Raw genomic sequence first — 72089 nt, forward strand, 5'->3', positions numbered from 1 at the left:
GCTGAGCCGTGTATCTAATCCTATCCTGTGTGATACTGTCTGCTGAGCTGTGTATCTAACCCTATCCTGTGTGATACTGTCTGCTGAGCCGTGTATCTAATCCTCTCCTGTGTGATACTGTCTGCTGAGCCGTGTATCTAATCCTATCCTGTGTGATACTGTCTTCTGAGCCGTGTATCTAATCCTATCCTGTGTGATACTGTCTGCTGAGCCGTGTATCTAATCCTATCCTGTGTAATACTGTCTGCTGAGCTGTGTATCTAATCCTATCCTGTGTGATACTGTCTGCTGAGCCGTGTATCTAATCCTCTCCTGTGTGATACTGTCTGCTGAGCCGTGTATCTAATCCTATCCTGTGTGATACTGTCCGCTGAGCCGTGTATCTAATCCTCTCCTGTGTGATACTGTCTGCTGAGCCGTGTATCTAATCCTATCCTGTGTGATACTGTCTGCTGAGCCGTGTATCTAATCCTATCCTGTGTGATACTGTCTGCTGAGCCGTGTATCTAATCCTATCCTGTGTGATACTGTCTGCTGAGCCATGTATCTAATCCTATCCTGTGTGATACTGTCTGCTGAGCCGTGTATCTAATCCTATCCTGTGTGATACTGTCTGCTGAGCTTTGTATCTAATCCTCTCCTGTGTGATACTGTGTGCTGAGCCGTGTATCTAATACTATCCTGTGTGATACTGTATGCTGAGCCGTGTATCTAATCCTCTCCTGTGTGATACTGTATGCTGAGCCGTGTATCTAATCCTCTCCTGTGTGATACTGTATGCTGAGCCGTGTATCTAATCCTATCCTGTGTGATACTTTCTGCTGAGCCGTGTATCTAATCCTATCCTGTGTGATACTGTCTGCTGAGCTGTGTATCTAATCCTCTCCTGTGTGATACTGTGTGCTGAGCCGTGTATCTAATCCTATCCTGTGTGATACTGTCTGCTGAGCCGTGTATCTAATCCTATCCTGTGTGATACTGTCCGCTGAGCCGTGTATCTAATCCTCTCCTGTGTGATACCGTCTGCTGAGCCGTGTATCTAATCCTATCCTGTGTGATACTGTGTGCTGAGCGGTGTATCTAATCCTATCCTGTGTGATACTGTCTGCTAAGACATGTATCTAATCCTATCCTGTGTGATACTGTCTTCTGAGCCGTGTATCTAATCCTATCCTGTGTGATACTGTGTGCTGAGCGGTGTATCTAATCCTCTCCTGTGTGATACCGTCTGCTGAGCCGTGTATCTAATCCTATCCTGTGTGATACTGTCTGCTGAGCCGTGTATCTAATCCTATCCTGTGTGATACCGTCTGCTGAGCCGTGTATCTAATCCTATCCTGTGTGATACAGTCTGCTGAGCCGTGTATCTAATCCTATCCTGTGTGATACCGTCTGCTGAGCTGTGTACCTAATCCTATCCTGTGTGATACTGTCTGCTGAGCCGTGTATCTAATCCTATCCTGTGTGATACCGTCTGCTGAGCCGTGTATCTAATCCTATCCTGTGTGATACAGTCTGCTGAGCTGTGTATCTAATCCTCTCCTGTGTGATACTGTCTGCTGAGCCGTGTATCTAATCCTATCCTGTGTGATACTGTCTGCTGAGCTGTGTACCTAATCCTATCCTGTGTGATACTGTCTGCTGAGCTGTGTACCTAATCCTATCCTGTGTGATACTGTCTGCTGAGCCGTGTATCTAATCCTATCCTGTATGATACTGTCTGCTGAGCCGTGTATCTAATCCTATCCTGTGTGATACCATCTGCTGAGCCGTGTATCTAATCCTCTCCTGTGTGATACTGTCTGCTGAGCCGTGTATCTAATCCTATCCTGTGTGATACTGTCTGCTGAGCCGTGTATCTAATCCTATCCTGTGTGATACCGTCTGCTGAGCCGTGTATCTAATCCTATCCTGTGTGATACTGTCTGCTGAGCTGTGTATCTAATCCTATCCTGTGTGATACTGTCTGCTGAGCTATGTATCTAATCCTATCCTGTGTGATACTGTCTGCTGAGCTGTGTATCTAATCCTATCCTGTGTGATACTGTGTGCTGAGCAGTGTATCTAATCCTATCCTGTGTGATACTGTGTGCTGAGCCGTGTATCTAATCCTATCCTGTGTGATACTGTCTGCTGAGCTGTGTATCTAATCCTATCATGTGTGATACTGTCTGCTGAGCCGTGTATCTAATCCTATCCTGTGTGATACTGTGTGCTGAGCCGTGTATCTAATCCTATCCTGTGTGATACTGTCTGCTGAGCTGTGTATCTAATCCTATCCTGTGTGATACTGTCTGCTGAGCTGTGTATCTAATCCTATCATGTGTGATACTGTCTGCTGAGCCGTGTATCTAATCCTATCCTGTGTGATACTGTGTGCTGAGCCATGTATCTAATCCTATCCTGTGTGATACTGTCTGCTGAGCTGTGTATCTAATCCTATCCTGTGTGATACTGTGTGCTGAGCCGTGTATCTAATCCTATCCTGTGTGATACTGTGTGCTGAGCCGTGTATCTAATCCTATCCTGTGTGATACTGTCTGCTGAGCTGTGTATCTAATCCTATCCTGTGTGATACTGTCTGCTGAGCTGTGTATCTAATACTATCATGTGTGATACTGTCTGCTGAGCTGTGTATCTAATCCTATCATGTGTGATACTGTCTGCTGAGCCGTGTATCTAATCCTATCCTGTGTGATACTGTCTGCTGAGCTGTGTATCTAATCCTATCCTGTGTGATACTGTCTGCTGAGCTGTGTATCTAATCCTATCATGTGTGATACTGTCTGCTGAGCCGTGTATCTAATCCTATCCTGTGTGATACTGTGTGCTGAGCCGTGTATCTAATCCTATCCTGTGTGATACTGTCTGCTGAGCTGTGTATCTAATCCTATCCTGTGTGATACTGTCTGCTGAGCTGTGTATCTAATCCTATCATGTGTGATACTGTCTGCTGAGCTGTGTATCTAATCCTATCCTGTGTGATACTGTGTGCTGAGCCGTGTATCTAATCCTATCCTGTGTGTTTTCCATCATACAATGTCTGTATCTCCCGCTGTCCTGTTCGGTGATTACATTCTGTACCTCTCCCGGTATCTGTAGACTGTGCCGCCATGTAGTGCTTCCATTTACAGTGATGCCGACACTCTGGAGTCTGGAGCAAGGTCTGTAGTCTCTGGGTGAGAGAGAGAGGTACAGGGAATAATGTGAGTGTAGAGTAATACCACCATATAGTGCACATATAATACTACCGTACCAGAGGGAATAAATAATGCCACCATATAGTGCACATATAATACTACTGTACCAGAGGGAATAAATAATGCCACCATATAGTGCACATATAATACTACCGTACCAGAGGGAATAAATAATACCACCATATAGTGCACATATAATACTACCGTGCCAGAAGGAATAAATAATACCACCATATAGTGCACATATAATACTACCGTGCCAGAGGGAATAAATAATACCACCATATAGTGCACATATAATACTACCGTGCCAGAGGGAATTAATAATACCACCATATAGTGCACATATAATACTACCGTACCAGAGGGAATAAATAATACCAACATATAGTGCACATATAATACTACCATACCAGAGGGAATAAATAATACCACCATATAGTGCACATATAATACTACCGTGCAAGAGGGAATAAATAATACCACCATATAGTCCACATATAATACTACTGTGCCAGAGGGAATAAATAATACCACCATATAGTGCACATATAATACTACCGTGCCAGAGGGAATAAATAATACCACCATATAGTGCACATATAATACTACCGTGCCAGAGGGAATAAAAAATACCACCATATAGTGCACATATAATACTACCATACCAGAGGGAATAAATAATACCACCATATAGTCCACATATAATACTACCGTGCCAGAGGGAATAAATAATACCACCATATAGTCCACATATAATACTACTGTGCCAGAGGGAATAAATAATACCACCATATAGTGCACATATAATACTACCGTGCCAGAGGGAATAAATAATACCACCATATAGTGCACATATAATACTACCGTGCCAGAGGGAATAAATAATACCACCATATAGTGCACATATAATACTACCGTGTCAGAGGGAATGAATAATACCACCATATAGTGCACACATGACACTGCCATACAGTGCACCATTATTAGTGCCATACAGACATACTGTGTTACCCCCCTCTCTGCACACACCATCCTGCCACCATACAGCACAGGGGCCCCGGCACACAGAGAGTTAAGTTCACCACGTTCATTAACACGAGGGGAGAAAGTGTGAGAACATTGTAATGAGGGCGGAGGACACACCCGGGAAGAGGGGGGACTACGACTCCCAGCATCCACCCACCGCCGAGGAGGAGGACCGGCAGCCACACACCGAAATCACGAGCGCAGCATCACCTCCTCCTCCAGACACAAGGCAGGAAGACAGGAGGGAGGAAGACGGACACAAGCCGCACGTGTGAGGAGAGGGCGCAGCGTCTGCAGGTAAGAGGAGCCCCCCACACTGCATCCGTCACACAGGGACCCCCGGGGGCAACCGGAGCTCTGCTCATCCGGGGCCGCCTGCTGCATGGAGACAAATCTGCAACTGCCCATAGCTTCATTATCTACAGATAAGGAGCAATACAGAAGTAATGGAGGAAGAGACTGATCAGACAAGAAGCCACAGCGGTATATAGAAGTTATATGTGTGTATATAGGGACAGTATTATAGTAGTTATATTCTTGTACATAGGTGCAGTATTATAGTAGATATATTCTTTTACATAGGGGGCAGTATTATAGTAGTTATATTCCTGTACATAGGAGGCAGTATTATAGTAGTTATATTCTTGTACATAGGGGCAGTATTATAGTAGTTATATTCTTGTACATAGGGACAGTATTATAGTAGTTATATTCTTGTACATAGGGACAGTATTATAGTAGTTATATTCTTGTACATAGGTGCAGTATTATAGTAGATATATTCTTATACATAGGGGGCAGTATTATAGTAGTTATATTCTTGTACATAGGAGCAGTATTATAGTAGTTATATTCTTATACATAGGGGGCAGTATTATAGTAGTTATATTCTTGTACATAGGGGGCAGTATTATAGTAGTTATATTCTTGTACATAGGGAGCAGTATTATAGTAGTTATATTCTTGTACATAGGGGCAGTATTATAGTAGTTATATTCTTGTACATAGGGGCAGTATTATAGTAGTTATATTCTTATACATAGGGGGCAGTATTATAGTAGTTATATTCTTGTACATAGGGGCAGTATTATAGTAGTTTATATTCTTGTACATAGGGGGCAGTATTATAGTAGTTTATATTCTTGTACATAGGGGGCAGTATTATAGTAGTTTATATTCTTGTACATAGGGGGCAGTATTATAGTAGTTATATTCTTGTACATAGGGGGCAGTATTATAGTAGTTATATTCTTATACATAGGGGGCAGTATTATAGTAGTTATATTCTTATACATAGGGGGCAGTATTATAGTAGTTATATTCTTATACATAGGGGGCAGTATTATAGTAGTTATATTCTTATACATAGGGGGCAGTATTATAGTAGTTATATTCTTATACATAGGGGGCAGTATTATAGTAGTTATATTCTTATACATAGGGGGCAGTATTATAGTAATTATATTCTTGTACATAAGGCCAGTATTATAGTAGTTATATTCTTGTGCATAAGGAGCAGTATTATAGTAGTTATATTCTTGTACATAGGGGGCAGTATTATAGTAGTTATATTCTTGTACATAGGGACAGTATTATAGTAGTTATATTCTTGTACATAGGGGGCAGTATTATAGTAGTTATATTCTTGTACATAGGGGGCAGTATTATAGTAGTTATATTCTTATACATAGGGGGCAGTATTATAGTAGTTATATTCTTATACATAGGGGGCAGTATTATAGTAGTTATATTCTTATACATAGGGGGCAGTATTATAGTAATTATATTCTTGTACATAAGGCCAGTATTATAGTAGTTATATTCTTGTGCATAAGGAGCAGTATTATAGTACTTATATTCTTGTATATAGGGAGCAGTATTATAGTACTTATATTCTTGTATATAGGGAGCAGTATTATAGTAGTTATATTCTTGTACATAGGAGCAGTATTATAGTAGTTATATTCTTGTACATAGGGGCAGTATTATAGTAGTTATATTCTTGTACATAGGGGCAGTATTATAGTAGTTATATTCTTGTACATAGGGGCAGTATTATAGTAGTTATATTCTTGTACATAGGGGGCAGTATTATAGTAGTTATATTCTTGTACATAGGGGGCAGTATTATGGCAGTTATATTCTTGTACATAGGGGGCAGTATTATGGGTATCCTGTTCCTGTGCTTGTGTGGACAGGTCTCTATTACAGGACTGGTGATTTACACTGTATGACATATTACACTTTACCTATGTTGTGTATTATCACGGATCTTGTACATTTATATCTCACACGTCTTCGCTCCCCCAGGGTCAGGATGCAGCAAGGATTTATAAGGGGACATGTATTTGCAGAGTTTTCACACTTTTTCGGTATTACTGCCAGCGTTGTTGTGTTTAATGTAGGTCAAAATCTTTGGAATTGTGAGATTGATATTTGCTAATTGGCCGTCAGATCAGGTTGTGTCAGAGCAGCTCCGTCTGCGGTATTATCCTCCCCGCTGAAATAACGCCGAAATTCCCTTTCATCCGCTATGTACATCGGATCGGATTGGTGCCGGATTATAAGACATGTACTGTATGATTGTGACACTGTGCAGTGACTTTGTGCAGACGTCCATGTAACACAATTTGTATTCGTACCACGATGTAGGGACCGGTTTCCTGATGTGAACTTGACAGCCTTATATATGACCCGTGGACAGTCCATGCATCGGGGTCCATATACAGATTGCTTTATGCGGACGTTGGAATGAGGCTTTTTTCTGTATAATGCCTTCATTGGCACCAAATGTTTAGTAAATAAAACTTCCATATTGTGCATATATAATAGTACTATACACTTAGCACATACAATGCTTTTGAATAGTGCTATACAACTAGCGCATAAAACTGCCATAATGTGCCTATATAATAGTAACAAACACTGAACACATAAAACTGTCATAATGTGCCTACATAATATTAACATAAACTAAGTATATACTGTACATATGCCTATATAACAGTAGCATATAGTGAGCAAATAAAACTGCCATACAGTGCCTGCATTATAGCACCATACACTGAACACATAAAATTGCAGTACAGTTCCTACATAATGGTATCATACACTGCACAAATAAAACTACTATTCAGTGCCTACATAATAGTACAATATAGTGATCAAATAAAACTACAATACAGTGCAAATATAACTGCACACATAACAGTGGCATAAATTACACTGCCATATAATTCTCACATATAAGGGCCGTACAATGGACACACCTGTCTGCACTATGGTACTGTTGTGAAGACACCGTTCAGATTACTATATTATAACGGTACTACTATGTCGTCACTATATGGTACATTCCTGGCAAGTAATCAGTCTCACCCAGCTCCTGAGATTGTGACATGGACGGTGTTATGGTATTGACAAATAATCCTCTTGTTGAGGTCATAATGATGAGATTTTCCGCAGGGAGATGAGACGTGATTGGCTGATCGGGGGTCGGGGTCCAGATTATAATCTACCGCACAGTATCATAATCACGTTCTTCCTATAATGAGTCAACACATGAGTCACCCGCTGCCGGGACCTCATTGATTTGGTTTATCTGATGTCACCTATCTGTCATTAGATGAGACGAGCCGAGAGCATGGACCAGACTAGACGGTACCGCATGGGATTAGATACCCAGCTCCTGCAGGATGGGATAAGATGCACATCTCGCTCCGCAGGCAGTATGACACCTAATAAGATTACTTAGACAGTATCACACACTGGCTTGGATGCAGTGACCTCCTGTGCCCTGTATGGATATATTTGCTTGTTCAGATACCCAGGGACATGCTGTAATTTTTCTCTGTTTTGTAGATACTTCTCGGAGGTGACAGGCGGTGGTGACGTCAGGATGCTGGTGAAGGAGTACCGGATCTGCATGCCTCTCACCACAGACGAGGTGAGCCCCCGATTATGTCCACAGGAGCATGGAATAAGTGGTGAAGTGACTGGGCGTCCGCACACATGCCACCTGTCTCAAAATTGCTGGACTTTCCCAATTTCTGCCAAATTTGTGGTGTCCTGATATATAGTACATTGGGGCACCTCTAACAAAAACCGCGTCTCCTACGGAGGACCACTGTGAGCTCTCGGGATCAATGGGGGTCCCTGACATTCGTTATAGAAAATAATAGAATACCACCATACCATGGCAAATAATACTACCACGTAACACCCTCCACCATTCAAAGTGATTTATCACACCTCTCTCTTCTCCAGAGGGGCAAGTTCTTGGGGTGAGGCCAGTAAGAGGCCCTGGGCAGTTGACTAGTTAGCGACTCCTTAAACTAGCATTGAATAGTCAGTAAATAATACCGCCATATCTATGTTCTGTAACATAGGCAGCACTTATTACTAATATATTGTAGTGAGCCTAAAGGATACTGCCATGTACCGAGTGTCCAATGCTGCCATGTACTAAACGTGTAATGCCGACACGTCCTGGGCGCGTAATGCAGCCACGTCCTGGGATTGTAATGCCACTATATAGTACATCTATAACGCTTAATGCAGCCACGTCCTGGGCGTGTAATGCCACTATATAGTACCTCTATAACGCGTACTGCCGACACGTCCTGGGCGCGTAATGCAGCCACGTCCTGGGATTGTAATGCCACTATATAGTACATCTATAACGCTTAATGCAGCCACGTCCTGGGCGTGTAATGCCACTATATAGTACCTCTATAACGCGTACTGCCGACACGTCCTGGGCGCGTAATGCAGCCACGTCCTGGGCGTGTAATGCCACTATATAGTACCTCTATAACACATACTGCCGACACGTCCTGGGCGTGTAATGCTGCTATATAGTACCTCTATAACGCGTACTGCCGACACGTCCTGGGCGTGTAATGCCGCTATATAGTACCTCTATAACACGTACTGCCGACACGTCCTGGGCGTGTAATGCCGCTATATAGTACCTCTATAACGCGTACTGCCGACACGTCCTGGGCGTGTAATGCCGCTATATAGTACCTCTATAACGCGTACTGCCGACACGTCCTGGGCGTGTAATGCCGCTATATAGTACCTCTATAACGCGTACTGCCGACACGTCCTGGGCGTGTAATGCCGCTATATAGTACCTCTATAACGCGTACTGCCGACACGTCCTGGGCGTGTAATGCCGCTATATAGTACCTCTATAACGCGTACTGCCGACACGTCCTGGGCGTGTAATGCTGCTATATAGTACCTCTATAACACGTACTGCCGACACGTCCTGGGCGTGTAATGCTGCTATATAGTACCTCTATAATATGGTATAGGTTTAGTTTTTAGTGGTCTCACTGCCCTTTTGAAAGTTATATCTGCAGCCATATTGGCTATCGTCCATTTTTTTTCAGAACTGGATCTAACTTACAGACGAGGGTCCGAATCCCCCTATATTCACGTAGGCCGCCATATTCAGTCTCTCTTGCTGCACCTGGGTTAACCCTTCAGGAGACTTGTTCTCCGGTTGAGATGGAGTTAATTTTTTTTTTTTATTTTTTTTTTATGGGGCGGATGGAGATAGACACGACTCGAGGTATGACGCCAGGGTTGGTGACAACTTGACAGTTACCGTAGTAACGCTGACAGACCTGCATTGTCTAAGTGGGAATTACCATTAGCAGGTGAATTATTCCGGGATAAGAGCGGCAGCGATGGCGTACGGTGGGGGAGGGCATGGTCGGGGGGACCTATTGCCTTTACAAAAACTAAACCCGTACATAAAATGTCACTATAATATGGCGCTCCGAGCCCTTTGACTGCACATTATTACATTTGAACCGATGAGCCGCGGGCGGGTCAGCCGGAAGGTTTTGCCAAATTTCGTCATTTTTCTAAATTTCAGGTCATTCTGAAAAGGTGAATGAGAAATTCAGGATAATACATTTTGGCATTTAAAGGGCAGGGGGAACCTAACTGAACAAGCGGAGGGCTTGTCGCCATTAAATTAAAGAAAATATGGACGTCTTGTGGCTTTCACTGTTCTCTTCAGTAAATGTAATGTGGAGCTTTTGCCCCTAGCAACCAAGGTTGTCAGGTTATGTAAAATGAAAGTGAAACTGCCTGGTTGCTATGGGCCGTAAGGCTTGCAGGCAGCAGTTGTCTATAGCAACCAATCAGATTCCATGTTACATTTTCCCAGGGCCACTTGCAAAATGAAAACTGAATTCTAATTGGTTGCTTAGGGCCAGCACAAACTTTACTGTTTGTGCCAGTCAGATATTATCTGCCATATTTTATTTTTCATATTTTGATTAAAGATATTTTTTTCTCATTGTACAGTACAGACGAAAAGTTTGGACACACCTTCTCATTTAAAGATTTTTCTGTATTTTCATGACTATGAAAATTGTACATTCACACTGAAGGCATCAAAACTATGAATCAACACATGTGGAATTATATACTTAACAAAAAAGTGTGAAACAACTGAAAATATGTCTTATATTCTAGTTTCTTCAAAGTAGCCACCTTTTGCTTTGATGACTGCTTTGCACACTCTTGGCATTCTCTTGATGAGCTTCAAGCGGTAGTCACCGGAAATGGTCTTCACTTCACAGGTGTGCCCTGTCAGGTTTAATAAGTGGGATTTCTTGCCTTATAAATGGGGTTGGGACCATTAGTTGTGTTGTGCAGAAGTCAGGTGGATACACAGTTGATAGTCCTACTGAATAGACTGTTAGAATTTGTGTTATGGCGAGAAAAAAGCAGCTAAGTAAAGAAAACCGAGTGGCCATCATTACTTTAAGAAATGAAGGTCAGTCAGTCTGAAAAACTGGACAAACTTTGAAAGTGTCCCCAAGTGCAGTTGCAAAAACCATCAAGCGCTACAAAGAAACTGGCTCACATGAGGACCGCCCCAGGAAAGGAAGACCAAGAGTCACCTCTGCTTCTGAGGATAAGTTTATCCGAGTCACCAGCCTCAGAAATCGCAGGTTAACAGCAGCTCAGATTAGAGACCAGGTCAATGCCACACAGAGTTCTAGCAGCAGACACATCTCTACAACAACTGTTAAGAGGAGACTTTGTGCAGCAGGCCTTCATGGTAAAATAGCTGCTAGGAAACCACTGCTAAGGACAGGCAACAAGCAGAAGAGACTTGTTTGGGCTAAAGAACACAAGGAATGGACATTAGACCAGTGGAAATCTGTGCTTTGCTCTGATGAGTCCAAATTTGAGATCTTTGGTTCCAACCACCGTGTCTTTGTGCGACGCAGAAAAGGTGAACGGATGGACTCTACATGCCTGGTTCCCACCGTGAAGCATGGAGGAGGAGGAGTGATGGTGTGGGGGTGCTTTGCTGGTGACACTGTTGGGGATTTATTCAAAATTGAAGGCATACTGAACCAGCATGGCTACCACAGCATCTTGCAGCGGCATGCTATTCCATCCGGTTTGCGTTTAGTTAGACCATCACTTAATTTTCAACAGGACAATGACCCCAAACACACCTCAGGCTGTGTAAGGGCTATTTGACCAAGAAGGAGAGTGATGGGGGGCTACGCCAGATGACCTGGCCTCCACAGTCACCAGACCTGAACCCAATCGAGATGGTTTGGGGTGAGCTGGACCGCAGAGTATAGGCAAAAGGGCCAACAAGTGCTAAGCATCTCTGGGAACTCCTTCAAGATTGTTGGAAGACCATTTCCGGTGACTACCTCTTGAAGCTCATCAAGAGAATGCCAAGAGTGTGCAAAGCAGTCATCAAAGCAAAAGGTGGCTACTTTGAAGAACCTAGAATATAAGACATATTTTCAGTTGCTTCACACTTTTTTGTTAAGTGTATAATTCCACATGTGTTAATTCATAGTTTTGATGCCTTCAGTGTGAATGTACAATTTTCATAGTCATGAAAATACAGAAAAATCTTTAAATGAGGAGGTGTGTCCAAACTTTTGGTCTGTACTGTATGTACATAGTATACACATACTGTACAGTACTAAAGTACTGTAACTATCTATCTAATATACTGTGTGTATAAATTCCTCTTCAATACCTCTGCTTCCTGTCAGTGAACGAGACAATTCCTGTGTTAATTTGCGGCCATAGTTATTTCCAGTCCGTCATACATTGTAACGAGCCCTGCAGCTGTGCATGGATCTTAGCAGGTTTCCATTCACTGACAGCAAGCATCTAGCGAAAACAGTATAGAAGTAATGGCGGCCGGCGGTGATGCGTCCTGTGTAATCTTCTCGCCCGTCGCAGAGTTTCCATCCTCGTCTTATCGCTTCCTAGTAAATCAATGTCCCCCCTCGTAGAGCTCAGCAAACATTTACCCAGAGCTACCGCCTGCCTCCAGCTGGGGATACATCACGGACTTCACCTGTTAATTATTTTCCCTTCGTTCACTACTACTCTCATCATCCAGACATGGGAAAGCCCAGAAAGTGCCCGATCGGGGGCCAAAGGGACTTCAGAGGGGGCATTGTTCAGAAGTCTTAAGATGATTTCCAGCCATATCTATTCCTGGGAATCCCGAGTGACAACCCGTTTTGCTTCCGTTGCCATATTTGGGATTAGTGTCCCTTTAAGACTCCTGATATGGCGGCACTTTGTACAGACAGGTCGCCCCCCTCCCCGGTCAGGGAGGCAGCAGATGGCCATTCATGGTGTAAATTAGTCACTTCTTGATTTTTCTCCTGTCACCACTGTAATAACTAATTAACATTCTCCGGCTAATTGAGAATGTTGGAGACGCGTATTGTTTGCAGCGGACGCCCAAAAGCCGCAGCATATTGACGGCCATCTGGCATCGCTATCGCCTCAGCGGTTCCCCTATTAAGGCTCATTATTCCTCCAACCCCTGATGAATTGTCCTCGATCGGACCGCACCTTATAAGATCGGAGCAGTCATCAGCGGCGGCCTCCAGTATCCCGTCCTGCCAACCGTATGCCCAGGGCTGTTCAGTACTGGGCACCAATGGTGTATACGGGCATTTATCAAGAGTGAAGCATTAACCTACCCACAAGTATCACATACATGGAAATATATACAGTCATGGCCAAAAGTGTTGGCACCCTTGAAATTGTTCCAGAAAATTAAGTATTTCTCCCAGAAAATTATTACAATTACACATGTTTATTTCCATTGTGTGTATTGAAATAATGCCAATGAAAAGCAAATTAGACATAATTTCTCACAAAACCCCATTTTTGGGGTGACAAAATTGTTGGCACCTTTCAAAAATGTTGGTTAACAACTTTGTTTCAAGTATGTGATGCTCGTTCAAACTCACCAGTGGCAAGTAACAGGTGTGAGCAATATGAAAATCACACCTGAAACCAGGTAAAAAGGAGAGAAGTTGGCTCAATCTTTGCATTGTTTGTGTGTGTGCGTGGCACACTAAGCATGGAGAACAGAAAGAGGAGAAGAGATCTGTCTGAGGCTTGAGAACCAAAATTGTTGAACAATATCAAGAATCTCAAGGTTACTAGTTCATCTACATAGATTTTGATGTTCCTTTGTCCACGGTGCACAGCATAATCAAGAAGTTTACAATCCACGGCACTGTAGCTAATCCCCCTAGCCGTGGACGGCAGAGAAAAATTGATGAAAGGTTACAACACAGGATAGTCCAGATAGTGGATAAGCAGCTCCAATCAAGTTCCAAAGAAATTCAAGCTGTCCTGCAGGCTCAGGGGGCATCAGTGTCAGCGTGAACTATCCGTCCACATGTAAATGAACTGAAACACTATGGCAGATGACCCAGGAGGACCCCACTGCTGACACAGACATAAAAAAAAGCTAGATTGCAGTTTGCTAAAATGTACGTGAGTAAGCCAAAATCCTTCTGGGAAAGCGTCTTGTGGGCAGATGAGACCAAGATAGAGCTTTTTGGTAAAACACCTCATTCTACTGTTTACCGAAACTGGAATAAGGCCTACAAAGAAAAGAACACAGTACATACAGTCAAATATGGTGGAAGGTCACAGATGTTTTGGGACTGTTTCGCTGCCTCTGGCACTGGGTGCCCTGACTGTGTGCAAGGCATCATGAAATCTGAAGCTTACCAAAGGACTTTGGGTGGCAATGTAGTGCCCAGTGTCAGAAAGCTGGGTTTGCGTCCTAGGTCATGGGTCTTCCAGCAGGACAATGACCCCAAACATACTTCAAGAAACCCCCAGAAATGGATAGAAACAAAGTGCTGGAGAGTCCTGAAGTGGTAGCAATGAGTCCAGATCTAATTCCCATTGATCATCTGTGGAGAGATCTTACAATTGCTGATGGGAGAAGACGCCTTCACATATGAGAGACCTGGAGACGTTTGTAAGAAGAGTTCAAGATTCCAGCTGAGACGTGGAAGAAGCTGAGGGTTATAGGAAGCGATTGATTTCTGTTATTTATTCCATAAGGTGCAAACAAATATTAAGGAGGGGGGCAACAATTTTGTCCGGCCCATTTTTGGGGTTTTGTGTGAAATTATGTGCAATTTACCTTTTTTTTTCTGTGTTTTTTTTTGTGTTGTTCCAAAACATACAAAGGAAATAAACCTGTGTATAACATGTGTCATTGTGCTAAGAAATACTTCATTTTCTGGAACAATTTCAAGGATGCAAACACTCATAACTGTGTATACACATCCATTCACTCACACAGTATATACTGTATATACACACGGCTCATACATTCTCATGCAGACGCTACATAATTGGTCAGGTTTGCTATTGTGACATCTAGTAAAGCCGTGTGACACCTGGAACCTGCGACCATATTGATTATCACCTCCTGCTCTTCTGGACCAGAATTAATGAAGGAAGGGTTAAATAGAAATCTGTGGCATTTACTTGGTGGGACATGTGCTGTATACTCTATATAGCAGGAGATTACGACGCGCGTCGGGGTCATTGTGCTCCCCCAGATGAGGCCACTGGCGGGTGACGTGCCATCATGGCTGCTGCCAATCCGGGCAACTTGCTTTTTCAGTAGGAGGAGATGCAGTAAGGAGAGCGGAGCAGCGAGAACACAGGAGACGTCCGGAGCAGAACGCATCTTGAAGATGGTGGAACGCGTACAACGTTTGAGGTTACCACGGCAACCGGGACCGCCGCCGCAGTTCGCCTAATCTGGGCTGTGATACAAGCTGTTTAATAGTCAAAATCTCCATGTTGTCAATGACTACAACCTCCATCAGCGATCAGATCCAAAGGAGTAGTCATACAAAAGCCTACAGCCAAACTACCGGGGTATCCTACAGCACAGGCTTAGATACAGCAGCACCGCACACAGTACTACACATGACTGGCTTAGATACACAGGCCTAACAGTTGGAGTTGGAGAGGCTAGGATACAATGGTGAAACAGTCACACAATGGGCTTAAATACAGCAGCTCAGCAGACTGTATCACACAGGACAGGATTAGATACACGGCTCAGCAGCCAGTATCACACAGGACAGGATTAGATACACGGCTCAGCAGACGGTATCACACAGGAGAGGGTTAGATTCATGGCTCAGCAGACTGTATCACACAGGACAGGATTAGATACACGGCTCAGCAGCCAGTATCACACAGGAGAGGGTTAGATACACAGCTCAGCAGACGGTATCACACAGGAGAGGGTTAGATACACGGCTCAGCAGACAGTATCACACATGATAGGATTAGATACACTGCTCTGCAGACGGTATCACACAGGAGAGGGTTAGATACACGGCTCAGCAGACGGTATCACACAGGATAGAATTAGATGCACTGCTCTGCAGACGGTATCACACAGGATAGGATTAGATACACGGCTCAGCAGACAGTATCACACCGGATAGGATTAGATACATGGCTCTGCAGACGGTATCACACAGGATAGGATTAGATACACGCTCAGCAGACAGTATCACACCGGATAGGATTAGATACACTGCTCTGCAGACGGTATCACACAGGAGAGGGTTAGATACACGGCTCAGCAGACAGTATCACACAGGATAGGATTAGATACATGGCTCAGCAGACAGTATCACACAGGATAGGATTAGATACACGGCTCAGCAGACAGTATCACACAGGATAGGATTAGATACACGGCTCAGCAGACGGTATCACACAGGATAGGATTAGATACACGGCTCAGCAGACGGTATCACACAGGAGAGGGTTAGATACACGGCTCAGCAGACGGTATCACACAGGAGAGAGTTAGATACACGGCTCAGCAGACAGTATCACACAGGAGAGGATTAGATACATGGCTCAGCAGACGGTATCACACAGGATAGGATTAGATACACGGCTCAGCAGACAGTATCACACAGGATAGGATATGGTACACGGCTCAGCAGACAGTATCACACAGGATAGGATTAGATACACGACTCAGCAGACAGTATCACACAGGATAGGATTAGATACACGGCTCAGCAGACAGTATCACACAGGATAGGATTGGATACACGGCTCCGTGTCAGGCTGCCATCTTCAGTGAAGGCTTTTATTGGCCTTCTGTTTGCAGCCACATATTGGAGGCCTCCATGCTGACTTCCTGTATCTGGTGTTACTGTGGAAACTGTCGGCGTCACGGAATCTTCCATGTTGGTTTTTGGTTGTAACCACTTTCCCCGTCCGCGGGTCACCGAGCGCGATGGGCGATACGTGATGTAGAGGAAGCGGCGCCAGGAAGTTTACTTTACTTTGATAATTGTAGCTAGAAGAGGCTTTATGAGAAAGTATCACACGAGAGGATTAGATACACTGCAGTATGGTTTCACAAATTATAGTATTAGATACACAGCTCAGCAGACAGTATCACACAGGATAGGATTAGATACACAGCTCAGCAGACAGTATCACACATGATAGGATTAGATGCACAGCAGTACGGTATCACACATGATGGGATCAGATAGACGGCAGTACGGTATCACACATGATGGGATTAGATGCACAGCAGTACGGTATCACACATGATGGGATTAGATGCACAGCAGTACGGTATCACACATGATGGGATCAGATAGACGGCAGTACGGTATCACACATGATGGGATCAGATAGACGGCAGTACGGTATCACACATGATGGGATCAGGTAGACGGCAGTACGGTATCACACATGATGGGATCAGATAGACGGCAGTACGGTATCACACATGATGGGATCAGATAGACGGCAGTACGGTATCACACATGATGGGATCAGATAGACGGCAGTACGGTATCACACATGATGGGATCAGATAGACGGCAGTACGGTATCACACATGATGGGATTAGATGCACAGCAGTACAGTATCACACATGATGGGATTAGATGCACAGCAGTACAGTATCACACATGATGGGATCAGATAGACGGCAGTACGGTATCACACATGATAGGATTAGATGCACAGCAGTACGGTATCACACATGATGGGATCAGATAGACGGCAATACGGTATCACACATGATGGGATCAGATACGCGGCAGTACGGTATCACACATGATGGGATTAGATAGACGGCAGTACGGTATCACACATGATGGGATTAGATAGACGGCAGTACGGTATCACACATGATGGGATTAGATAGACGGCAGTACGGTATCACACATGATGGGATCAGATAGACTGCAGTACGGTATCACACATGATGGGATCAGATAGACGGCAGTACGGTATCACACATGATGGGATCAGATATGCGGCAGTACGGTATCACACATGATGGGATCAGATATGCGGCAGTACGGTATCACACATGATAGGATCAGATACGCGGCAGTACGGTATCACACATGATGGGATTAGATAGACGGCAGTACGGTATCACACATGATGGGATTAGATAGACGGCAGTACGGTATCACACTTGATAGGATTAGATAGACGGCAGTACGGTATCACACATGATGGGATTAGATAGACGGCAGTACGGTATCACACATGATGGGATTAGATAGACGGCAGTACGGTATCACACATGATGGGATTAGATAGACGGCAGTACGGTATCACACATGATGGGATTAGATAGACGGCAGTACGGTATCACACATGATGGGATTAGATAGACGGCAGTACGGTATCACACATGATGGGATCAGATACGCGGCAGTACGGTATCACACATGATAGGATTAGATACACGGCAGTACAGTATCACACAATCTGACGGATAAACCCTTATAAGCTGTGGTGTCGGACATATTGGCTATCCCTCGGCATCTCAGGCGTTTGGATGGATTTTCCCCCCTGACTTTATAGTTTTGTCCTTATATTTGGACGTGACGTGCTGTATCACAGCTGAGCTGTCGTCACACTGGGGTCCGTCAGCAGCCGATTCCCCGGAGTGATGAGTTATGGTGGTGACCTGTGTTACGCTGCAGCTTTGTCACGTGTATAAATAATACTTTTTAATTCTCTCTCCTTACTTTCCGCTTTTCATGGTCCCTGGTGAGCTGCACAAGTGATGAGTATGAGTGTGAGCGGTGCGCCCGGCGTGCCAGAGCGGAGGTGGCGACATGTCATGATCCACCCCTTTTAACAAAAAATAGTGAAGCTCCGCCATCGTAGTCTTCATAGTAAAACCCGGCATCTTTGTGAAAATATTTGTTGTTTGGAAACCATCAGCAAGTAGCTGTTTATGGATCTTGTTTATATAGAATTGTGAATAGAGCGAGTATAAGCCAGGGCGATGTTTTACCCCCCAAACCTATGTCTGTTTATGCGTGTGATGAAGTCCAGGCCACGGTGTGACCAAAGTAGGGCAGTCATAGCTTCCCCTCTGATCACCACAGGCCCGATAGTGAGTAGATGTGAATTATATCACCTCTTTATTATACTTTATTGTTTATTTTTACTCAGTTCTTAGTTTAATTTTACCTTTTACCATGTAGGAATATATATTACTACCTGGAAACTATCAACAAGTTGCTGTAGATGGATCTTATTGAGAAATGTAGTGTAAACGGATAGGAATAAGTGTATGATAGAAAGAGGTTTGTGCAGAATTAGGAAAAACATGATTGCTTTTTCTTAGAACTGAGCCAATACCTCTCCATTGTGCTACCTTGACTTGGAACTACTGTCAGTGAGCTGCTGTTAATAATAATAATAATCTTTATTTATATAGCGCCAACATATTCCGCAGCGCTTAACAATTCACAGGTTCATGTACAACAGTCATAAGTAACATAGCTAAAGATAATACAATAATTACAGCAAAAATAATGACGACCCTGCTCATAAGAGCTTACAATCTACAATGAGGTGGGGGTGACACAAAGTACAGGGGCTTATTTACAAGGATGGTCCGGCCATCTTGAGGGGATGAGGGATAGATAAAGGCTGCATGAGCTCATCATCAGCCAACATCTGTAGTGCTTTTGGGTTCGGTGGAGACTTATGTTTGGAGAAATAAGGAATGGGCTATGAGAATATAAAAGGACTTTGATTAGGGAACGTGATAGGCCGCCCTAAAGAGGTGTGTTTTTAGGGAGCGCCTAAAACTGTGTAAATTGTGGTTCATCCTAATTTCTTGGGGTGGAGCATTCCAGAGAATAGGTGCAGCTCGGGAGAAGTCTTGAAGCTGGGAGTGGGAGGTACGGATTAGTGCGGATGTTAGTCGAAAGTTGCTAGCAGAGCGTAGAAAACGGGTAGGCCGATAGACAGAGATGAGGGAAGAGATGTAGGGGGGTGCCACACTGTGGAGAGCTTTGTGGGTGAGAACAAGCAATTTAAATCGGATCCTATAATTCATGGGCAGCCAGTGCAATGACTGGCACAGAGCGGAGGAGTCTGAGTAACGATTAGCCAGATAGATGACCCTGGCTGCAGCATTGAGGATGGACTGGAGGGGGGAAAGTCGAGTGAGGGGGAGGCCAATTAAGAGAGAGTTACAGTAGTCAAGGCGGGAGTGGATCAGGGCAACAGTGAGGGTTTTTGTTGTTTCCAAGGTGAGAAAGGGGCGGATTCTAGAGATGTTCTTCAGGTGCAAGTGACAAGAGCAGGCAAGAGATTGTATGTGGAAGGTGAAGGAGAGATTGGTGTCAAACACAACGCCCAAGCAACGCGCCTGCTTGCTCGGCATTATTGTGGTGCCACACACTGAGAGAGAGATGTCAGATTTAGAGAGGTGAGTAGACGGCGGGAACAGAAGAAGTTCAGTTTTTGAGAGGTTGAGTTTCAGATAGAGAGCGGACATGATTTTAGAAACTGTGGCTAGACAGTCACTGGTGTTCTGTAGTACAGCAGGGGTAAGGTCAGGGGATGAGGTGTATAGTTGTGTGTCATCAGCATAAAGATGGTACTGAAAACCAAATTTGCTGATTGTCTGTCCAATTGGGGCTGTGTAGAGAGAGAAGAGAGGAGGGCCAAGGACTGAACCCTGAGGAACCCCAATAGTGAGAGGAAGAGGGGAAGAAGTGGAGCCAGCGAACGATACACTGAAAGAGCGGTCAGATAGGTAGGAGGAGAACTAGGAGAGAGCAGTGTACTTTATGCCGATTGAGTGAAGCATAGAGAGTAGGAGGTGGTGGTCAACGGTGTCAAAGGCTGCAGAGAGGTCAAGAAGAATGAGCAGAGTAGTCACCATTACGTTTTGCTGTCAGAAGGTCATTGGTTACTTTGATGAGTGCAGTTTCTGTAGAATGTAGGGGGCGGAAGCTGGGTTGTGATGGGTCTAGAAGAGAGTGAGTGGAGAGGTGGCTGGTAAGGCGGGAGTAGACCAGGCGCTCCAAGAGTTTAGAGATGAAGGGAAGATTGGAGACTGGTCTGTAGTTGTTTGTGCAGGAAAGGTCAAGAGAGGGCTTTTTTAATAATGGAGTGATGATGGAGTGTTTGAAGGAGGAGGGGAAGATACCCGAAGAGAGGGAGAGGTTGAAGATTTTAGTTAGGTGAGTAGTGACGACTGAAGAAAGAGACTGGAGCAGATGTGAGGGAATGGGGTCAGTGGTGCATGTGGTGGGATGAGAAGAAGAGAGGAGCCTGGAGACTTCGTCTTTTGTGACTGGGTCAAATGTGGAGAGGGATCCAGAGGGGATGTGTGGGGGGGTGGGAGTCACGGCACTTTGTGGCTGGGAGCCGATTTCCTGACGGATGGTGTCTATTTTCTCTGTGAAGTAGGAGGCCAGGTCCTCAGCACAAATGTCCGTGATGGGGGCCTGGGCTTTAGGACTGAGGAGGAAGTGAAAGGTATCGAAGAGTTTTTTGGGGTTGTTGGATTGTGAGGAGATCAGGGTGGTGAAGTAGGTCTGTTTGGCGAGGTGAAGGGCAGAGTTATATGTTTTTAACATAAATTTGTAGTGGATAAAGTTTTCTGGTGTCCGAGTTTTCCTCCATAGCCGTTCGGCACTTCTAGAGCATCGCTGGAGAAATCGGGTTTGCGGCGTGAGCCAGGGCTGCTTTTACTCTGTGTTTAGAGGTTCTGAGGGTGAGGGGCGCTAATTGGTCCAGCGTGCTTCTGAGCGTGTCATTGTAGTGGTTTACAGCCAGATCAGGACAGGAAGAAGAGGAGATTGGGGACAGTGATGAGTGAAGGGAGTCTGTAAGTGTGTGAGGGTTAATGGCTTGTAGGTTTCTGAATGTGTGATAGGTAGGAATGTGCTTGGGCGGGCGAGGATTTGTGAGCGTGAAGGAGAGAATGTTATGATCAGAGAGGGGAAGAAGGGAGTTATTTAGGTGGGGGATTGAACTAAGCCGGACAAAGACCAGATCAAGGGTGTTTCCATCTTTGTGTGTCTGAGGTTGAAAGCTGTCAGAGGCCAAGAGAAGTGGTTAAAGATAGAAGCTGGGATGCGGATGAGGAGGTGGGGCTGTTTATGGGGATGTTGAAGTCTCCCAGGATAAGGGTTGGTAAATCTGAGGACATGAAGTGCGGCAGCCAGGCAGAAAAATGGTCAAGGAACTGAGTGGGTGAGCCTGGGGGACGGTATACGACCGCTACTCTGAGGGAGAGGGGATGGAAGAGCCTGATGGTGTGTACCTCCAAAAGACGGGAATGAGAGTGATGGTACTGGCGGGATGACCTGGAAGGTGCAATGTGGGGACAGGAGTAAGCCGACTCCACCACCAAGTCTGTTCGCAGGTCTCGGGGAATGGGAAAAATGCAAGCCGCCATGAGAAATAGCAGCAGGGGAGACAGTGTCAGAGTCCTGGATCCAGGTTTCAGTGAGGGCCAGCAGATTGAGAGAGTTGGTCAGAAAGTAATTGTGCAGGAAAGGAAGCTTGTTGCATACAGACCGTGGATTCCACAGTGCGCAGTTGAAGGAGGGAGATGAAGGAGTACAGCTGATGTTAATTAGGTTAGCAGGGTTTCGATGTGAGGTGGGGGAGAGGTTGAGATTGGTGGAGGGTGGTCCGGGGTTAGGATTTCATGGATCTCATTTAGAAATGAATTGTATAAAGGGGTAACGATAATTCTATAATATAAAGGGTTTTGTGGAAGATTAGAAAAACATGGTTGCTTCCTTTTAAAAACAGCTCCATACCTGTCCATTGGTTGCGCTACCTGGAAACTGTTAACAAGTTGCTGTTAATGGATCTTTTTTTTAGAAATTAATTGTAAAAAAGGGGTAATATAAACAGTTTTATACAAGATTAAAAAAACATGGCTGCCTGCTCCCAAAAACATCTGCATAGTGGTTGTGCTTCTTGGAAACTGTTAACAGGTTGCTGTTAATGGATCTTATTTAGAAATCAGTTATAAAGAGGGATACAAATACATATTGTAATAAAAAAAAGTGTTCTGTACAAGATTAAAAAAAATAATGGTTGCTTCTTCCATAAACAGCACCTGGAAACTGTTAACAGGTTGCAGTTGATGGATCTTTTTTTTCTTTTTTTTTAATGATTGTGAAAGGGGATAACAATAAGTTTATGATATAAAGGGGTATGTGCAGCATTAGGAAAACATGGCTGCCTTCTTCCAAGGACAGGGTCACCCAGGTCCGTTGGTTGTGCTAACTGGAAACAGTCAACAAGTTGCTCTTGATGGATCTACGTTTTTTGAAATTGTAAAAAGCAGCATAAAAGGAGGAAATAAAATGGCCTGGGCACAAATGGCCCTTGAATGGTGAAGTCCATGGGGCAATAAGCCTCTTTGCCATGATGTCTTCGCTTGCGGCGGTCATTGCTTATGGGCCTTAAAGGGGCTAACCACCCCCCGTCCTAAAGTTGCTCTTCAGCGATCGACTGCTGTTGTCAGATAAGTTTTGGTCTCCCCTCTATGACGGCAACATGGTACAGACATTCAACAGAATACAGGCTGCCATAAACAGCACCAATTTTTACCACTGGTCCCTTTAAGAAATTTTTAATTATGTTCTGCAAAAGAAGATCCAAAGTAAGGTCTGGAGGGCGTATTGGGTAAGGAGATGGTGTCGCTATAGCAACAGAGGGGTGACGGACGCTTTCTGCCAACGACTCGAGCGCTAATTGTGTGAGCCGCAGGTTTTTTTTTTTACGACAGAACCCGCTGCTGCCAGGGAAGGAGGGTCGTTAGCACGGGGCGAGCGGGTCACCAATAACGCAGGCATGACGTCGCGGGATGACGTGGGCATGGGGCTGCTTAACCCCTCGTGTGGACTGCGGCTGTCACTTCCCTGCAGGGGTTAATGACTTTCTCATCAGTTTACAGCCATTCTTCTGGGCTCACTGCTGTCCTGGTAACCGAACGGTTAATCAGATCCTCACTTAATAAACTATAAAACATCCGTCCCCCAGAGGCGCGTGCACAGCTGGTGACCCGGCCGTACTGTGCCTTTAAGAGCAGTATATAAGTGCAATCTATATAACAGTAATACAATATATAAGTGCAGTTTATATGGCAGTGATGCGGTATATACAGTGCATTTTGAAAGTATTTGGCCCCCTTGAACTTTTCTACCTACTTATATACCGCATTACTGCCCTATAGACTGTACTTATATACCGCCATATAGACTGTACTTATATACCGCATTACTGCCATATAGACTGTACTTACAGTGCATTGTGAAAGTACACTGCTCAAAAAAATAAAGGGAACACTTAAACAACAGGATATAACTCCAATAAATCAAACTTCTGTGACATCAAACTGTCCACTTAGGAAGCAACACTGATTGACAATCAATTTCACATGCTGTGGTGCAAATGGAATAGACAATAAATGGAAATTATTGCCACTTATCAAGACACCCTCAATAAAGGAGTGGTTCTGCAGGTGGGGACCACAGACCACATCTCAGTACCAATGCTTTCTGGCTGATGTTTTGGTCACTTTTGAATGTTGGTTGTGCTTTCACACTCGTGGTAGCATGAGACGGACTCTACAACCCACAGAAGTTGCTCAGGTAGTGCAGCTCATCCAGGATGGCACATCAATGCGAGCTGTGGCAAGAAGGTTTGCTGTGTCTGTCAGCGTAGTGTCCAGAGGCTGGAGGCGCTATCAGGAGACAGGCCAGTACACCAGGAGATGTGGAGGGGGCCGTATGAGGGCAACAACCCAGCAGCAGGACTGCTACCTCCGCCTTTGTGCAAGGAGGAACAGTAGGCGCACTGCCAGAGCCCTGAAAAATGACCTCCAGCAGGCCACAAATGTGCATGTGTCTGTACAAACTGTTAGAAACCGACTCCATGAGGGTGGTATGAGGGCCCGACGTCCACAGATGGGGGTTGTGCTCACAGCCGAACACCGTGCAGGACGCTTGGCATTTGCCACAGAACACCAGGATTGGCAAAGTCGCCACTGGCGCCCTGTGCTCTTCACAGATGAAAGCAGGTTCACACTGAGCACATGTGACAGACGTGACAGAGTCTGGAGACGCCGTGGAGAGCGATCTGCTGCCTGCAATATCCTTCAGCATGACCGGTTTGGCAGTGGGTCAGTAATGGTGTGGGGTGGCATTTCTTTGGAGGGCTGCACAGCCCTCCATGTGCTCGCCAGAGGTAGCCTGACTGCCATTAGGTACCGAGATGAGATCCTCAGACCCCTTGTGAGACCATATGCTGGTGCGGTTGGCCCAGGGTTCCTCCTAATGCAGGACAATGCCAGACCTCATGTGGCTGGAGTGTGTCAGCAGTTCCTGCAAGATGAAGGCATTGAAGCTATGGACTGGCCTGCCTGTTCCCCAGACCTGAATCCGATTGAGCACATCTGGGACATCATGTCTCGCTCCATCCACCAACGTCACGTTGCACCACAGACTGTCCAGGAGTTGGCGGATGCTTTAGTCCAGGTCTGGGAGGAGATCCCACAGGAGGCCATCCGCAACCTCATCAGGAGCATGCCCAGGCATTGTAGGGAGGTCATACAGGCACGTGGAGGCCACACACAATACTGAGCCTCATCAGGAGCATGCCCAGGCGTTGTAGGGAGGTCATACAGGCACGTGGAGGCCACACACAATACTCAGCCTCATCAGGAGCATGCCCAGGCATTGTAGGGAGGTCATACAGGCACGTGGAGGCCACACACAATACTCAGCCTCATCAGGAGCATGCCCAGGCGTTGTAGGGAGGTCATACAGGCACGTGGAGGCCACACACAATACTCAGCCTCATCAGGAGCATGCCCAGGCGTTGTAGGGAGGTCATACAGGCACGTGGAGGCCACACACAATACTGAGCCTCATTCTGACTTGTTTTAAGGACATTACATCAAAGTTGGATCAGCCTGTAGTGTGTTTTTCCACTTTAATTTTGGGGGTGACTCCAAATCCAGGCCTCCATTGGTTAATAAATGTGATTTCCATTGATGATTTTTGTGTGATTTTGTTGTCAGCACATTCAGCTTTCTACAGAACAAAGTATTCAATGAGAAGATTTCATTCATTCAGATCTAGGATGTGTTATTTCAGTGTTCCCTTTATCTTTTTGAGCAGTGTATTTGACCCCCTTGAACTTTTCTACCTTTTGCCACATTTCTGGCTTCAAACATAAAGATATAAAATTCTAATTTTTGGGGAAGAATCAACAACAAGTGGGACACAATCGTGAAGTGGAACGAAATTTATTGGATTATTTTAAACTTTTAAAAAAAATGAAAAACTGAAAAGTGGGTGTGCAATATTATCCGGCCCCCTTGAGTTGATACTTTGTAGCGCCACCTTTTGCTGTGATTACAGCTGCATGTCGCTTGGGGTATGTCTCTATAATTTTTGCACATCGAGCGGCTGAATTTCTTGCCCATTCTTCCTTGTATAACAGCTCGAGCTCAGTGAGGTTGGATGGAGGGCGTTTGTGAACAGCAGTGTTCAGCTCTTTCCACAGATTCTCGATTGGATTCAGGTCTGGACTTTGACTTGGCCATTCTAACACCTGGATATGTTTATTTTTGAACCATTCCATTGTAGATTTTGCTTTATGTTTGGGATCATTGTCTTGTTGGAAGATAAATCTCCGTCCCAGTCTCAGGTCTTTTGCAGACTCCAACAGGTTTTCTTCCAGAATGGTCCTGTATTTGGCTCCGTCCATCTTCCCATCAATTTTAACCATCTTCCCTGTCCCTGCTGAAGAAAAGCAGGCCCAAACCATGATGCTGCCACCACCATGTTTGACAGTGGGAATGGTGTTTTGAGGGTGATGAGCTGTGTTGCTTTTACGCCAAACACATCGTTTTGCATTGTGGCCAAAAAGTTTGATTTTGGTTTCATCTGACCAGAGCACCTTATTCCACATGTTTGGTGTGTCTCCCAGGTGGCTTGTGGCAAACTTCAAACGAGACTTTTTATGGATATCTTTGAGAAATGGCTTTCTTCTTGCCATTCTTCCATAAAGGCCAGATTTGTGCAGTGTACGACTGATTGTTGTCCTATGGACAGACTCTCCCACCTCAGCTGTAGATCTCTGCAGTTCATCCAGAGTGATCATGGGCCTTTTGGCTGCATCTCTGATCAGTCTTCTCCTTGTTCAAGGTGAAAGTTTAGAGGGGCGGCCAGGTCTTGGTAGATCTGCAGTGGTCTGATACTCCTTCCATTTCAATATGATCGCTTGCACACTGCTCCTTGAGATGTTTAAAACTTGGGAAATCTTTTTTCATCCAAATCCGGCTTTAAACTTCGCCACAACAGTATCTCGGACCTGCCTGGTGTGTTCCTTGGTCTTCATGATGCTCTCTGCACCTGAAACAGAACCCTGAGACTATCACAGAGCAGGTGCATTTATACGGAGACTTGATCACACACAGGTGGATTCTAGTTATCATTACCAGTCATTTAGGAGAACATTGGACCCTTCAGAGATCCTCACTGAACTTATGCACTGAAAGTAAAGGGGCCGAATAATATTGCACGCCCCACTTTTCAGTTTTTAATTTGTTAAAAAAGTTTAAAATATCCAATAAATTTCGTTCCACTTCATGATTGTGTCCCACTTGTTGTTGATTCTTCCCCAAAAAATAGAATTTTATATCTTTATGTTTGAAGCCAGAAATGTGGCAAAAGGTAGAAAAGTTCAAGGGGGTCAAATACTTTCACAAGACACTGTCAGTACAGTCTATATGGCAGTAATGCGGTATATAAGTACAGTCTATATGGCAGTAATGCGGTATATAAGTACAGTCTATATGGCAGTAATGCGGTATATAAGTACAGTCTATATGGCAGTAATGCGGTATATAAGTACAGTCTATATGGCAGTAATGCGGTACATAAGTACAGTCTATATGGCAGTAATGCGGTATATAAGTACAGTCTATATGGCAGTAATGCGGTACATAAGTACAGTCTATATGGCAGTAATGCGGTATATAAGTACAGTCTATATGGCAGTAATGCGGTACATAAGTACAGTCTATATGGCAGTAATACGGTATATAAGTACAGTCTATATGGCAGTAATGCGGTATAGAAGTACAGTCTATATGGCAGTAATGCGATACATAAGTACAGTCTATATGGCAGTAATGCGGTATATAAGTACAGTCTATATGGCAGTAATGCGGTACATAAGTACAGTCTATATGGCAGTAATGCGGTACATAAGTACAGTCTATATGGCAGTAATGCGGTACATAAGTACAGTCTATATGGCAGTAATGCGGTATAGAAGTACAGTCTATATGGCAGTAATGCGGTATAGAAGTACAGTCTATATGGTAGTAATGCGGTATATAAGTACAGTCTATATGGCAGTAATGCGGTATAGAAGTACAGTCTATATGGCGGTAATGCGGTACATAAGTGCAGTCTATATGGCAGTAATGCGGTATAGAAGTACAGTCTATATGGCAGTAATGCGGTACATAAGTGCAGTCTATATGGCAGTAATGCGGTATAGAAGTACAGTCTATATGGCAGTAATGCGGTATATAAGTACAGTCTATATGGCAGTAATACGGTATATAAGTACAGTCTATATGGCAGTAATGCGGTACATAAGTACAGTCTATATGGCAGTAATGCGGTACATAAGTACAGTCTATATGGCAGTAATGCGGTATATAAGTGCAGTCTATATGGCAGTAATGCGGTACATAAGTACAGTCTATATGGCAGTAATGCGGTACATAAGTACAGTCTATATGGCAGTAATGCGGTATAGAAGTACAGTCTATATGGTAGTAATGCGGTATAGAAGTACAGTCTATAGGGCGGTAATGCGGTATAGAAGTACAGTCTATATGGCAGTAATGCGGTATAGAAGTACAGTCTATAGGGCGGTAATGCGGTATAGAAGTACAGTCTATAGGGCGGTAATGCGGTATAGAAGTACAGTCTATAGGGCGGTAATGCGGTATAGAAGTACAGTCTATAGGGCGGTAATGCGGATTACATTTCTTATACTCAGTGGCAGTTTTATTCTTGTGATTGTAGATGAACAGATAATTTGTGGCATTTTAACCCTCTCCCTCCCTCTTACAGTACAGGATTGGACAGCTGTACACCATCAGTAAGCACAGCCACCAGGAGAGCGACAGAGGCGAGGGCGTGGAGGTGATGGAGAACCGGGCGCACCATGACCCTCTGTACGGGGATGGACAGTACACGGAGAAGCGGGTGCACCTGTCCAGGTGAGGGGGGGTCCTGACCTTTATCTCCCGCGTCTTTATATCAGAACGCTGCTCAGGTGAATTTATATTGAAATCCATGTAGGAGGAGAAGTTAGCTACTTCCTCTCACATCAGTATCCCAGCATTCATAGCAATATGAGTGGAGCCTATAGACTGCCTGACCTAAGTATGTGAGAACCAATGTGGCTGACAGGAAATGCTGATCAGACAGCTACTTCCTGCTCACAGCAGGCGGTTCATGAGCCGTATGAATATCGTCACACCGTCAGGCGCTGTAATTACGGGAGCGCGGTAACGTCGCAGCGAGGCGACCGTCTGAGGAGATGTATTTACTGCCATAACTCCAGCGCTTGGGGTGAAGGCTCCTTGGCAGACGCCGTGTCACGCTGGCATGTGACGGGACCCAGCCTAATGGTGTTCAGCACCTTGGACATAGACCGCAGTCGCCTCCTGCAATCATAGGGAGGACCTGGAGCCCCCCACCATAGTGGGTGCAGGGGCTGCAGTCGTACCCTGGTCCTGAAGTCCAAGGACCAATACTATTAAAGATCCGTGGTATCTGGGGCTCCTGTAGGAGATTTTGAATTGGGACCCCCGAGCTTTAGGTTTGGCCACTAATATAAGGGTTAATGGCCCTTTATGGAGCCGAGAACATTATACCGTGTGTTATACTGTGTTTCCATAACAACGGCATATGCTGCGTGAGGGGTTAAACTTGGCGTGTTACCGTCTCCTATACCCACCTGCAAAATATCACAATTCCCACACCCCCGTCACGATGCGAGCAGCGCAGGTACAAAGGGTCAATGAACCAACGCCGGTGTACCGGAGACAAAGATGGCAACTGGCTCTCCGGTACCAGGTTCGGTGCGTGGGGAATATATACGTATTTAGTTCTGATGTGTGGTGCCTGTCCCTTTAAATGGACTCTTCGCAGGCGAGAAGCGATGGCCGTAAAGTCGCTATTTTCAGAAGTGAATTTTTAATGGGTTTCCAGCTGGAAATAGCCGCAGTTATTATAATACAGGGACGCGGCGGGGGGGACGAGTCCTGCGGCCTCAGCGCTCCCGAGGGGCTGTCAGTGCATGTACGATTGATATCCAGGTAGAAGTATCACACCCACCATCCACCCGGGGAATTGTGAAGTGTGGGGGAGGGGCGCTGACAGCATCGGACCACTATTTATAGTCTCCGCCATCTCGCACAGATCTATTTATAGAAACACTAAGTGGGTCCCTGATGACAGGCCGAGTCTTAAAGCCGCCCCCCCATCCCGCTCCGCTGCCTCATTCACAACCTTCACCGGGATCCTAATGAATAAGGAGGGTGGGATTTTATTGCCTGACACTGATTCTTTTTCTCTAGGGCGTCCGGATTACGGTGAAAATAGATGATCAATTCTCGCCCACCCCCCTCCCCAGAGATGGCGCGGAGGGAGGGGTCCGCTCTCAGGATTAATTACATTTGATCTGCATGAATGTAATCAATAGATGGCGGTAATGGGGGCGCGGGACGTGCGGGAAGTCACCCACTGCACTTTAAATATCCAGCTCTAAATAGACTGGATATATTATATATACTGATGGATGAGGAGGGGACACATACTTTTCTCCATTAAATATATAATAAATATATATATATATATATATATATATATATATATATATATATATATATATATATATATATATATATATATATATATATATATATATATATATATATATATATATATATATATAAAATGGAGAAAAGTATGTGTCCCCTCCTCATCAATCCAGTTTTTGCCCCTTCATCCAGAAGAGCATTTTTGAGGTCCGGTCCAACACTGATCATGGGGAGAGGCCGGGGTCTCAGAAAAGGGTGTTCTCACAAAGCTGAGGCTACAATTGTCCACAATGTCTTGTGCTGAAACATTAACAATTAAGGGGCCGCTCCATTACACCACTCCATCCGATGCTCGGCATTGTGCTTGGTGATGTACGGCCATGAAGCTCCAGGCTGGGGCGCAGTGTTTGTGCTGATACCAGAGGGGGTCTGGACTCTGCAGTTATGGTGTCAACAGAGCGGTGGGGACTTTTCTGCTCCTCCGCACTCTGCCCCCCCGCTCTGTAACATTACGGGGTCTCCACTTCTCAATAATATCACTCAAAGGTGATGGGGGAAGATTCAGGAGGAAGAAATGTCATGGACGGACTTGTTACCCCGGTGGCTCCAGGACCGCACTGGTATCAGGGAGCTCTGCACCACCGGCTGATCTGTCACATGTTGGTAAAGGCAGACGGCATGGTGGGGGGCAGGAGGTTATACACTGGGGGGCAAGGAGGTTGTAAGCTGTAGATTGGGTGGTGAAGGGCCAAATGTTATAAACTGGGGGGCAAGGGGCCAGAGGTTATATATTGGGGAGGGGATGGAGATTATACTCCAGGGGCAGGATGTTATACACTGGGCTGAGAGGGGTAGGTCTGGTGCATGGCTATGGTCACCCTTGGACATTGGATCTTAATGGAGCATAAGACACCACAGGGGTGGCCCCATTACGGATTATGGCCCTGTAGCTTTATTTTAGGCCTCTGCCCCTTTGTGTCCAATTGCCTTCTTAAAGGACAGGTCTGGTCTCTCTAAGATTTCCTTTTTTTTTCCGTGACCGATTCTTTCAGTTTCTCCCTAGTAACACACTACACCTAGTCACAGCCATTACCAGTAGTCAGTGGCTAAGGACTTTCTAACAACCAATCAGATTTCAGCTCTCATATTTCCGAAGCACTTTGGTAAATGAAAGCGGAGACCTCATTGGTTGCCATGGTCTCCCCCTTGCACAGATTTTGATGTATTCTCTTCATCATCTTCACTTCTTTTTTGCAGCAAGTTACCCAGCTGGGCACGAGCCGTCGTTCCTCGGATGTTCTACGTGTGTGAAAAAGCCTGGAACTACTACCCCTACACAGTGACAGGTACCTCCACCATCACACTGCATTTGGAACCAATCAGAAATCAGCTTTCATTTCAAAACCTGCATTGGAAACATGAAACATGCTTTCTGATAGGCTGCTTCGGATAACATGGCTGTTCTTCTCTCTGGAGCCATTTCTTAAATTGCCAGCAGCCATTTTGTGTATAAATGTGAATATATCTGTTCTCTGGGAACATGTAACGGGGGGATTCTGAGGGTATGGTATAGAAAATAGTAATCAAAAATAGTGGTTACCTTTAGCAACCAATAGATGAGCCGTTGCCATGGGCAACACATGACCCTGCATACGTTACATATGCTATCAGCTTAATATGTTTTTTTTTATATATTTTCCCCTGCAATCAACTAACCGTATTAACCCTTCGTCATCCCGCTCGCCAACAGAGTATACGGTAAGCAGTTCCCTGCATGCATTGCTGTCTGGTATTGGGAAAGCACAGGAATTTTTCCTGGCAGCTTCGGATGTGACTAGAGGTCGTTTTAACGCTCTGTTCTCTGTCTCCTTTTTCCAGTGCTCGTTCCTTCCGAAATTCTCCATCCACATCGAGACCAGATATTCCGATGACTGCGGCGATAACGACAGCGTACGTGGCGTTCGGACCACCCCCTCCCCCCAGTACTGATCCAGTAACCATCACCTTCATGTTTTTTTTTTTTTCAGATCTTTAACGCAGACGCAGCGGACGAGACCCACGAGGTGACGCACCTGGACATTGCGTATGACGACATCCCGGAGCGATACTACAAGAGCACAGAGGTGAACCGAACATGCTGGGAGTAGTAGTTGTCATACAGTTCCTTAGGGACAGGGAGCAATACACTTGCACGTGGGGATCAGTTACATTTTTCATGTCTTCCCCTTTAAACACAATATTAAACATTGAGTTTAGTGCCTCCTGGTGGCCATTAGTGGTCTTACAGATTCTTTTTTTATTTTTGGGGTGGGGGTTGTGGTTCTTCCGCCCTTTGTTCACACTGGTAACCAGTTGATGACACAGCGCTATCGATTGTACGACGTGTTGTATTGGGTATAAGCGGCTATAGGCGCCTGCTTCTCCTATGCAGCCCCCGGTGGCAGACGCCCGCTCCCTGCATAATGTGACGGCTCACAGCTCATCTCGCCCAGATCTCCTCCGTCTCCACAGCAGAATGTTCTTCTCTTCTGCTTCCATATGTTTCCAAAGAACATTCACAGGAGCCAGGGAACACGACCAAGATGTATCCGAGCTGCGAGGAGCAGAGCGAGACTCCCCCTCTATACAGCAGGCATATATAGCATATAATGTATAATCCCCTGTATAACACTCCCATATAAATATATAATCCCCTCTATATGACTCCCCTGTATATATAATCCCCTCTGTGACTCCCCTGTATATATAATCCCCTCTATATGACTCCCCTGTATATATAATCCCCTCTATGTGACTCCCCTGTATATATAATCCCCTCTATATGACTCCTCTGTATATATAATTGTATATATAATCCCCTCTCTGTGACTCCCCTGTATATATAATCCCCTCTATATGACTCCCCTGTATATATAATCCCCTCTATGTGACTCCCCTGTATATATAATCCCCTCTATATGACTCCTCTGTATATATAATTGTATATATAATCCCCTCTCTGTGACTGCCCTGTATATATAATCCCCTCTATATGACTCCTCTGTATATATAATCCCCTCTGTGACTCCCCTGTATATATAATCCCCTCTCTGTGACTCCCCTGTATATACAATCCCCTCTCTGTGACTCCCCTGTGTATATAATCCCCTCTCTGTGACTCCCCTGTATATATAATCCTCTCTCTGTGACTCCCCTGTATATATAATCCCCTCTCTGTGACTCCCCTGTATATATAATCCCCTCTCTGTGACTCCCCTGTATATATAATCCCCTCTCTGTGACTCCCCTGTATATATAATCCCCTCCATGTGACTCCCCTGTATATATAATCCCCTCTATATGACTCCTCTGTATATATAATCCCCTCTGTGACTCCCCTGTATATATAATCCCCTCTCTGTGACTCCTCTGTATATATAATCCCCTCTCTGTGACTCCCCTGTATATATAATCCCCTCTATATGACTCCCCTGTATATATAATCCCCTCTCTGTGACTCCCCTGTATATATAATCCCCTCTATATGACTCCCCTATATATATATAATCCCCTCTATATGACTCCCCTGTATATATAATCCCCTCTGACTCCCCTGTTTATATAATCCCCTCTATATGACTCCCCTGTATATATAATCCCCTCGATGTGACTCCTCTGTATATATAATCCCCTCGATGTGACTCCTTTGTATATATAATCCCCTCGATGTGACTCCCCTGTATATATAATCCCCTCGATGTGACTCCCCTGTATATATAATCCCCTCTCTGTGACTCCCCTGTATATATAATCCCCTCGATGTGACTCCTCTGTATATATAATCCCCTCTATGTCACTCCTCTGTATATATAATCCCCTCTCTGTGACTCCCCTGTATATATAATCCCCTCTCTGTGACTCCCCTGTATGTATAATCCCCTCTATGTGACTCCCCTGTATATATAATCCCCTCTATGTGACTCCCCTGTATATATAATCCCCTCTATGTGACTCCCCTGTATGTATAATCCCCTCTGTGACTCCCCTGTATGTATAATCCCCTCTATGTGACTCCCCTGTATGTATAATCCCCTCTCTGTGACTCCCCTGTATATATAATCCCCTCTCTGTGACTCCCCTGTATATATAATCCCCTCTATGTGACTCCCCTGTATGTATAATCCCCTCTATGTGACTCCCCTGTATGTATAATCCCCTCTATGTGACTCCCCTGTATGTATAATCCCCTCTATGTGACTCCCCTGTATGTATAATCCCCTCTATGTGACTCCCCTGTATGTATAATCCCCTCTCTGTGACTCCTCTGTATGTATAATCCCCTCTCTGTGACTCCCCTGTATGTATAATCCCCTCTATGTGACTCCCCTGTATATATAATCCCCTCTATGTGACTCCCCTGTATATATAATCCCCTCTCTGTGACTCCTCTGTATATATAATCCCCTCTCTGTGACTCCTCTGTATATATAATCCCCTCTCTGTGACTCCCCTGTATATATAATCCCCTCGATGTGACTCCCCTGTATATATAATCCCCTCGATGTGACTCCCCTGTATATATAATCCCCTCGATGTGACTCCTCTGTATATATAATCCCCTCGATGTGACTCCTTTGTATATATAATCCCCTCGATGTGACTCCCCTGTATATATAATCCCCTCGATGTGACTCCCCTGTATATATAATCCCCTCTCTGTGACTCCCCTGTGTATATAATCCCCTCTTTGTGACTCCTCTGTATATATAATCCCCTCTCTGTGACTCCTCTGTATATATAATCCCCTCTCTGTGACTCCCCTGTATATATAATCCCCTCGATGTGACTCCCCTGTATATATAATCCCCTCGATGTGACTCCTTTGTATATATAATCCCCTCGATGTGACTCCTTTGTATATATAATCCCCTCGATGTGACTCCCCTGTATATATAATCCCCTCTCTGTGACTCCCCTGTATATATAATCCCCTCTATGTGACTCCTCTGTATATATAATCCCCTCTCTGTGACTCCCCTGTATATATAATCCCCTCTCTGTGACTCCCCTGTATGTATAATCCCCTCTATGTGACTCCCCTGTATGTATAATCCCCTCTGTGACTCCCCTGTATGTATAATCCCCTCTATGTGACTCCCCTGTATATATAATCCCCTCTCTGTGACTCCCCTGTATATATAATCCCCTCGATGTGACTCCCCTGTATATATAATCCCCTCGATGTGACTCCCCTGTATATATAATCCCCTCGATGTGACTCCCCTGTATATATAATCCCCTCGATGTGACTCCTCTGTATATATAATCCCCTCTGTGACTCCCCTGTATGTATAATCCCCTCTATGTGACTCCCCTGTATATATAATCCCCTCTCTGTGACTCCCCTGTATATATAATCCCCTCTGTGACTCCCCTGTATATATAATCCCCTCGATGTGACTCCCCTGTATATATAATCCCCTCGATGTGACTCCCCTGTATATATAATCCCCTCGATGTGACTCCCCTGTATATATAATCCCCTCTGTGACTCCCCTGTATGTATAATCCCCTCTCTGTGACTCCCCTGTATGTATAATCCCCTCTGTGACTCCCCTGTATATATAATCCCCTCTCTGTGACTCCTCTGTATATATAATCCCCTCGATGTCACTCCCCTGTATATATAATCCCCTCGATGTCACTCCCCTGTATATATAATCCCCTCTATGTGACTCCCCTGTATATATAATCCCCTCTATGTGACTCCCCTGTATGTATAATCCCCTCTATGTGACTCCCCTGTATGTATAATCCCCTCTATGTGACTCCCCTGTATGTATAATCCCCTCGATGTGACTCCCCTGTATATATAATCCCCTCTCTGTGACTCCCCTGTATATATAATCCCCTCTGTGACTCCCCTGTATATATAATCCCCTCGATGTCACTCCCCTGTATATATAATCCCCTCGATGTCACTCCCCTGTATATATAATCCCCTCTATGTGACTCCCCTGTATATATAATCCCCTCTATGTGACTCCCCTGTATATATAATCCCCTCTATGTGACTCCCCTGTATATATAATCCCCTCGATGTGACTCCCCTGTATATATAATCCCCTCTCTGTGACTCCTCTGTATATATAATCCCCTCTATGTGACTCCCCTGTATATATAATCCCCTCTCTGTGACTCCCCTGTATATATAATCCCCTCGATGTGACTCCTCTGTATATATAATCCCCTCTCTGTGACTCCCCTGTATATATAATCCCCTCTCTGGCTCCCCTGTATATATAATCCCCTCTCTGTGACTCCCCTGTATATATAATCCCCTCTCTGGCTCCCCTGTATATATAATCCCCTCTCTGTGACTCCCCTGTATATATAATCCCCTCTCTGTGACTCCCCTGTATATATAATCCCCTCTCTGTGACTCCTCTGTATATATAATCCCCTCTCTGTGACTCCTCTGTATATATAATCCCCTCTCTGTGACGCCCCTGTATATATAATCCCCTCTCTGTGACTCCCCTGTATATATAATCCCCTCTCTGTATGATCCGCCTGTATGCAGCCCCCCATCTTCTAATATACAGTTATCCAGAGACTGAGCGATGTCACCCTGACCTCCCGTCATCTCCTCTATTGTAGGATCTCAGGCATTTCGTCTCCAGTAAAACGGAGCGCGGCCCCCTGAAGGAGGGATGGAGGAGTCACGCGCAGCCCATTATGTGCTCTTACAAGCTCGTCAATGTCAAGTTCGAGGTGTGGGGGCTCCAGACACGAGTGGAGCAGTTTGTGCACAAGGTGCGTGATGGAGGAGCCAGAGGTGTGCACGATGGTGTATATAACACTGCTCAAAAACATAAAGGGACCCCTGAAATAACACATCCTAGATCTGAATGAATGAAATATTCTCATTGAATACTTTGTTCTGTAGAAAGTTGAATGTGCTGACAACAAAATCACACAAAAATCATCAATGGAAATCACATTTATTAACCAATGGAGGCCTGGATTTGGAGTCACCCCCAAAATTAAAGTGGAAACACACTACAGGCTGATCCAACTTCGATGTAATGTCCTTAAAACAAGTCAAAATGAGGCTGAGTATTGTGTGTGGCCTCCACGTGCCTGTATGACCTCCCTACAACACCTGGGCATGCTCCTGATGAGGCTGAGTATTGTGTGTGGCCTCCACGTGCCTGTATGACCTCCCTACAACACCTGGGCATGCTCCTGATGAGGCTGAGTATTGTGTGTGGCCTCCACGTGCCTGTATGACCTCCCTACGCCTGGGCATGCTCCTGATGAGGCTGAGTATTGTGTGTGGCCTCCACGTGCCTGTATGACCTCCCTACAACGCGTGGGCATGCTCCTGATGAGGCTGAGTATTGTGTGTGGCCTCCACGTGCCTGTATGACCTCCCTACAACGCCTGGGCATGCTCCTGATGAGGCTGAGTATTGTGTGTGGCCTCCACGTGCCTGTATGACCTCCCTACAATGCCTGGGCATGCTCCTGATGAGGCTGAGTATTGTGTGTGGCCTCCACGTGCCTGTATGACCTCCCTACAACGCCTGGGCATGCTCCTGATGAGGCTGAGTATTGTGTGTGGCCTCCATGTGCCTGTATGACCTCGCTACAACGCCTGGGCATGCTCCTGATGAGGCTCAGTATTGTGTGTGGCCTCCACGTGCCTGTATGACCTCCCTACAACACCTGGGCATGTTCCTGATGAGGCTGAGTATTGTGTGTGGCCTCCACGTGTCTGTATGACCTCCCTACAACGCCTGGGCATGCTCCTGATGAGGCTCAGTATTGTGTGTGGCCTCCACGTGCCTGTATGACCTCCCTACAACGCCTGGGCATGCTCCTGATGAGGCTGAGTATTGTGTGTGGCCTCCACGTGCCTGTATGACCTCCCTACAATGCCTGGGCATGCTCCTGATGAGGCTGAGTATTGTGTGTGGCCTCCACGTGCCTGTATGATCTCCCTACAACCCCTGGGCATGCTCCTGATGAGGCTCAGTATTGTGTGTGGCCTCCACGTGCCTGTATGACCTCCCTACAACGCCTGGCCATGCTCCTGATGAGGCTGAGTATTGTGTGTGGCCTCCACGTGCCTGTATGACCTCCCTACAACGCCTGGGCATGCTCCTGATGAGGCTCAGTATTGTGTGTGGCCTCCACGTGCCTGTATGACCTCCCTACAACGCCTGGCCATGCTCCTGATGAGGCTGAGTATTGTGTGTGGCCTCCACGTGCCTGTATGACCTCCCTACAACGCCTGGGTATGCTCCTGATGAGGCTGAGTATTGTGTGTGGCCTCCACGTGCCTGTATGACCTCCCTACAACGCCTGGGCATGCTCCTGATGAGGCTGAGTATTGTGTGTGGCCTCCACGTGCCTGTATGACCTCCCTACAACGCCTGGGCATGCTTCTGATGAGGCTGAGTATTGTGTGTGGCCTCCACGTGCCTATTTGACCTCCCTACAACGCCTGGGCATGCTCCAGATGAGGCTCAGTATTGTGTGTGGCCTCCACGTGCCTATTTGACCTCCCTACAACGCCTGGGCATGCTCCTGATGAGGCTCAGTATTGTGTGTGGCCTCCACGTGCCTGTATGACCTCCCTACAACGCCTGGGCATGCTCCTGATGAGGTTGAGTATTGTGTGTGGCCTCCACGTGCCTGTATGACCTCCCTACAACGCCTGGGCATGCTCCTGATGAGGCTGAGTATTGTGTGTGGCCTCCACGTGTCTGTATGACCTCCCTACAACGCCTGGGCATGCTCCTGATGAGGCTCAGTATTGTGTGTGGCCTCCACGTGCCTGTATGTCCTCCCTACAACGCCTGGGCATGCTCCTGATGAGGCTGAGTATTGTGTGTGGCCTCCACGTGCCTGTATGACCTCCCTACAACGCCTGGGTATGCTCCTGATGAGGCTGAGTATTGTGTGTGGCCTCCACGTGCCTGTATGACCTCCCTACAACGCCTGGCCATGCTCCTGATGAGGCTGAGTATTGTGTGTGGCCTCCACGTGCCTGTATGACCTCCCTACAACGCCTGGGCATGCTCCTGATGAGGCTGCGGATGGTCTCCTGTGGGATCTCCTCCCAGACCTGGACTAAAGCATCCGCCAACTCCTGGACAGTCTGTGGTGCAACGTGACGTTGGCGGATGGAGCGAGACATGATGTCCCAGATGTGCTCAATCGGATTCAGGTCTGGGGAACGGGCGGACCAGTCCATAGCTTCAATGCCTTCATCTTGCAGGAACTGCTGACACACTCCAGCCACATGAGGTCTGGCATTGTCCTGCATTAGGAGGAACCCAGGGCCAACCGCACCAGCATATGGGCTCACAAGGGGTCTGAGGATCTCATCTCGGTACCTAATGGCAGTCAGGCTACCTCTGGTGAGCACATGGAGGGCTGTGCGGCCCTCCAAAGAAATGCCACCCCACACCATTACTGACCCACTGCCAAACCGGTCATGCTGAAGGATGTTGCAGGCAGCAGATCGCTCTCCACGGCGTCTCCAAACTCTGTCACGTCTGTCACATGTGCTCAGTGTGAACCTGCTTTCATCTGTGAAGAGCACAGGGCGCCAGTGGCGACTTTGCCAATCCTGGTGTTCTGTGGCAAATGCCAAGCGTCCTGCACGGTGTTGGGCTGTGAGCACAACCCCCATCTGTGGACGTCGGACCCTCATACCACCCTCATGGAGTCGGTTTCTAACCGTTTGTGCAGACACATGCACATTTGTGGCCTGCTGGAGGTCATTTTGCAGGGCTCTGGCAGTGCTCCTCCTATTTCTCCTTGCACAAAGGCGGAGGTAGCGGTCCTGCTGCTGGGTTGTTGCCCTCCTACGGCCCCCTCCACATCTCCTGGTGTACTGGCCTGTCTCCTGGTAGCGCCTCCAGCCTCTGGACGCTACGCTGACAGACACAGCAAACCTTCTTGCCACAGCTCGCATTGATGTGCCATCCTGGATGAGCTGCACTACCTGAGCAACTTCTGTGGGTTGTAGAGTCCGTCTCATGCTACCACGAGTGTGAAAGCACAACCAACATTCAAAAGTGACCAAAACATCAGCCAGAAAGCATTGGTACTGAGATGTGGTCTGTGGTCCCCACCTGCAGAACCACTCCTTTATTGAGGGTGTCTTGATATTTGCCAATAATTTCCATCTAACGTCTATTCCATTTGCTCAACAGCATGTGAAATTGATTGTCAATCAGTGTTGCTTCCTAAGTGGACAGTTTGATTTCACAGAAGTTTCATTCACTTGGAGTTATATCCTGTTGTTTAAGTGTTCCTTTTATTTTTTTGAACAGTATATATATACTGTCTATTATAGTAGTTATATTATTGTACATAGGAGCAGTATTATAGTAGTTATATTCTTGTACATAGGAGCAGTATTATAGTAGTTATATTATTGTACATAGGAGCAGTATTATAGTAGTTATATTATTGTACATAGGAGCAGTATTATAGTAGTTATATTCTTGTACATAGGGAGCAGTATTATAGTAGTTATATTCTTGTACATAGTGGCAGTATTATAGTAGTTATATTATTGTACATAGGAGCAGTATTATAGTAGTTATATTATTGTACATAGGAGCAGTATTATAGTAGTTATATTATTGTACATAGGGGCAGTATTATAGTAGTTATATTATTGTACATAGGAGCAGTATTATAGTAGTTATATTCGTGTACATAGGGGGCAGTATTATAGTAGTTATATTCTTGTACATAGGGGGCAGTATTATAGTAGTTATATTCTTGTACATAGGAACAGTATTATAGTAGTTATATTCCTGTACATAGGGGGCAGTATTATAGTAGTTATATTCTTGTACATAGGGGGCAGTATTATAGTAGTTATATTCTTGTACATAGGGGCAGTATTATAGTAGTTATATTCTTGTACATAGGAGCAGTATTATAGTAGCTATATTCTTGTACATAGGGGCAGTATTATAGTAGTTATATTCTTGTACATAGGAGCAGTATTATAGTAGTTATATTATTGTACATAGGAGCAGTATTATAGTAGTTATATTATTGTACATAGGAGCAGTATTATAGTAGTTATATTATTGTACATAGGAGCAGTATTATAGTAGTTATATTCTTGTATATAGGAGCAGTATTATAGTAGTTATATTATTGTACATAGGAGCAGTATTACGGTAGTTATATTCTTGTACTTAGGGGGCAGTATTATAGTAGTTATATTCTTGTACATAGTGGCAGTATTATAGTAGTTATATTCTTGTACATAGGAGCAGTATTATAGTAGTTACATTCTTGTACATAGGGGCAGTATTATAGTAGTTATATTCGTGTACATAGTGGGTAGTATTATAGTAGTTATATTCTTGTACATAGGGGGCAGTATTATAGTAGTTATATTCTTGTACATAGGAGCAGTATTATAGTAGTTATATTCTTGTACATAGGAGCAGTATTATAGTAGTTACATTCTTGTACATAGGGGCAGTATTATAGTAGTTATATTCTTGTACATAGGGGGCAGTATTATAGTAGTTATATTCTTGTACATAGTGGGCAGTATTATAGTAGTAATATTCTTCTACATAGTGGGCAGTATTATAGTAGTTATATTCTTTTACATAGGAGCAGTATTATAGTAGCTATATTCTTGTACATAGGGAGCAGTATTATAGCAGTTGTATTCTTGTACATAGGGAGCAGTATTATGGTAATTATATTCTGGTACATAGGGGGCAGTATTACAGTAGTTATATTCTTGTACTTAGGGGGCAGTATTAAAGTAGTTATATTCTTGTACATAGGGGCAGTATTATAGGAGTTATATTCTTGTACATAGGGGGCAGTATTATAGTAGTTATATTCTTGTACATAGGAGCAGTATTATAGTAGTTATATTCTTGTACATAGGAGCAGTATTATAGTAGTTATATTCTTGTACATAGGAGCAGTATTATAGTAGTTATATTCTTGTACATAGGAGCAGTATTATAGTAGTTATATTCTTGTACATAAGGGCAGTATTATAGTAGTTATATTCTTGTACATAGCCGGCAGTATTATAGTAGTTATATTCTTGTACATTGGGGGCAGTATTATAGTAGTTATATTCTTATACATAGGGGGCAGTATTATAGTAGTTATATTCTTGTACATAGGGGCAGTATTATAGTAGTTATATCCTTGTACATAGGGGGCAGTATTATAGTAGTTATATTCTTGTACATAGGGGGCAGTATTATAGTAGTTATATTCTTGTACATAGGGGGCAGTATATTATTGTACATAGGAGCAGTATTATAGTAGTTATATTATTGTACATAGGAGCAGTATTATAGTAGTTATATTCTTGTATATAGGAGCAGTATTATAGTAGTTATATTATTGTACATAGGAGCAGTATTATAGTAGTTATATTCTTGTACATAGGGAGCAGTATTATAGTAGTTATATTCTTGTACATAGTGGCAGTATTATAGTAGTTATATTCTTGTACATAGGAGCAGTATTATAGTAGTTACATTCTTGTACATAGGGGCAGTATTATAGTAGTTATATTCGTGTACATAGGAGCAGTATTATAGTAGTTACATTCTTGTACATAGGGGCAGTATTATAGTAGTTATATTCGTGTACATAGGGGGCAGTATTATAGTAGTTATATTCTTGTACATAGGGGCAGTATTATAGTAGTTATATTCTTGTACATAGGGGCAGTATTATAGTAGTTATATTCTTGTACATAGGGGGCAGTATTATAGTAGTTATATTCTTGTACATAGTGGGCAGTATTATAGTAGTTATATTCTTGTACATAGGGGACAGTATTATAGTAGTTATATTCTTGTACATAGTGGGCAGTATTATAGTAGTAATATTCTTCTACATAGTGGGCAGTATTATAGTAGTTATATTCTTTTACATAGGAGCAGTATTATAGTAGCTATATTCTTGTACATAGGGAGCAGTATTATAGCAGTTGTATTCTTGTACATAGGGAGCAGTATTATGGTAGTTATATTCTGGTACATAGGGGGCAGTATTACAGTAGTTATATTCGTGTACATAGGGGGCAGTATTATAGTAGTTATATTCTTGTACATAGGAGCAGTATTATAGTAGTTATATTCTTGTATATAGGGGGCAGTATTATAGTAGTTATATTCTTGTACATAAGGGGCAGTATTCTAGTAGTTATATTCTTGTACATAGGGGGCAGTATTATAGTAGTTATATTCGTGTACATAGGGGGCAGTATTATAGTAGTTATATTCTTGTGCATAGGGGGCAGTATTATAGTAGTTATATTCTTGTAGATAGGGGCAGTATTATAGTAGTTATATTCTTGTACATAGGGAGCAGTATTATGGTAGTTATATTCTTGTACATAGGGGGCAGTATTACGGTAGTTATATTCTTGTACTTAGGGGGCAGTATTATAGTAGTTATATTCTTGTACTTAGGGGGCAGTATTATAGTAGTTATATTCTTGTGCATAGGGGGCAGTATTATAGTAGTTATATTCTTGTAGATAGGGGCAGTATTATAGTAGTTATATTCTTGTACATAGGGAGCAGTATTATGGTAGTTATATTCTTGTACATAGGGGGCAGTATTACGGTAGTTATATTCTTGTACTTAGGGGGCAGTATTATAGTAGTTATATTCTTGTACTTAGGGGGCAGTATTATAGTAGTTATATTCTTGTACATAGGAGCAGTATTATAGTAGTTATATTCTTGTACATAGGAGCAGTATTATAGTAGTTATATTCTTGTACATAGGAGGCAGTATTATAGTAGTTATATTCTTGTACTTAGGGGGCAGTATTATAGTAGTTATATTCTTGTACTTAGGGGGCAGTATTATAGTAGTTATATTCTTGTACATAGGGGCAGTATTATAGGAGTTATATTCTTGTACTTAGGGGGCAGTATTAAAGTAGTTATATTCTTGTACTTAGGGGGCAGTATTAAAGTAGTTATATTCTTGTACATAGGGGCGGTATTATAGGAGTTATATTCTTGTACATAGGGGGCAGTATTATAGTAGTTATATTCTTGTACATAGGAGCAGTATTATAGTAGTTATATTCTTGTACATAGGGGCAGTATTATAGTAGTTATATTCTTGTACATAGCCGGCAGTATTATAGTAGTTATATTCTTGTACATAGGGGGCAGTATTATAGTAGTTATATTCTTATACATAGGGGGCAGTATTATAGTAGTTATATTCTTGTACATAGGGGCAGTATTATAGTAGTTATATCCTTGTACATAGGGGGCAGTATTATAGTAGTTATATTCTTGTACATAGGGGGCAGTATTATAGTAGTTATATTCTTGTATATAGGGGGCAGTATTATAGTAGTTATATTCTTGTACATAGGAGCAGTATTATAGTAGTTATATTCTTGTACATAGGGGGCAGTATTATGTTCCGTCTCCCCCTCTTACTGATTTTGGTTTGCTCTTCTCTCTTGTCAGGTGATTCGGGATCTGCTGATTGTGGGGCATCGTCAGGCCTTTGCTTGGGTGGACGAGTGGTTTGGTAGGTGATCTTTTTCTTTCCTTGTAAGTTTGAGTCGTCTCAGATATTGTCCATTCTGTAGAGTAGTCGGCGACCGTTTTCTCCCGTTCTTAGTGATTATGTAGGGGGCGCTAGTAATGGCAGCCAATCAGAAGCTAACTTCTTGAAAACACATTAAAGAAAGTGTGAAGGAATCTGATCGGTTCCTGTTATTCCCGTTTCTTATGTTCTGATTTTCGGACTCTCTTTACACGACTGTCGGATGTATAATTAGGTAAGTGTCTCAGAATGACGCGGTGTCGGCCGCTGAAGGTGAAATCTTCCGCTCGGAGCCTATCTGGTTACCACCTTCTGTGATATTGTGCAGAGGCGATGAAGTGACTGTAAGCTCTTGGGACCAGTCGGTTAATATGTGAACCGTAGCTTTTGTATTTTTTTTTAACACAATTCCCATTTCCTCAGTATGAGAACGATACATCGCGTAATCTAAAATAACCTAATATAAGGATACAGATCACACGTGCGGCGGAGCGGCGCAATATTAACATCTAAATCCAATCCTGTCGCCGCCGTCACATCCGAGATTCGGTGAAATTAACTCTTAGGGTATTTTTAGGATTGAGCACAAAGATTCACAGGGCATAGTCCAGTGGCCACAACGGTGGTCCATGGTTGCCAAATCTTATCTGCCGGCGTCCATGGTGCCTCTTCTGATCGTCATATATGATGTTGGGACAGGTTTAGTAATCGGGGATTTTGCAGGTACGATGATCCCCCGACTACCAACAGGGTTGGGGTCTTTTTGTTTTCTATTAACCATCCCCAATTGTTTCCTAGGAATGACTATGGCGGAAGTTCGGGAATACGAGAAGGAGACCCAGGCGGCCACAAACGAGAAAATAGGCCCTGTCGCCCCAACCATCACTATCACTCCGGAGAGCCATTGCCCTGCCATTCGCAGCGCCCCTGCCACCCCGATCACCGGCGATCCTCCGGAATTCCTCACCCTCCCCAAAGATAGACCACGCAAGACCTCGGCGCCAGATACCCTCACCCTCCCCGAGCTCAGAGAGCGAGCCAACGGCCCGTCCAGCAATCACCTGTCCCCGCCGAGCACCGACAGCTGAAACCAATGCACCGTCTCCATTGCTGCTCCCCCACTATAGGGATTACCCATTCCCTAGACATGGAAAAATCCAGAAAAATGATTTTTCCAGATACCTGAAGAAGTCAACGGAGAAGATGTAACGACGAACCTTCCCGGTGTTGGTGTCTCCAAACCTTTTGTGATGGGAACATTAAACCATAATGAAGTCTAGAGTCAGAAGCCGGAGTGTGACGAGTTGCCTCCTGTCACTCCGGACTTGTATCGATTTTTACTCTGCCCCATCGGGACACGGCAGCCGGTCCCTGCCTACCACCCCTGCTCCTCGTACTCCTCTACCCGCTCTGACGTTGGACTGGCGACATGTATACATCATCAGTGAATGTATTGGCTCCCGGTAGAGTACCCACGGTTCTACCCAACCAGGGGGCATTTATCAGCTCCGCCATAGATTTCCCACCGACAATCATCGATCGGCTCCTTGTCATTATTTTTGTGCTGTGGTGATAGAAGCTAGAACTGATCTGTCGTTAACCGACATTTTTTATTTTGACTTTTATTTATTTTTTAAAATTTGTCCAAAGAAGGCGACCATAGTATCCGAAGGTCGGCGCGCCGCCATTGTTTCTAGTTATTGATTTTGGGATAAAGTTTGTAAATTACCAAACGACTCAATAGGGGCCGAGCTGACGATCTGGCCACCTTCCGGGAGGGGGACGGGTCGCGGCTCGCTGCACCTTCTTGGAATAGGTTTTCCACTCTCGTGTAAATAAATAAAGCCTAATTATTAAGTAATGAAACTCCTGATAGACTCCGCGTTACAATTCCTTATCGACATCAAGGGCTCTGAAGTCCGACCCAGAGCTAAACCCAGAGCCGAACACAAAGCCGCTCTCATTCCTCCCCATCAGGTGGTCGTTCACCTGGATCCAGCGTCACGTGTCCCTCACCGGCAAGAAAGAAGGAATCTGCAGGATTTATAACCCGCAGAAGTCAGACCTTTATGTGTCATTAACATACCATCCATGTCAGTCAGCGGGCGGTGATAGCCGCCGGCGATACTCATGTCAGACGCTTCCTGACAAACATGGGATCCCACCCATCAGCGACATAAGAGGAGACATTAAGGCTCAAAGCCCCGAGGACGACCTGAAGGAGAATTCTTCACACTCGCAATTATATTCTTCAAAACATCTGTTTTTAACCCAAATAATTATTGAAGTTCTATACCTATAAAGATATCATCATATATATTATAGATCACTACTATAATACTGCCCCTATGCACAAGAATATAACTACTATAATACTGCCCCCTATGTACAAGAATATAACTACTATAATACTGCCCCTATGTACAAGAATATAACTACTATAATACTGCCCCTATGCACAAGAATATAACTACTATAATACTGACCCTTATGTACAAGAATATAACTACTATAATACTGCCCCTATGTACAAGAATATAACTACTATAATACTGCCCCCTATATACCAGAATATAACTACTATAATACTGCCCCCTATATACCAGAATATAACTACTATAATACTGCCCCCTATATACCAGAATATAACTACTATAATACTGCCCCCTATATACCAGAATATAACTACTATAATACTGCCCCCTATATACCAGAATATAACTACTATAATACTGCCCCCTATATACAAGAATATAACTACTATAATACTGCCCCCTATGTACAAGAATATAGCTACTATAATACTGCCCCCTATGTACAAGAATATAACTACTATTATACTGCCCCCTATGTACCAGAATATAACTACTATAATACTGCCCCCTATATACAAGAATATAACTACTATAATACTGCCCCCTATGTACAAGAATATAACTACTATAATACTCCTCCCTATGTACAAGAATATAACTACTATAATACTGCCCCTATGTGCAAGAATATAGCTACTATAATACTGCCCATATGTACAAGAATATAACTACTATAATACTGCCCCCTATGTACAAGAATATATCTACTATAATACTGCCCCCTATGTACAAGAATGTAACTACTATAATACTGCTCCTATGTACAAGAATGTAACTACTATAATACTGCCCCTATGTACAAGAATATAACTACTATAATACTGCCCCCTATGTACAAGAATATAACTACTATAATACTGCCCCCTATGTACAAGAATATAGCTACTATAATACTGCCCCCTATGTACAAGAATATAACTACTATTATACTGCCCCCTATGTACCAGAATATAACTACTATAATACTGCCCCCTATATACAAGAATATAACTACTATAATACTGCCCCCTATGTACAAGAATATATCTACTATAATACTGCCCCCTATGTACAAGAATGTAACTACTATAATACTGCTCCTATGTACAAGAATGTAACTACTATAATACTGCCCCTATGTACAAGAATATAACTACTATAATACTGCCCCCTATGTACAAGAATATAACTACTATAATACTGCCCCCTATGTACAAGAATATAGCTACTATAATACTGCCCCCTATGTACAAGAATATAACTACTATTATACTGCCCCCTATGTACCAGAATATAACTACTATAATACTGCCCCCTATATACAAGAATATAACTACTATAATACTGCCCCCTATGTACAAGAATATATCTACTATAATACTGCCCCCTATGTACAAGAATGTAACTACTATAATACTGCTCCTATGTACAAGAATGTAACTACTATAATACTGCCCCTATGTACAAGAATATAACTACTATAATACTGCCCCCTATGTACAAGAATATAACTACTATAATACTGCCCCCTATGTACAAGAATATAGCTACTATAATACTGCCCCCTATGTACAAGAATATAACTACTATTATACTGCCCCCTATGTACCAGAATATAACTACTATAATACTGCCCCCTATATACAAGAATATAACTACTATAATACTGCTCCTATGTACAAGAATATAACTACTATAATACTGCCCCCTATATACCAGAATATAACTACTATAATACTGCCCCCTATATACCAGAATATAACTACTATAATACTGCCCCCTATATACAAGAATATAACTACAATAATACTGCCCCTATGTATAAGAATTTAATTACTATAATACTGCCCCTATGTACAAGAATATAACTACTATAATACTGCCCCCTATGTACAAGAATATAGCTACTATAATACTGCCCTCTATGTACAAGAATATAACTACTATAATACTGTCCCCTATGTACAAGAATATAACTACTATAGTACTGCTCCTATGTACATGAATATATCTACTATAATACTGCCCCCTATGTACAAGAATATAACTACTGTAATACTGCCCCCTATGTACAAGAATATAACTACTATAATACTGCCCCCTATATACCAGAATATAACTACTATAATACTGCCCCCTATATACCAGAATATAACTACTATAATACTGCCCCCTATATACAAGAATATAACTACAATAATACTGCCCCTATGTATAAGAATTTAATTACTATAATACTGCCCCTATGTACAAGAATATAACTACTATAATACTGCCCCCTATGTACAAGAATATAGCTACTATAATACTGCCCTCTATGTACAAGAATATAACTACTATAATACTGTCCCCTATGTACAAGAATATAACTACTATAGTACTGCTCCTATGTACATGAATATATCTACTATAATACTGCCCCCTATGTACAAGAATATAACTACTGTAATACTGCCCCCTATGTACAAGAATATAACTACTATAATACTGCCCCCTATGTACAAGAATATAACTACTATAATACTGCCCCCTATGTACAAGAATATATCTACTATAATACTGCCCCCTATGTACAAGAATATAACTACTATAATGCTGCCCCCTATGTGCAAGAATATAACTACTATAGTACTGCTCCTATGTACATGAATATATCTACCATAATACTGCCCCCTATGTACAAGAATATAACTACTATAATACTGCTCCTATGTACAAGAATATAACTACTATAATACTGCCCCTATGTACAAGAATATAACTACTATAATACTGCTCCTATGTACAAGAATATAACTACTATAATACTGCTCCTATGTACAAGAATATAACTACTATAATACTGCTCCCTATGTACAAGAATATAACTACAATAATACTGCCCCCTATGTACCAGAATATAACTACTATAATACTGCTCCTATGTACAAGAATATAACTACTATAATACTGCTCATATGTACAAGAATATAACTACTATAATACTGCCCCCTATGTACAAGAATATAACTACAATAATACTGCCCCTATGTACAAGAATATAACTACTATAATACTGCCCCTATGTACAAGAATATAGCTACTATAATACTGCTCCTATGTACAAGAATATAACTACTATAATACTGCTCCTATGTACAAGAATATAACTACTATAATACTGCCCCTATGTACAAGAATATAACTACTATAATACTGCCCCTATGTACAAGAATATAACTACTATAATACTGCCCCTATGTACAAGAATATAACTACTATAATACTGCCCGCTATGTACAAGAATATAACTACTATAATACTGCCCCCTATGTACAAGACTATAACTACTATAATACTGCCCCTATGTACAAGAATATAAGTACTATAATACTGCCCACTATGTACAAGAATATAACTACTATAATACTGCCCCTATGTACAAGAATATAACTACTATAATACTGCTCCTATGTACAAGAATATAATTACTATAATACTGCCACTATGTACAAGAATATAACTACTATAATACTGCCCCTATGTACAAGAATATAACTACAATAATACTGCCCCTATGTACAAGAATATAACTACTATAATACAGCTCCTATGTACAAGAATATAATTACTATAATACTGCCACTATGTACAAGAATATAGCTACTATAATACTGCCCCCTATGTACAAGACTATAACTACTATAATACTGCCCCCTATGTACAAGACTATAACTACTATAATACTGCCCCTATGTACAAGAATATAACTACTATAATACTGCCCACTATGTACAAGAATATAACTACTATAATACTGCCCCTATGTACAAGAATATAACTACTATAATACTGCTCCTATGTACAAGAATATAATTACTATAATACTGCCACTATGTACAAGAATATAACTACTATAATACTGCCCCTATGTACAAGAATATAACTACAATAATACTGCCCCTATGTACAAGAATATAACTACTATAATACTGCCCCTATGTACAAGAATATAACTACAATAATACTGCCCACTATGTACAAGAATATAACTACTATAATACTGCCCCTATGTACAAGAATATAACTACTATAATACTGCTCCTATGTACAAGAATATAATTACTATAATACTGCCACTATGTACAAGAATATAGCTACTATAATACTGCCCCTATGTACAAGAATATAACTACAATAATACTGCCCCTATGTACAAGAATATAACTACTATAATACTGCCCCTATGTACAACAATATAGCTACTATAATACTGCCCCTTTGTACAAGAATATAACTACTATAATACTGCCCCATGTACAAGAATATAACTACTATAATACTGCTCCTATGTACAAGAATATAATTACTATAATACTGCCCCCTATGTACAAGAATATAACTACTATAATACTAATCCTATGTACAGGAATATAACTACTATAATACTGCCCCCTATGTACAAGAATATAACTACTATAATACTGCCCCCTATGTACAAGAATATAACTACTATAATACTGCCCCCTATGTACAAGAATATAATTACTATAATACTGCCTCCTATGTACAAGAATATAACTACTATAATACTAATCCTATGTACAGGAATATAACTACTATAATACTGCCCCCTATGTACAAGCATATAACTACTATAATACTGCTCCCTATGTACAGGAATATAACTACTATAATACTGCCCCCTATGTACAAGAATATAACTACTATAATACTAATCCTATGTACAGGAATATAACTACTATAATACTGCCCCCTATGTACAAGCATATAACTACTATAATACTGCTCCCTATGTACAGGAATATAACTACTATAATACTGCCCCCTATGTACAAAAATATAACTACTATAATACTGCCCCCTATGTACAAGAATATAATTACTATAATACTGCCCCCTATGTACAAGAATATAACTACTATAATACTAATCCTATGTACAGGAATATAACTACTATAATACTGCCCCCTATGTACAAGAATATAACTACTATAATACTGCCCCCTATGTACAAGAATATAATTACTATAATACGGCCTCCTATGTACAAGAATATAACTACTATAATACTAATCCTATGTACAGGAATATAACTACTATAATACTGCTCCTATGTACAAGAATATAATTACTATAATACTGCCCCCTATGTACAAGAATATAACTACTATAATACTAATCCTATGTACAGGAATATAACTACTATAATACTGCCCCCTATGTACAAGAATATAACTACTATAATACTGCCCCCTATGTACACGAATATAACTACTATAATACTGCCCCCTATGTACAAGCATATAACTACTATAATACTGCTCCCTATGTACAGGAATATAACTACTATAATACTGCCCCCTATGTACAAGCATATAACTACTATAATACTGCTCCCTATGTACAGGAATATAACTACTATAATACTGCCCCCTATGTACAAGAATATAACTACTATAATACTAATCCTATGTACAGGAATATAACTACTATAATACTGCCCCCTATGTACAAGAATATAACTACTATAATACTGCCCCCTATGTACACGAATATAACTACTATAATACTGCCCGCTATGTACAGGAATATAACTACTATAATACTGCCCCCTATGTACAAGAATATAACTACTATAATACTGCCCCCTATGTACAAGAATATAACTACTATAATATTGCCCCCTATGTACAAGAATATAGCTACTATTATACTGCCTCCTATGTACAAGAATATAACTACTATAATACTAATCCTATGTACAGGAATATAACTACTATAATACTGCCCCCTATGTACAAGCATATAACTACTATAATACTGCCCCTGTGTACAAGAATATAGCTACTATAATACTGCTACTATGTACAAGAATATAACTACTATAATACTGCTCCTATGTACAAGAATATAACTACTATAATACTGCTCCTATGTACAAGAATATAACTACTATAATACTGCCCCCTATGTACAAGAATATAACTACTATAATACTGCTCCTATGTACAAGAATATAACTACTATAATACTGCCCCCTATGTATAAGAATATGACTACTATAATACTGCCCGCTATGTACAAGAATATAACTACTATAATACTGCCCCCTATGTACAAGAATATAACTACTATAATACTGCCCCTATGTACAAGAATATAAGTACTATAATACTGCCCACTATGTACAAGAATATAACTACTATAATACTGCCCCTATGTACAAGAATATAGCTACTATAATACTGCCCCTATGTACAAGAATATAACTACAATAATACTGCCCCTATGTACAAGAATATAACTACTATAATACTGCCCCTATGTACAACAATATAGCTACTATAATACTGCCCCTTTGTACAAGAATATAATTACTATAATACTGCCCCTATGTACAAGAATATAACTACTATAATACTGCCCCATGTACAAGAATATAACTACTATAATACTGCCTCTATGTACAAGAATATAACTACTATAATACTGCCCCTATGTACAAGAATATAACTACTATAATACTAATCCTATGTACAGGAATATAACTACTATAATACTGCCCCCTATGTACAAGAATATAACTACTATAATACTGCCCCCTATGTACAAGAATATAACTACTATAATACTGCCCCCTATGTACAAGAATATAATTACTATAATACTGCCTCCTATGTACAAGAATATAACTACTATAATACTAATCCTATGTACAGGAATATAACTACTATAATACTGCCCCCTATGTACAAGAATATAACTACTATAATACTGCTCCTATGTACAAGAATATAACTACTATAATACTGCCTCCTATGTACAAGAATATAACTACTATAATACTGTCCCCTATGTACAAGCATATAACTACTATAATACTGCCCCCTATGTACAGGAATATAACTACTATAATACTGCCCCCTATGTACAAGAATATAACTACTATAATACTGCCCCTGTGTACAAGAATATAGCTACTATAATACTGCCCCCTATGTACAAGAATATAACTACTATAATACTGCCCCTATGTACAAGAATATAAGTACTATAATACTGCCCACTATGTATAAGAATATAACTACTATAATACTGCCCCTATGTACAAGAATATAGCTACTATAATACTGCCCCTATGTACAAGAATATAACTACAATAATACTGCCCCTATGTACAAGAATATAACTACTATAATACTGCCCCTATGTACAACCATATAGCTACTATAATACTGCCCCTTTGTACAAGAATATAACTACTATAATACTGCCCCTATGTACAAGAATATAACTACTATAATACTGACCCATGTACAAGAATATAACTACTATAATACTGCTCCTATGTACAAGAATATAACTACTATAATACTGCCCCCTATGTACAAGAATATAACTACTATAATATTGCCCCCTATGTACAAGAATATAGCTACTATTATACTGCCTCCTATGTACAAGAATATAACTACTATAATACTGCTCCTATGTACAAGAATATAACTACTATAATACTGCCCCCTATGTACAAGAATATGACTACTATAATACTGCCCCTATGTACAAGAATATAACTACTATAATACTGCCCGCTATGTACAAGAATATAACTACTATAATACTGCCCCCTATGTACAAGAATATAACTACTATAATACTGCCCCTATGTACAAGAATATAAGTACTATAATACTGCCCACTATGTACAAGAATATAACTACTATAATACTGCCCCTATGTACAAGAATATAGCTACTATAATACTGCCCCTATGTACAAGAATATAACTACAATAATACTGCCCCTATGTACAAGAATATAACTACAATAATACTGCCCCTATGTACAAGAATATAACTACTATAATACTGCCCCTATGTACAACAATATAGCTACTATAATACTGCCCCTTTGTACAAGAATATAATTACTATAATACTGCCCCTATGTACAAGAATATAACTACTATAATACTGCCCCATGTACAAGAATATAACTACTATAATACTGCTCCTATGTACAAGAATATAACTACTATAATACTGCCCCCTATGTATAAGAATATGACTACTATAATACTGCCTCTATGTACAAGAATATAACTACTATAATACTGCTCCCTATGTACAAGAATATAATTACTATAATACTGCCTCCTATGTACAAGAATATAACTACTATAATACTAATCCTATGTACAGGAATATAACTACTATAATACTGCCCCCTATGTACAAGAATATAACTACTATAATACTGCCCCCTATGTACAAGAATATAACTACTATAATACTGCCCCTATGTACAAGAATATAATTACTATAATACTGCCCCCTATGTACAAGAATATAACTACTATAATACTAATCCTATGTACAGGAATATAACTACTATAATACTGCCCCCTATGTACAAGAATATAACTACTATAATACTGCCCCCTATGTACAAGAATATAACTACTATAATACTGCCCCCTATGTACAAGAATATACTTACTATAATACTGCCTCCTATGTACAAGAATATAACTACTATAATACTAATCCTATATACAGGAATATAACTACTATAATACTGCCCCCTATGTACAAGAATATAACTACTATAATACTGCTCCTATGTACAAGAATATAACTACTATAATACTGCCCCTATGTACAAGAATATAACTACTATTATACTGCCCCTATGTACAAGAATATAACTACTATAATACTAATCCTATGTACAGGAATATAACTACTATAATACTGCCCCCTATGTACAAGAATATAACTACTATAATACTAATCCTATGTACAAGAATATAACTACTATAATACTGTCCCCTATGTACAAGCATATAACTACTATAATACTGCCCCCTATGTACAGGAATATAACTACTATAATACTGCCCCCTATGTACAAGAATATAACTACTATAATACTGCCCCCTATGTACAAGAATATAACTACTATAATACTGCCCCTATGTACAAGAATATAATTACTATAATACTAATCCTATGTACAGGAATATAACTACTATAATACTGCCCCCTATGTATAAGAATATGACTACTATAATACTGCCTCTATGTACAAGAATATAACTACTATAACACTAATCCTATGTACAGGAATATAACTACTATAATACTGCCCCCTATGTACAAGAATATAACTACTATAATACTGCCCCCTATGTACAAGAATATAACTACTATAATATTGCCCCCTATGTACAAGAATATAGCTACTATTATACTGCCTCCTATGTACAAGAATATAACTACTATAATACTAATCCTATGTACAGGAATATAACTACTATAATACTGCCCCCTATGTACAAGAATATAACTACTATAATACTGCTCCTATGTACAAGAATATAACTACTATAATACTGCCCGCTATGTACAAGAATATAACTACTATAATACTGCCCCCTATGTACAAGAATATAACTACTATAATACTGCCCCTATGTACAAGAATATAAGTACTATAATACTGCCCACTATGTACAAGAATATAACTACTATAATACTGCCCCTATGTACAAGAATATAGCTACTATAATACTGCCCCTATGTACAAGAATATAACTACAATAATACTGCCCCTATGTACAAGAATATAACTACTATAATACTGCCCCTATGTACAACAATATAGCTACTATAATACTGCCCCTTTGTACAAGAATATAACTACTATAATACTGCCCCTATGTACAAGAATATAACTACTATAATACTGCCCCTATGTACAAGAATATAACTACTATAATACTGCCCCATGTACAAGAATATAACTACTATAATACTGCTCCTATGTACAAGAATATAACTACTATAATACTGCCCCCTATGTATAAGAATATGACTACTATAATACTGCCTCTATGTACAAGAATATAACTACTATAATACTGCCCCTATGTACAAGAATATAATTACTATAATACTGCCCCCTATGTACAAGAATATAACTACTATAATACTAATCCTATGTACAGGAATATAACTACTATAATACTGCCCCCTATGTACAAGAATATAACTACTATAATACTGCCCCCTATGTACAAGAATATAACTACTATAATACTGCCCCCTATGTACAAGAATATAACTACTATAATACTGCTCCTATGTACAAGAATATAACTACTATAATACTGCCCCCTATGTACAAGAATATAACTACTATAATACTGCCCCCTATGTACAAGAATATAACTACTATAATACTGCCTCCTATGTACAAGAATATAACTACTATAATACTGCCCCCTATGTACAAGAATATAACTACTATAATACTGCTCCTATGTACAAGAATATAACTACTATAATACTGCCCCTATGTACAAGAATATAACTACTATTATACTGCCCCTATGTACAAGAATATAACTACTATAATACTGCCCCTATGTACAAGAATATAACTACTATTATACTGCCCCTATGTACAAGAATATAACTACTATAATACTAATCCTATGTACAGGAATATAACTACTATAATACTGCCCCCTATGTACAAGCATATAACTACTATAATACTGCTCCCTATGTACAGGAATATAACTACTATAATACTGCCCCCTATGTACAAGAATATAACTACTATAATACTAATCCTATGTACAGGAATATAACTACTATAATACTGCCCCCTATGTACAAGAATATAGCTACTATTATACTGCCTCCTATGTACAAGAATATAACTACTATAATATTAATCCTATGTACAGGAATATAACTACTATAATACTGCCCCCTATGTACAAGCATATAACTACTATAATACTGCCCCTATGTACAAGAATATAACTACTATAATACTGCCCCTGTGTACAAGAATATAGCTACTATAATACTGCCCCTGTGTACAAGAATATAGCTACTATAATACTGCTACTATGTACAAGAATATAACTACTATAATACTGCTCCTATGTACAAGAATATAACTACTATAATACTGCTCCTATGTACAAGAATATAACTACTATAATACTGCCCCCTATGTACAAGAATATAACTACTATAATACTGCCCCTATGTACAAGAATATAAGTACTATAATACTGCCCACTATGTACAAGAATATAACTACTATAATACTGCCCCTATGTACAAGAATATAGCTACTATAATACTGCCCCTATGTACAAGAATATAACTACAATAATACTGCCCCTATGTACAAGAATATAACTACTATAATACTGCCCCTATGTACAACAATATAGCTACTATAATACTGCCCCTTTGTACAAGAATATAACTACTATAATACTGCCCCTATGTACAAGAATATAACTACTATAATACTGCCCCATGTACAAGAATATAACTACTATAATACTGCTCCTATGTACAAGAATATAACTACTATAATACTGCCCCCTATGTATAAGAATATGACTACTATAATACTGCCTCTATGTACAAGAATATAACTACTATAATACTGCCCCTATGTACAAGAATATAATTACTATAATACTGCCCCCTATGTACAAGAATATAACTACTATAATACTAATCCTATGTACAGGAATATAACTACTATAATACTGCCCCCTATGTACAAGAATATAACTACTATAATACTGCCCCCTATGTACAAGAATATAACTACTATAATACTGCCCCCTATGTACAAGAATATAATTACTATAATACTGCCTCCTATGTACAAGAATATAACTACTATAATACTAATCCTATGTACAAGAATATAACTACTATAATACTGCCCCCTATGTACAAGAATATACTTACTATAATACTGCCTCCTATGTACAAGAATATAACTACTATAATACTAATCCTATGTACAGGAATATAACTACTATAATACTGCCCCCTATGTACAAGAATATAACTACTATAATACTGCTCCTATGTACAAGAATATAACTACTATAATACTGCCTCCTATGTACAAGAATATAACTACTATAATACTGCCCCCTATGTACAAGAATATAACTACTATAATACTGCTCCTATGTACAAGAATATAACTACTATAATACTGCCCCTATGTACAAGAATATAACTACTATTATACTGCCCCTATGTACAAGAATATAACTACTATAATACTGCCCCTATGTACAAGAATATAACTACTATTATACTGCCCCTATGTACAAGAATATAACTACTATAATACTAATCCTATGTACAGGAATATAACTACTATAATACTGCCCCCTATGTACAAGCATATAACTACTATAATACTGCTCCCTATGTACAGGAATATAACTACTATAATACTGCCCCCTATGTACAAGAATATAACTACTATAATACTAATCCTATGTACAGGAATATAACTACTATAATACTGCCCCCTATGTACAAGAATATAGCTACTATTATACTGCCTCCTATGTACAAGAATATAACTACTATAATATTAATCCTATGTACAGGAATATAACTACTATAATACTGCCCCCTATGTACAAGCATATAACTACTATAATACTGCCCCTATGTACAAGAATATAACTACTATAATACTGCCCCTGTGTACAAGAATATAGCTACTATAATACTGCCCCTGTGTACAAGAATATAGCTACTATAATACTGCTACTATGTACAAGAATATAACTACTATAATACTGCCTCCTATGTACAAGAATATAACTACTATAATATTAATCCTATGTACAGGAATATAACTACTATAATACTGCCCCCTATGTACAAGCATATAACTACTATAATACTGCCCCTATGTACAAGAATATAACTACTATAATACTGCCCCTGTGTACAAGAATATAGCTACTATAATACTGCCCCTGTGTACAAGAATATAGCTACTATAATACTGCTACTATGTACAAGAATATAACTACTATAATACTGCTCCTATGTACAAGAATATAACTACTATAATACTGCTCCTATGTACAAGAATATAACTACTATAATACTGCCCCCTATGTACAAGAATATAACTACTATAATACTGCTCCTATGTACAAGAATATAACTACTATAATACTGCCCCCTATGTACAAGAATATAAGTACTATAATACTGCCCACTATGTACAAGAATATAACTACTATAATACTGCCCCTATGTACAAGAATATAGCTACTATAATACTGCCCCTATGTACAAGAATATAACTACAATAATACTGCCCCTATGTACAAGAATATAACTACTATAATACTGCCCCTATGTACAACAATATAGCTACTATAATACTGCCCCTTTGTACAAGAATATAACTACTATAATACTGCCCCTATGTACAAGAATATAACTACTATAATACTGCCCCATGTACAAGAATATAACTACTATAATACTGCTCCTATGTACAGGAATATAACTACTATAATACTGCCCCCTATGTACAAGCATATAACTACTATAATACTGCTCCCTATGTACAGGAATATATCTACTATAATACTGCCCCCTATGTACAAGAATATAGCTACTATAATACTGCCCCCTATGTACAAGAATATAACTACTATAATACTGTCCCCTATGTACAAGAATATAACTACTATAGTACTGCTCCTATGTACATGAATATATCTACTATAATACTGCCCCCTATGTACAAGAATATAACTACTATAATACTGCCCCCTATGTACAAGAATATAATTACTATAATACTGCCCCCTATGTACAAGAATATAACTACTATAATACTAATCCTATGTACAGGAATATAACTACTATAATACTGCCCCCTATGTACAAGAATATAATTACTATAATACTGCCCACTATGTACAAGAATATAACTACTATAATACTGCCCCTATGTACAAGAATATAGCTACTATAATACTGCCCCTATGTACAAGAATATAACTACTATAATACTGCCCCTATGTACAACAATATAGCTACTATAATACTGCCCCTTTGTACAAGAATATAACTACTATAATACTGCCCCTATGTACAAGAATATAACTACTATAATACTGCCCCATGTACAAGAATATAACTACTATAATACTGCTCCTATGTACAGGAATATAACTACTATAATACTGCCCCCTATGTACAAGCATATAACTACTATAATACTGCTCCCTATGTACAGGAATATATCTACTATAATACTGCCCCCTATGTACAAGAATATAGCTACTATAATACTGCCCCCTATGTACAAGAATATAACTACTATAATACTGTCCCCTATGTTCAAGAATATAACTACTATAGTACTGCTCCTATGTACATGAATATATCTACTATAATACTGCCCCCTATGTACAAGAATATAACTACTATAATACTGCCCCCTATGTACAAGAATATAATTACTATAATACTGCCCCCTATGTACAAGAATATAACTACTATAATACTAATCCTATGTACAGGAATATAACTACTATAATACTGCCCCCTATGTACAAGAATATAACTACTATAATACTGCCCCCTATGTACAAGAATATAATTACTATAATACTGCCCCCTATGTACAAGAATATAATTACTATAATACTGCCCCCTATGTACAAGAATATAACTACTATAATACTGCCCCCTATGTACAAGAATATAATAACTATAATACTGCCCCCTATGTACAAGAATATAACTACTATAATACTGCCCCCTATGTACAAGAATATAACTACTATAATACTGCCCCCTATGTACAAGAATATAATTACTATAATACTGCCTCCTATGTACAAGAATATAACTACTATAATACTAATCCTATGTACAGGAATATAACTACTATAATACTGCCCCCTATGTACAAGAATATAACTACTATAATACTGCCCCCTATGTACAAGAATATACTTACTATAATACTGCCTCCTATGTACAAGAATATAACTACTATAATACTAATCCTATGTACAGGAATATAACTACTATAATACTGCCCCCTATGTACAATAATATAACTACTATAATACTGCCCCCTATGTATAAGAATATGACTACTATAATACTGCCTCTATGTACAAGAATATAACTACTATAATACTGCCCCTATGTACAAGAATATAACTACTATAACACTAATCCTATGTACAGGAATATAACTACTATAATACTGCCCCCTATGTACAAGAATATAACTACTATAATACTGCTCCTATGTACAAGAATATAACTACTATAATACTAATCCTATGTACAGGAATATAACTACTATAATACTGCCCCCTATGTACAAGAATATAACTACTATAATACTGCTCCTATGTACAAGAATATAACTACTATAATACTAATCCTATGTACAGGAATATAACTACTATAATACTGCCCCCTATGTACAAGCATATAACTACTATAATACTGCTCCCTATGTACAGGAATATAACTACTATAATACTGCCCCCTATGTACAAGAATATAACTACTATAATACTAATCCTATGTATAAGAATATGACTACTATAATACTGCCCCTATGTACAAGAATATAACTACTATAATACTGCCCGCTATGTACCAGAATATAACTACTATAATACTGCCCCCTATGTACAAGAATATAACTACTATAATACTGCCCCTATGTACAAGAATATAAGTACTATAATACTGCCCACTATGTACAAGAATATAACTACTATAATACGGCCCCTATGTACAAGAATATAGCTACTATAATACTGCCCCTATGTACAAGAATATAACTACAATAATACTGCCCCTATGTACAAGAATATAGCTACTATAATACTGCCCCTTTGTACAAGAATATAACTACTATAATACTGCCCCTATGTACAAGAATATAACTACTATAATACTGCCCCATGTACAAGAATATAACTACTATAATACTGCTCCTATGTACAGGAATATAACTACTATAATACTGCCCCCTATGTATAAGAATATGACTACTATAATACTGCCTCTATGTACAAGAATATAACTACTATAATACTGCCCCTATGTACAAGAATAAAACTACTATAACACTAATCTTATGTACAGGAATATAACTACTATAATACTGCCCCCTATGTACAAGCATATAACTACTATAATACTGCTCCCTATGTACAGGAATATATCTACTATAATACTGCCCCCTATGTACAAGAATATAGCTACTATAATACTGCCCCCTATGTACAAGAATATAACTACTATAATACTGTCCCCTATGTACAAGAATATAACTACTATAGTACTGCTCCTATGTACATGAATATATCTACTATAATACTGCCCCCTATGTACAAGAATATAACTACTATAATACTGCCCCCTATGTACAAGAATATAATTACTATAATACTGCCCCCTATGTACAAGAATATAACTACTATAATACTAATCCTATGTACAGGAATATAACTACTATAATACTGCCCCCTATGTACAAGAATATAACTACTATAATACTGCCCCCTATGTACAAGAATATAACTACTATAATACTGCCCCCTATGTACAAGAATATAATTACTATAATACTGCCTCCTATGTACAAGAATATAACTACTATAATACTAATCCTATGTACAGGAATATAACTACTATAATACTGCCCCCTATGTACAAGAATATAACTACTATAATACTGCCCCCTATGTATAAGAATATGACTACTATAATACTGCCTCTATGTACAAGAATATAACTACTATAATACTGCCCCTATGTACAAGAATATAACTACTATAATACTAATCCTATGTACAGGAATATAACTACTATAATACTGCCCCCTATGTACAAGCATATAACTACTATAATACTGCTCCCTATGTACAGGAATATAACTACTATAATACTGCCCCCCATGTACAAGAATATAACTACTATAATACTGCTCCTATGTACAAGAATATAACTACTATAATACTGCCCCCTATGTACAAGAATATAACTACTATAATACTGCCCCCTATGTACAAGAATATAACTACTATAATACTAATCCTATGTACAAGAATATAACTACTATAATACTGCCCCCTATGTACAAGAATATAACTACTATAATACTGCCCCCTATGTACAAGAATATAATTACTATAATACTGCCTCCTATGTACAAGAATATAACTACTATAATACTAATCCTATGTACAGGAATATAACTACTATAATACTGCCCCCTATGTACAAGAATATAACTACTATAATACTGCCCCCTATGTACAAGAATATACTTACTATAATACTGCCTCCTATGTACAAGAATATAACTACTATAATACTAATCCTATGTACAGGAATATAACTACTATAATACTGCCCCCTATGTACAAGAATATAACTACTATAATACTGCCCCCTATGTATAAGAATATGACTACTATAATACTGCCTCTATGTACAAGAATATAACTACTATAATACTGCCCCTATGTACAAGAATATAACTACTATAATACTGCCTCCTATGTACAAGAATATAACTACTATAATACTGCCCCCTATGTACAATAATATAACTACTATAATACTGCTCCTATGTACAAGAATATAACTACTATAATACTGCCCCTATGTACAAGAATATAACTACTATAATACTGCCCCTATGTACAAGAATATAACTACTATAATACTAATCCTATGTACAGGAATATAACTACTATAATACTGCCCCCTATGTACAAGCATATAACTACTATAATACTGCTCCCTATGTACAGGAATATAACTACTATAATACTGCCCCCTATGTACAAGAATATAACTACTATAATACTAATCCTATGTACAGGAATATAACTACTATAATACTGCCCCCTATGTACAAGCATATAACTACTATAATACTGCCCCTATGTACAAGAATATAACTACTATAATACTGCCCCATGTACAAGAATATAACTACTATAATACTGCCCCCTATGTACAGGAATATAACTACTATAATACTGCCCCCTATGTACAAGAATATAACTACTATAATACTAATCCTATGTACAGGAATATAACTACTATAATACTGCCCCCTATGTACAAGCATATAACTACTATAATACTGCCCCTATGTACAAGAATATAACTACTATAATACTGCCCCATGTACAAGAATATAACTACTATAATACTGCTCCCTATGTACAGGAATATAACTACTATAATACTGCCCCCTATGTACAAGAATATAACTACTATAATACTGCTCCTATGTACAAGAATATAACTACTATAATACTGTCCCCTATGTACAAGCATATAACTACTATAATACTGCCCCCTATGTACAGGAATATAACTACTATAATACTGCCCCCTATGTACAAGAATATAACTACTATAATACTGCCCCCTATGTACAAGAATATAACTACTATAATATTGCCCCCTATGTACAAGAATATAGCTACTATTATACTGCCTCCTATGTACAAGAATATAACTACTATAATACTGCCCCCTATGTACAAGCATATAACTACTATAATACTGCCCCTATGCACAAGAATATAACTACTATAATACTGCCCATGTGTACAAGAATATAGCTACTATAATACTGCTACTATGTACAAGAATATAACTACTATAATACTGCTCCTATGTACAAGAATATAACTACTATAATACTGCCCCTATGTACAAGAATATAACTACTATTATACTGCCCCTATGTACAAGAATATAACTACTATAATACTAATCCTATGTACAGGAATATAACTACTATAATACTGCCCCCTATGTACAAGCATATAACTACTATAATACTGCTCCCTATGTACAGGAATATAACTACTATAATACTGCCCCCTATGTACAAGAATATAACTACTATAATACTAATCCTATGTACAGGAATATAACTACTATAATACTGCCCCCTATGTACAAGCATATAACTACTATAATACTGCTCCCTATGTACAGGAATATAACTACTATAATACTGCCCCCTATGTACAAGAATATAACTACTATAATACTGCTCCTATGTACAAGAATATAACTACTATAATACTGTCCCCTATGTACAAGCATATAACTACTATAATACTGCCCCCTATGTACAGGAATATAACTACTATAATACTGCCCCCTATGTACAAGAATATAACTACTATAATACTGCCCCCTATGTACAAGAATATAACTACTATAATATTGCCCCCTATGTACAAGAATATAGCTACTATTATACTGCCTCCTATGTACAAGAATATAACTACTATAATACTAATCCTATGTACAGGAATATAACTACTATAATCCTGCCCCCTATGTACAAGAATATAACTACTATAATACTGCTCCTATGTACAAGAATATAACTACTATAATACTGCCCCCTATGTACAAGAATATAACTACTATAATACTGCCCCTATGTACAAGAATATAAGTACTATAATACTGCCCACTATGTACAAGAATATAACTACTATAATACTGCCCCTATGTACAAGAATATAGCTACTATAATACTGCCCCAATGTACAAGAATATAACTACAATAATACTGCCCCTATGTACCAAGAATATAACTACTATAATACTGCCCCTATGTACAACAATATAGCTACTATAATACTGCCCCTTTGTACAAGAATATAACTACTATAATACTGCCCCTATGTACAAGAATATAACTACTATAATACTGCCCCATGTACAAGAATATAACTACTATAATACTGCCCCCTATGTATAAGAATATGACTACTATAATACTGCCTCTATGTACAAGAATATAACTACTATAATACTGCCCCTATGTACAAGAATATAATTACTATAATACTGCCCCCTATGTACAAGAATATAACTACTATAATACTAATCCTATGTACAGGAATATAACTACTATAATACTGCCCCCTATGTACAAGAATATAACTACTATAATACTGCCCCCTATGTACAAGAATATAACTACTATAATACTGCCCCCTATGTACAAGAATATAATTACTATAATACTGCCTCCTATGTACAAGAATATAACTACTATAATACTAATCCTATGTACAGGAATATAACTACTATAATACTGCCCCCTATGTACAAGAATATAACTACTATAATACTGCCCCCTATGTACAAGAATATACTTACTATAATACTACCTCCTATGTACAAGAATATAACTACTATAATACTAATCCTATGTACAGGAATATAACTACTATAATACTGCCCCCTATGTACAAGAATATAACTACTATAATACTGCTCCTATGTACAAGAATATAACTACTATAATACTGCCTCCTATGTACAAGAATATAACTACTATAATACTGCCCCTATGTACAAGAATATAACTACTATTATACTGCCCCTATGTACAAGAATATAACTACTATAATACTGCCCCTATGTACAAGAATATAACTACTATTATACTGCCCCTATGTACAAGAATATAACTACTATAATACTAATCCTATGTACAGGAATATAACTACTATAATACTGCCCCCTATGTACAAGCATATAACTACTATAATACTGCTCCCTATGTACAGGAATATAACTACTATAATACTGCCCCCTATGTACAAGAATATAACTACTATAATACTAATCCTATGTACAGGAATATAACTACTATAATACTGCCCCCTATGTACAAGAATATAGCTACTATTATACTGCCTCCTATGTACAAGAATATAACTACTATAATATTAATCCTATGTACAGGAATATAACTACTATAATACTGCCCCCTATGTACAAGCATATAACTACTATAATACTGCCCCTATGTACAAGAATATAACTACTATAATACTGCCCCTGTGTACAAGAATATAGCTACTATAATACTGCCCCTGTGTACAAGAATATAGCTACTATAATACTGCTACTATGTACAAGAATATAACTACTATAATACTGCCTCCTATGTACAAGAATATAACTACTATAATATTAATCCTATGTACAGGAATATAACTACTATAATACTGCCCCCTATGTACAAGCATATAACTACTATAATACTGCCCCTATGTACAAGAATATAACTACTATAATACTGCCCCTGTGTACAAGAATATAGCTACTATAATACTGCCCCTGTGTACAAGAATATAGCTACTATAATACTGCTACTATGTACAAGAATATAACTACTATAATACTGCTCCTATGTACAAGAATATAACTACTATAATACTGCTCCTATGTACAAGAATATAACTACTATAATACTGCCCCCTATGTACAAGAATATAACTACTATAATACTGCTCCTATGTACAAGAATATAACTACTATAATACTGCCCCCTATGTACAAGAATATAAGTACTATAATACTGCCCACTATGTACAAGAATATAACTACTATAATACTGCCCCTATGTACAAGAATATAGCTACTATAATACTGCCCCTATGTACAAGAATATAACTACAATAATACTGCCCCTATGTACAAGAATATAACTACTATAATACTGCCCCTATGTACAACAATATAGCTACTATAATACTGCCCCTTTGTACAAGAATATAACTACTATAATACTGCCCCTATGTACAAGAATATAACTACTATAATACTGCCCCATGTACAAGAATATAACTACTATAATACTGCTCCTATGTACAGGAATATAACTACTATAATACTGCCCCCTATGTACAAGCATATAACTACTATAATACTGCTCCCTATGTACAGGAATATATCTACTATAATACTGCCCCCTATGTACAAGAATATAGCTACTATAATACTGCCCCCTATGTACAAGAATATAACTACTATAATACTGTCCCCTATGTACAAGAATATAACTACTATAGTACTGCTCCTATGTACATGAATATATCTACTATAATACTGCCCCCTATGTACAAGAATATAACTACTATAATACTGCCCCCTATGTACAAGAATATAATTACTATAATACTGCCCCCTATGTACAAGAATATAACTACTATAATACTAATCCTATGTACAGGAATATAACTACTATAATACTGCCCCCTATGTACAAGAATATAATTACTATAATACTGCCCACTTTGTACAAGAATATAACTACTATAATACTGCCCCTATGTACAAGAATATAGCTACTATAATACTGCCCCTATGTACAAGAATATAACTACTATAATACTGCCCCTATGTACAACAATATAGCTACTATAATACTGCCCCTTTGTACAAGAATATAACTACTATAATACTGCCCCTATGTACAAGAATATAACTACTATAATACTGCCCCATGTACAAGAATATAACTACTATAATACTGCTCCTATGTACAGGAATATAACTACTATAATACTGCCCCCTATGTACAAGCATATAACTACTATAATACTGCTCCCTATGTACAGGAATATATCTACTATAATACTGCCCCCTATGTACAAGAATATAGCTACTATAATACTGCCCCCTATGTACAAGAATATAACTACTATAATACTGTCCCCTATGTTCAAGAATATAACTACTATAGTACTGCTCCTATGTACATGAATATATCTACTATAATACTGCCCCCTATGTACAAGAATATAACTACTATAATACTGCCCCCTATGTACAAGAATATAATTACTATAATACTGCCCCCTATGTACAAGAATATAACTACTATAATACTAATCCTATGTACAGGAATATAACTACTATAATACTGCCCCCTATGTACAAGAATATAACTACTATAATACTGCCCCCTATGTACAAGAATATAATTACTATAATACTGCCCCCTATGTACAAGAATATAATTACTATAATACTGCCCCCTATGTACAAGAATATAACTACTATAATACTGCCCCCTATGTACAAGAATATAATAACTATAATACTGCCCCCTATGTACAAGAATATAACTACTATAATACTGCCCCCTATGTACAAGAATATAACTACTATAATACTGCCCCCTATGTACAAGAATATAATTACTATAATACTGCCTCCTATGTACAAGAATATAACTACTATAATACTAATCCTATGTACAGGAATATAACTACTATAATACTGCCCCCTATGTACAAGAATATAACTACTATAATACTGCCCCCTATGTACAAGAATATACTTACTATAATACTGCCTCCTATGTACAAGAATATAACTACTATAATACTAATCCTATGTACAGGAATATAACTACTATAATACTGCCCCCTATGTACAATAATATAACTACTATAATACTGCCCCCTATGTATAAGAATATGACTACTATAATACTGCCTCTATGTACAAGAATATAACTACTATAATACTGCCCCTATGTACAAGAATATAACTACTATAACACTAATCCTATGTACAGGAATATAACTACTATAATACTGCCCCCTATGTACAAGAATATAACTACTATAATACTGCTCCTATGTACAAGAATATAACTACTATAATACTAATCCTATGTACAGGAATATAACTACTATAATACTGCCCCCTATGTACAAGAATATAACTACTATAATACTGCTCCTATGTACAAGAATATAACTACTATAATACTAATCCTATGTACAGGAATATAACTACTATAATACTGCCCCCTATGTACAAGCATATAACTACTATAATACTGCTCCCTATGTACAGGAATATAACTACTATAATACTGCCCCCTATGTACAAGAATATAACTACTATAATACTAATCCTATGTATAAGAATATGACTACTATAATACTGCCCCTATGTACAAGAATATAACTACTATAATACTGCCCGCTATGTACCAGAATATAACTACTATAATACTGCCCCCTATGTACAAGAATATAACTACTATAATACTGCCCCTATGTACAAGAATATAAGTACTATAATACTGCCCACTATGTACAAGAATATAACTACTATAATACGGCCCCTATGTACAAGAATATAGCTACTATAATACTGCCCCTATGTACAAGAATATAACTACAATAATACTGCCCCTATGTACAAGAATATAGCTACTATAATACTGCCCCTTTGTACAAGAATATAACTACTATAATACTGCCCCTATGTACAAGAATATAACTACTATAATACTGCCCCATGTACAAGAATATAACTACTATAATACTGCTCCTATGTACAGGAATATAACTACTATAATACTGCCCCCTATGTATAAGAATATGACTACTATAATACTGCCTCTATGTACAAGAATATAACTACTATAATACTGCCCCTATGTACAAGAATAAAACTACTATAACACTAATCCTATGTACAGGAATATAACTACTATAATACTGCCCCCTATGTACAAGCATATAACTACTATAATACTGCTCCCTATGTACAGGAATATATCTACTATAATACTGCCCCCTATGTACAAGAATATAGCTACTATAATACTGCCCCCTATGTACAAGAA

The 72089-nt window shown here is 40.2% G+C and overlaps 1 protein-coding gene across 1 annotated transcript; it reads left to right on the forward strand.

Annotated features, from left to right (window-relative positions):
* Positions 1–4349: 4349 nt before the first annotated feature.
* On the forward strand, positions 4350–47247 carry LOC141162441 (cytoplasmic phosphatidylinositol transfer protein 1-like). The gene is made up of 10 exons (XM_073648569.1): positions 4350–4526; positions 8091–8175; positions 29034–29182; positions 32048–32136; positions 32541–32548; positions 32669–32740; positions 32818–32913; positions 37430–37585; positions 45300–45363; positions 46180–47247. The coding sequence occupies exons 2-10, from the start codon at positions 8128–8130 to the stop codon at positions 46467–46469; spliced, it is 972 nt and encodes a 323-aa protein (XP_073504670.1). The 5' UTR covers positions 4350–4526; positions 8091–8127; the 3' UTR covers positions 46470–47247.
* The last annotated feature ends 24842 nt before the right edge of the window (positions 47248–72089 follow it).

Source organism: Phyllobates terribilis, unplaced genomic scaffold (assembly GCF_046119375.1).
Source record: "Phyllobates terribilis strain yellow unplaced genomic scaffold, ASM4611937v1 Scaffold_9__5_contigs__length_417890890, whole genome shotgun sequence".
Classification (NCBI taxonomy): domain Eukaryota; kingdom Metazoa; phylum Chordata; class Amphibia; order Anura; family Dendrobatidae; genus Phyllobates; species Phyllobates terribilis.

What these genes read in the sequence shown, in the direction of transcription:
- LOC141162441 (XM_073648569.1), top strand. Translation starts at nt 8,128, where the DNA reads ATGCTGGTGAAGGAGTACCGGATCTGCATGCCTCTCACCACAGACGAG. An exon ending in ACTGCGGCGATAACGACAGC is followed by an intron (nt 32,741 to 32,817) that starts GTACGTGGCGTT and finishes TTTTTTTTTCAG; the next exon opens with ATCTTTAACGCAGACGCAGC. An exon ending in TTGGGTGGACGAGTGGTTTG is followed by an intron (nt 45,364 to 46,179) that starts GTAGGTGATCTT and finishes ATTGTTTCCTAG; the next exon opens with GAATGACTATGGCGGAAGTT.